The sequence below is a fragment of the Zootoca vivipara genome, chromosome 6 (genome assembly GCF_963506605.1).
Source record: "Zootoca vivipara chromosome 6, rZooViv1.1, whole genome shotgun sequence".
NCBI classification, from domain to species: Eukaryota; Metazoa; Chordata; class Lepidosauria; order Squamata; family Lacertidae; genus Zootoca; species Zootoca vivipara.
In genome coordinates, this window is record NC_083281.1 from 34187762 (window position 1) to 34250398 (window position 62637).

The following is a 62637-nucleotide window of genomic DNA, read 5'->3' on the forward strand; positions in this document are numbered from 1 at the left end:
AATATGCATAAAATGTGCTATTTTATAGGCATAGGTACAAATGTAGATCTCAGAGCAAATTAAGATGCTGGGTTTCAATAGACTCTTGCACCATGCTCAGTAGCCCTGTAAGCAAAGATCCATGCCTTGGGTCCCCTGGGCCACCCCCTAACAATACATGCTTAATTCCCTTCAAGTGGCAACCTGGGACCATCTGCAACAAAGACTGCAATCTCCCTTTGCCCTGGTTTTATTCTTACTCTCGTTTCCACGTGGCAAAGACTCACAAACTTCCCCTCAAAGTAGAAAGGTTTATTTCTCTTTATTTACAGATTTATTTGTTTATTAGAAAACATAGTGTAAAAAGGGGTAGCTCCAAAGGACTTGGAAAGGAGGGGAGCAGGTAGAGGCTTGGCACTTGACTTTTGTGTTCACATGTTTCCAACTCAGGAATGGTCTGTCTGCCTTGAAAGTAAGGATGGGGCTGGGAGAGGGAGAGAGATTTGATTTGGTTCACATTTAAAGGTGAATTTACCTAATTCACACTTTTGGAAACAATACGGAAACTAAAACGCTGCCATCCTTTGAAATACACCCTTCTCTGAAATTTGCAATGAAGCTCTCCAACCAAATGAGATGTACCAAAAAAAAATGCACTTACTGGATTAAAATGTACATTAAAAGGCACGTGTCCGTGAAAGCGAACATACTGAAATGCATTAGTTTATAAGGAAGTTGCTTCAGGAATATGTGTGTACTGGACAAAATGGCATACCAACATGTGTATTGGGGGAAATTCTCAGTAAGCTGCAGACAAATTTTCACGAGGATTTCTTTCCCCAATTGCAAACTGATGTTGAAATGGGGAGAACTGAACTTGGGAAGAATGAGTGGTTGAGAGAACCCCAAATCTGGCAAGGTTTGCCCATCCCTAGCCTTGCTGGCAGCTGACCCAGCATTCAAAATTATGTTAAGTTGACTCTACTGTGTTGCCTTTAGATACAGTTACAGGTTGGTAGCCGTGTTGGTCTGATGCAGTCAAAACAAAATTAAAAAATCCTTCCAGTAGCACCTTAGAGACCAACTAAGTTTGTCATAGGTATGAGCTTTCGTGTGCATGCACACTTCTTCGGATACACTGATGAAAGCCAAGTGATGCCAAATGGGTTTCACCCTGCTGTGGTAGCTACCCTGTGCCGAAAGGCTGGTCTTCTGGGCTTTACCAGTCCGGGCTTGTTTGCCCCTGCTCTGCTGGTGCAGGGGTTGTCTATCATGCCTATGACTCAGTGGTGTCATTGTCCAGGGTTGCAGGCGGGAGTGATGCTAGGTAAAGAAAGGTTCGGGGCAGGGGCCCAGAGACACACTTTTGCAGAACCTTTGCATATGCTAACTGATATGTATTGATACAAGTTGAGAATGTAAATGTTACAGAAGGCAAGCCGAACAATTTCCCACACAAGCCACTCCAGAAAAAGCCGTCAATTAATTGGCACCCGTCACCAGATCACCCCCAAACCTGTTCATCTTTGGTCCATTCACCCGTTAATTCCCTTGCAGACCCTGCTCTGAAATAGTTCAGTTCCCCAACTCATTACCGCCAAATCATCTCGACTGTAAACATAAATATTTTATCTCCCCAGATTAATATCCTAGCCAGTAATCCAGATCATTCTGCTTTCCCCCAATGTCAGTTTCCCTCAGGTGCATTCTTGTGGCACTTAGAAGAAGATTCATGGTCCGCCCCCCCCCCATGAACCCACTCCTAGCAACTCCTTGCTGGAAGATTGACCTCCAGTGGGAAGTCTGTGGCAAAGACAGGAAACAATATCCAACTCCGTGCTTCCGCTAGCGCTGAGATTTGGCTACTCAACGGAACTTCCCCTCCTTCTGCCACCCAAATCTGTGCTGGAAGTTTCTCTGATCCTTCGGAACAGATTTGGGGGAGGAAGGGGAGAAGTTCCATTGCATGAGTGGAAATCCTTGAGCTAGCTGGAGCACTAGATACTGCCCAGACTGAATAGCAATGCAATCCTACCCCACGTCCACCCCAAAGCAGGCCCTGCTGAATTAAATGGGGCTTACTCCCAGGTAAGTGCAGTTAGGATGGCAGCCTAAGGCATCGCAGCTGGTCAACTGACTTTTCTCCTCATCGCCTGCAAAATCCCAAGTCCATTGTAGTTTAAGGGAGTTTCTGGGTTACAAGACTGACAAGACAAGGGTTGACGGTGGCGGTGAGACTTCATGTGACACTTTGACAAGTTTTCATATTTTGAGGCAGCTTCCAGAAGGCAGCAGTCTTTCCCACTGCTGCCCTCCTGGTCCAGTGCGGCTACCTCAATACTTTTTCCTTGCTTGTTCGTCTGCTCAGGTGGGAGGCTGGCAATGGTGGCCAAGGTAGCTACGGCTGACCTGCCCTTTCCCTCTGGGCTGTGTTGATTTTCCTTGCTCCTGATATGATGGTTTAGCTACTTGCGTTCACATACACAAGTAACCAACCAGGTACTCTTCATGCCCTCAAAGTTCAAAATCCTGACAGCTACATCATTAGGAAGATGCATGAATTGGTCTGACTCCGGAGTCCAGCTTCCGCAATAGGGAATTTTGGACTCCTGGTTTACTGAGGGAGCGGCTGCCAATTTTGGATATTCATGTGTCGTACATCTGAAGCCCTACTAAATCCAACAACTGTTTTACTGCTCACACTGCATGCACACACATCGGCCCAAACCCGGAAATGACCTGAAAACATCACAGGAATGCCACAGAAAGGGGTGGAACAGGGCAGCCTTCCAAGGGCCCACCAATGAGCATGCAGATCTGAAATGTAACCCCCGTGCACATCGGTTGCTGCCTGTACACCACACTGAATACTCCTGGCTTCCCCAATGAAACCTGGGAGTTGTAGTTTGTTAAGGGTGCTGAGAGTTGTTAGGAAACCCCCATTTCCCTCACAGAGCTACAAGTCAAAGAGTGGCTTAACAACCAGTCCCTCTTCCCAGGGAACCCTGCAAATTGCAGCTCTGTGAGGGGAATGGGGTCTCTTAACAACTCTCAACATCCTTACCAAATTACAGTTCCCTGATTTTTTTGGTGAAGCCATGACTGTTTAAAGTGGCATGATAGTGATTTAAACTTATGGGACAAATGATATAGATGTTGTCATGGTTAATTCTCATGGTTAATTCTCATGGTTAATTCTCATGGTTAATTCTCATGGTTAATTCTCATGACATGGCTTCCTAAGCTCCCTGTCTGATAAGTAATATTACAGTGGATGTCGTGGAAGCCACGTCGGACGTTTGGCTTCCGAAAAACGTTCGCAAACCAGGTGTACGGCGTTTGGGAGCCAATTTTTCAACAACTAAGCTGTTCAGGAACCAAGGTGCCACTGTATCTTGCTATCGGAAGGCACTGATACAAAATAGACACATCGCAATTGCAGAGATTTCCCTCTGGAGCAACCCTTCTTCTTGCTTCCTTCAGTAAAAGCCATAGCAGAGCACATAGCATAGCACCTCCAATGTGAGCCGCTTTTTGTAACACCGCCCACTACCATCACACCCCCAGTGGATTATGGGTTTAATAGTATCGTCGCTGGTTAAGGAAATGGGGGAGGATAGGAAAAGCTATAGAAGGAGAGGGGAAGAGGGAGGTGTGAAACATAACCAACAACCCCTTTCAAAGCCCTTGAGCATCTTGTGAGTTGGGGCTGGGTGGCAATGGAATTGTAGAGGGCAATGAAGGCAGACACACAATCCCTTCACAAGCCACCTAGGCCGAGTTCGGCAATCTCAAGCAACCTTGTGAGGTGGCCCACCTGCACTATGCAAAGTAGAAGGGGCATAGCTGAGTGGCGGAGCAGGCGTTTGGCATGCAGAAGGCTCCAGGTTCAATCCCCAGCAGCTCTAGGTCGGTGCTGGAAAAGATTCCTGCCTGAAGCCCTGGAGAAGAACTTCAGCCACTCAATACAGGCCAAGGCTGGATAATTTGGGGTCCTCCAGATGTTGCAGAACTACAATGCTCATCATCCCCAACCTCTTGACATGCTGGTTGGGGCAGAAGGGTGTTAGGGGACCAAAAACCTCTGTAAGGTCAGAGGTTACACTCCAGGGATGGATGGGAACCTGCCAACCCTCCAGATGTTGCTGGACTCCCATGACACCCATCCCCATCATCCAGTGGCTAGGGATGATGGAAGCTGCAGTTCAACAGTATCTGGAAGTTTAGAGGTTCCCCATGCCTGCTTCATTCCTTCAGAGAGTTGGGAGCACCAGGGCTGGTGGGAAGGGAAGAGAGGGTTGTTTATTGTCCAAAGAGCACTATCATGTTCCAAAACAATATAGGAGGGAAAGGGAGGGGAGGGTTGGGGAAAGGAAACTTTATTAAGCAAGGATGTACTGTACAAAACCCACTCTCTCCCTTTGCTAACCCGAGCCCCTGGCTCACAGTCTTCTTCTTAACTCCAAAAAATCAGCACGGCAGTCGTCCAAGAAGAAGCGGAACTTTAAAACACAAAATCACAATTTAAAAATCTCGGTGTGGAATCGTAAAAAAAAGGGAAGCAGGGAGAGAGAGAGAGAGAGAGAGAGAGAGAAGGAAATAGGAGTCCAACCCCACTTGTACAAAAAGGGATCCTTGGCCCCTGCTCCAGGGAGGGAGAGGACTGTTTCTGCGGACAGCCAAGTCCCAGAGTGCCCCTGGGGATGGGCTGTCCATGGTCCCTGCTGGCATCTGCAGCAACAGTTATTGGTTGTCTCCCGGCTGGTACTGAGGCTCTGTGGCGGTGAAGTAGTCTTCAAGGAAGGACTGGAGGTATTCAAAGGTGGGGCGCTCCTCAGGCTCCTTCTTCCAGCACTGCACCATCAGCTCGTGCAGCGATGGAGGGCAGTTCCCGGGGCACTGCATGCGGTAGCCCCTCTCCACTTGCTCCAGCACCTCCCGATTGTTCATGCCTGCAGAAAAAGAGCAAGGGGGTTGGGCAGGATTCAGCAGAGACCTCCAGAGGAGAAATTCACTGTAGATTTCACACACACACACACACACACACACACACACACACACACTCAAATTACTGCAGAAATGTCGAGAACTGAATTTAAGATTGGAAAAGTGAAAAATGGAGAGAAACCAAAAACGGTCAGGTCCATCTCTCCAGACAAGGGAAGGCTTTACCCGGGTAGGGGACTCGCCCCTTGGTCACGAGCTCCGTCAGGAGGATGCCGAAGGACCACACATCCGACTTGATGGTGAACTTGCCGTAAAGGGCAGCTTCTGGGGCCGTCCACTTGATGGGGAATTTGGCACCTGGCAGTGGAGGGAGATGGGAGAAGATGCTGAGATGGCACAGAAGGGGAATGCCCTCTCCCCTCCCAGCACCAAATCACCACAAAACACATCTCCAGGCAGGCCCAGTTCATCCATAGGGCACTCCTTAATAACTTTGCCTCTTCACTGTAGCAAGTTCAGGGGGCTCTTGTCAGTGGGGCCCCAGCAGATGCCCAGCCATGTCAACCCTTGGCGCTGGCCCTATCTGCTTTGCATGCATAAAACCCAGATTCAGTCCCTCGTGCATCCAGGTAAGAGACAATGAGAGAGAACTCTACCCAAGACCCCAGAGAGCCACTGCCAGTCAGAATTGGCAATACTGGGCTAGATGGGCAAATACTCTTGACCTGGCATAAGACAGTATCTTGGGTTTCTTAATGTGGTATGTTTCCAGGAGCTTACCTTGCCGGGCTGTGTATTCATTGTCCTCAATGAGACGGGCCAGGCCAAAGTCCGCAATCTTGCACACTAGGTTGTCACCCACAAGGATGTTGGCAGCACGCAGGTCCCGGTGGATGTAGTTCATCCGCTCAATGTACGCCATTCCAGCTGCAATCTTGGGTGGTGGAGAAGTGAGAATGCAACAAGGAGGTGGGTGACCCCAAGGATCATCTTTATAGTTTAGCCTTCCTCTGACTTAAGGTCTCTTCAGATGCTGTTGGACTACAGCTCCCATCACCCCTGAATGTTGGCTGTGTTGTGCTGTGCTGGCTGGTACTGATGGGAATTGTAGTCCAAAACATCTGGAGGGCACCCTGTTGGGGAAGGACGTCATACAGTCTATTGCCCCGTTCTAAAGAAAAGAATGAGACTGAACGACAGGCATGCTTGCTTATTTCACATTTCTTTAAGCTGTCTGGGGAATTTTATTGTTAAATTAAATGTAGCTTCCACGACTGCCCCCCACCCCCAGTTACCTGGGCTGCCATGTCTACCAGCTGAGGTAACTTCAGGAACCGGCCATCACCATCCTTCAAAAAATCCAGCAAACTCCCTGTGAAGGGCAGAGTCGGGAGATTAGACCAGCATCTTGTTAGGATCTTTTCCCAATAACCTACCAGTGGCAGCTGCCCATCAACCACTTTGCCCAGTTTCTCTATCCGGTTTACTTTCCATGCCCAGTTTCCTGTCACTGGCCTTCCCTTGCAGGCGAGCAGCTGGGGAATGAGTCTTATCAGCCGTCCTAAATCTAGCACCCTTCCAATGGTGTTGGACTCCAGCTCCCATGAGCCCTAGCCAGTGTGGCCAATAACCAGGGGCAATGGCAGTTGCAGTCCAACAACATTTTGGAAAGTGGGCGCCAGGTTGTGAAAGGCTGAATGCATATGATGACCTTTCCCATGATAGACTAGAAAATTGGGTTAGTGCAGAGGTAGCCAATGTAGTATCCTTCAGATGCTGCAGGACTCCAGCTCCCATTATCCCTGACCATGAGTCATGCTGTCTGGGCCTGATGCGTGTTGGAATCCAGCAAGATCTGCAGGGCATCACGTGGACTACCATTGGGCTAGGCCATCAGTGGTTTTATAACTGAACTAAAAAGGCTGCAATTGCACAGGGACCCAACACCATTGACCTCCCGGTACCTTCCAGAATTCCATTTCAAACATAAGAGAAAAACCACAGTTCCCTGGTACATGGACATGCCTGCACAAATGCTCTCCCTCCGCCAAGTCCCTCCCACATTCTCAACTGCAAGGAGAATTGGAAACTTCCATTCTCTGATATCCATTCTCAGGGAACTGTGGTTTGTCAGCTTAGACCCAAAGTTGCCGCTGAAGAACTTAGCAGGGAAGGGGGTGGGGACAAAGCCATGGTCTGTGCCCCATCAGTGGCTGTGTCTCCACCTACTGGGGGCTTTGCTGCCTCCCGCCCTACCACTCCCCGTTGTGACACCCTCCCCCATGGATTTGTCTAATATCCTTTTCAAGGCAGCCAAATTGCCGGCCATCGCTATATCTTGCAGGAGCCAGTGCCATAGTTTAAACCATGCACTGTACAAAGTCGAACACTTCTTTTTGCCCGTTTTGAAATCTCCCGCCCTTGAGCTTCCTGGGGTGCCCCTGGGTTGCAGCTAGTGGCTTGCCTGCCACCCATCCACCCGGAAGCCTTGGCATCCTCCCACCAGCCTTGGCCGCACCTTGGCTCATGAACTCGGTGACGATGTAGATGGGCTCCTCCGACACCACCGCGTACAGCTGCACCAGCTTGTCATGCCGAAGGCGCTTCATGATCTGGGCCTCTTCCAGGAAGGCTTCCGGAGACATGGTCCCTGGCTTCAGCGTCTTCACCGCGACTTTCGTGGTGCCGTTCCAGGTCCCTGGAGCCAGCGGGAAGCACAGGCAAGAGTCACTGAGGGGGTTGGCGAGGGGGGCGCCCACCAGATCGAGGGCACTCCCTTGCGCTCTCCCACCTTGACCCATGTGGAGATGGAGATGGATGGGAGGGAGGGGGAAGCTATGCCAGATCAGGATGGTGTTCCCTCAGCAGAGAGGTGGAACATGTGGGGGGTGGAAGGAATGCCCTCATTCTGAAAAGCCCAACCCAGAAGGGCCAATTCCACTGCTCCCACCCTTGTCTAACTTCCTAGCTGAAGAGCAATCATTTTCCAGTACATGTATGTCCTTCTCATTTGTTCTGTTTTGCTAGTGGTAGGGGTGGGGCCAGGTACTATGCAGCACACTGGAAGGCTCAGTCCCTGAGCAATGGAAATCCAGCTCAATCATGGCCCTGCCCCATAGGAGCCAACATCTAGTAGTTGAGGTCCCTTTGCCCCCTTCCCAATAAAATGTTTGAGGGGGCTAGGCCTTGAAGTTGACGGTCCTTGCCACTCTTGTGATAGATTATGCTGGGTGGAGCTTCTCCCCCCCCCCCAATATTTTATTCAAGTTGGCACCCCTGCCTGCCCTCCCTACTTTGCAAGGAGCCGGCTTCTGAGAGTTCACCGCTTCTGACTTGGGCCTGAAGGCAGCAAGGGCCGGAAAGAGGCACTTATATTTAAACAAAGAAACGAAGAGTTTTGCTTCTCAGGAAGTTGCAGTTCCAGTACTGAACCCTGTGCTTTCAAGGACTGATCACTGAACATCACAGCCCTGCACGGCGCAATGCACTTATTGGCTGCTCTTAAAAGCTATGAGGAGTGGTCTGCAACAAGAGAGACCCCCCTGAGCCTGTTCTGAATAGGAAGAATAGCAGTGGCAGAAGACCTTTCCAGGCAGAAGATTTTGCCCTGCCTTTCCACTTTGAGATCCTTGTGACTGGAGATGCCAATGACTAGATGAAGGATGGGTCACCTGCGGCCCTCTAGAGGTTGGCGGACTACAACTTCCATCATCCCTGACTGTTGGCCACACTGGCAGGGGCTGCTGGGAACTGGAGTCCAACAACTTCCAGAGAGCCACTGGTTCACATCTCCTGGGTGATGCCTAGGACCTTCTGTATAAAACGCACGTGCTGTCCTGCTGCTGAGCTACAGCCTTTCCAAATGAGGCAGGATACTGATCTTTCCTAGGTATAAAATCAGCAGCACCCCCCAAAAGTTGCCTGATCCTAAAATGCACTCTCATTCCATGGGCTCCCCCCCCACCTCCAACTTATGTGCCCTCCAAGCTACAGAGGGACCCTGGAAGGCCCCCACCTTACCCATCCACACATCTCCAAAACATCCCATGCCAAGCTTCTTGTCAAAGTGTATGGACTGGCGCAGAATTTCCCAAGCGTCCTTAGACAGGCCCATAGTCTGGGGTTTCGGAAAAGGGCACACCCTGGTTAGTAGGTGGCAGAGACCATCATTGTACTCTGTAATGGGTGGGATGGGGTAGGATGGAGAAGGTGGGAAAGAGAGAGAGAGAGAGAATGCGAGATGGAAAATGGAGTGATGGATTCCCCATGCACCCAAGAGGGACGAACAGGGCCCAGGAGGGGGAGGAAGAGGAGTGTGGCACCAGGCCCCATATTATATCAGGCAGAAGTATCTTCTTTGACCACTAGTTGGTGCCCTTGGCTTACTTTTAGAGCAGCAGCTCTCTGAACAAGGATAGATTTCCCTTTTTGAAAGAGCATTAGGGCAGGTTCAAGCTTGCCTGCAGAAATCACCACCATAAAGTTAATGCCTGGCCACTCTTACACAAGTTATTGATGAAGTGGCACTATACTACTATATTTACACTGTTTTGGTATTTACGCAAACTGCTTTGAGTGCAGATGGAGCATAAGAACATACAAAGAGCCTGCTGGATCAGGCCAATGGCTCCTCTAGTCCAGGTTCCTGTTCTCGCAGTGGCCAGGGAAGCCCACAAGCCAAGACCTAAGCACAAAAGCCCTCTCTCCTCCTCTGGTTTCCAGGAACAGGCATTCAGAAGAATTGCTGCCTCCGAACAAATCAACAGAGGCTGATTGTAATCTCACCCTACGGTGACTTTTGCATGTTGGAATGAAGACGTTAAATCATGCCCAGGTGCCCTCTTTTTCCTGCTTCTTCCCAAAAGGCACAATAATGTGAGGACGTTAGCAGCCCTTGATAGCAAGACTATAGCAATGGACACAGACTTGAATGGGTTTAAAAGAGAACTAGACCAGGCACCCCCAAACTTCAGCCCTCCAGATGTTTTGGACTACAATTCCCATCATCACTGACCACTAATCCTGTTAGCTAGGGATCATGGGAGTTGTAGGCCAAAACATCTGGAGGGCCGCAGTTTGGGGATGCCTGAACTAGACAAATTCATGGAGAATAAAGCTATCAGTGGCTATTAGCCACGATGCCTGTGCTCTGCCTTTAGCCTGCCTCTGAACCCCAGTTTCTGGGAATCCCAAGTAGGGAAAGAATTGTTGCACTCAAGTCCTGCTCGCAGGCTTCCCAGAGTCACCTGCTTGGCCACGGCGAAAACAGGATGCTCCATTAGAAGGGCCTTTGGCCTGGTCCAGCAGGGCCCACTGGATGTTCTTGGGATGCCACTATGTGTTGGCATGCGCACCTCAACTCCCCACCCCGTGACTGGCCCTCGGCCTGGTGTCTTTGCCTTCTTCCTTCTCCCCTCGTGGGCTCCGTCTCCTCTGTTCTCGCGGTCAGTCCTACCCATCCACACTTCCCCAAACTGCCCGTTGCCCAGTTTCTTGATAAGCTGGAGCGATTCACGTGGGATTTCCCAAACGTCTTTGGTTTTGACGGACAGGTCTGCCAGCTTGGGCATCCCTTTGTGACATGGCACGGCCAGGCGGCAGCACAGCCCTGCAGCTCTCTCTTGAAGAAGGAGCCCCGGAAAGCAAGGACGGGAGGGGAGGGGGAATACACATTTTTTAAAAAAGGGGGGGGAGAGAAGAGATAAAGAACAGTAAGATAGCCGGTGCAGAACAAGTTGGTCACCAAGGTGGAAAATGCCCTTTTACTACATAGAAACTGAAGCGGTAGCCAAAACCGTTGCACTCACTGGATTTGCCAGTAGCAATTCCCAATCCCCATAACATACACCCGACAGGCAGCAGTTTCCCAGCGTTTCTCAGCACTACCAGGAGATGCTGAGGATTTGACTGGAGCAGAGAGGAAGGATAGTCTTCCAAGTCCTAGGCTTAGGGATGAAGGATTCCAGCGGTGGAGGCTCCATTAGGGCCTATGGGTCTTTGCCCAACCAACCTCAGCCGGCCCCCACCCTGTCACCCTACCTGTCCAGGGCATAGCACTGCCTATCAGCTTCTTCCTCCTTAGACTCAATGGTGCCCCCTGTAAAACTCAGCAGGGAGGAGGGTGGGGACAAAACTAGACTGGCTCTGGCGCCCCCTACTGTTGGGCTCCCTGCCTTCTGTTCCATCAGTGCCAATGGATGTCATCCACCGCTGGATTTCCGGAAACCACTTCCAGGCAGAGTTGAGCTAATTTTGCTCACCTCCACACAATACATTTAAAGCCCTTTCTTATATATAGTTTTATAGCAGTGGCTTCTTCCCCCAGAGAACCCTGGGAACTGAAGTTTGCTCAGGGTGCTGACCTCACAGACCTACTTCTCCCAGCACTCTTGGCGAACTACAGTTCCCAGGATCCTCCATTGCTCTTAAAGAGATATAAAGGAGTGCTTTCAACGTACGCTGTGGAGGCAGCCTTTGTGAAATAAAACATTCCAGCCACCCAAATCCTTGAAGGGCTGGAGGAGGGTCCAGACTCCCTGTCCCTGTCTCTTCTTTGCGGTTCTCCTGCTGATCCCTCCCCATGACACCCTACCTATATAATGCTGGACCAGCTGCTGCACCGTCTCAAACTGGGCCCGGGTGGTGATGTAATAGCCGCCGTTGTCCAGCTTCCGGATCTTATAATGCTTGACGTGGTCGCCCTTCACTTCATCCCAGTCCCGGATGGATAGTGAGTAGGCACCTGGGAGGAGGAGACCAGGAGGCAGGTCCCGAGGGAGGAGCAAAAGCAAAGCGGAAAACATTCCTTAGACACTGATTGGTGCACAGTTGTGGAATAACCTATCAAAAGCCAGGTCCCTGGCCAAGGTTCTGCCCCTTCTCTGAAGCCCCGCCTCTTAGCTTTGAACTACCGTATGTATGCCACATTGAGTTCCTTGGAGGAAAAGGTGGGAAATACCAGTAATGTAATAAATTTAAAAAATAATGATAAAGGAATGATCAAGACATAATTGCACAGCAAGGCAGCAGGTGGTGCTGTACTTCATGAGGCCAAGTCAAAAGGGATTGCATTTCCCACCTATTTGAAAGATGAACCTTCTTCTTCCATAAGTTACTTTGATTTCTGTGTCCTCCCTGGGGTCTTTTAGGACCCTTCTGTTTGCACACCTAGCATGTTCAAGGCACAGATGACCTGTTTAACGAGCTGTCATCCTGATCTGTTTACAGGGAGAATAGGTGATGTTTTTAAGCAGAGGCTGGACGGTCATCTGTCACGTATGATCTAGTTGAGCTTCCTGTACTGCAGGGGTTTGGACTAGATGACCCCTGGGAGAAAGGTGCTACCTTTGGTGGTCTCGCTCTCGCGGATGAGAAAAGTTCCCCGGGGGTTGCCATGGCACAGAAGCTGCCTCTCGGCATCCTTGCGGCCAATTTTCCCAAAGTACCATCTGGAAAAAGAAGATTTAGAAGTGAATGTTTGGAGACAGAGGGGAAGAGGACCCGGTCCAAGTCCCCAGCTTCTGTAGAGCAGAGTGAGGTTCAATCCTTCTGGGTGCTGCTTCCCCACCGTGCTTCCCGTGGGGGAACAGACCCCTCTTCCCCACTCCTGTGGCTCAACTTTGACCCCCTGGGGATGCGGGGAGATAAGTGATCTGGCCCGCCAGGCCAAAAAGGTTCCTTACCCAGCTAAAAGCAAAGAATCACCTGAGTACCTCTCCCCTTTCCTACCCCCTGCACCCCCCCCTTTTCAGGTGCTGCCGTACTTACTCTTCTGCCTGGATGGAGTCCACGGGTGCCACGTAATTGCTAGGGATGTAGCCCGTCGCTCCTGTGTTGAGAGACCTCGCCTCCCACCAGTCACCCTCCCTGGAGAAACAGGAGAGAGAAAAGAAGCCAGTGAATCACGAGGAAGGGTCAGAACTAATGACTCTTGTGCTCCCTTCCAACTCTACAGCTCTATGATTCTATAAAGCTCACCCGGGTGGAGGAATAGCTCAGTGGTAGAACCCAGGCTTTTGCATTCAGAAGGTCCCAGGTTCAATTCCCAATGTCCGATATTTTCTTCTTCTTCTTCTAAACTGTTTTAAATACCATTTTTTCCCACCTGGTTTGTTCTGTTGTGCATTTTAATTAAGGATGAATTGTTTTGTGCGTTTTGTATTAGGTACGTTTTTTAATTAGGTATGGATTTTATAGCTGATTGTATAGCTGTAAACCACTTAGTTTATAATTATTATTTATGAAATGTGTAGACCGCCCTTTATCCAAAGAGCACAGGCTGGTTCACAACATGGAAGTGGCATATAAATGAATAAGAACACATGGACTGGCTCCCATCGGTCCCAGTGAGCATGGCCAAGGGCCAGGATTGGTGAGGGTTGTAGCTGAGCCAACAACTCTAGAGCACCAAATGTTCTATACTCCTCCTTTAAGCCATACCATAAGCCAATACTCACATATTGTTAATTATGTGGAATTTCTCTCCCTTCTTGAATGTCAGGTCGTCCTCTGTTCTGGCTTCATAATCGTACAAGGCAACAAACAGGGTCACTCCTCCACCTGCGGGGGCAGCAGCAGAAAGGCAGTGAGAAGACCCAGCAAAAGCTGCACAGGCCGCTCCAGCTCACGAGAAACCCCCAGGTATGTTACTTATGAGTGTGGTATTTCCTGAATTACAATTGGTCCACAGGAAATGCCACCGCCACCTGGGCTGCATCCAACAGGTTGTCCAGAAATAACTTTCTAAGCCTTTGAAACAAGCGAGGATGCATAGCTGCCAAGTCTCCCGTATTCCCCTGGAAAACCCCGTTTTTCCAGCTGCCCCCAGCCGAAAAAACAGATTCCCCCCCCCCGGGTTTATTCTGGTGCGCCGGCCATTTTGGAACTGGGCGGAGCATGCTCAGAAGCAACTTTTGATGCTGCTTTGCCCAGTTCCAAAATGGCTGCAGCGTGACTTCTGGTGCGGCGGCCATTTTGGAACAGGGCAGAGCAGCATCAAAAGTCGCTTCTGAGCATGCTCCGCCCAGTTCCAAAATGGCGGCAGCACTACTTCCGGTCTGCTACTTCTGGTCCAGTCCCTTATTTCTCAGGCCGGAACTTGGCAGGTATGCGAGGATACGAGGATCAAATGTGTGTCATCGTGTCCCTCACGTGCGCCCCTGCATCTCTACATGGCCCTCAGGACTCTCTGCAGCCACTACAGCTCTCTCCCTATGTCACACTCCTCACTAGCCCTGCTTTCTACTCCTCTTGAGTGCTATTGTCTGACTGGCGTATGTCCCAGAGCTCCGAATCCTGTGTCCAGTTCTGGGCGCCACAATTTAAGAAGGTTGTTGACAAGCTGGAACGTGTGCGATGGACTGGCGACCAAGATGATCAAGGGTATGGAAACCAAGCCTTGTGAGGAACAGTTAAGGGAGCTGGGAATGTTTACCCTGGAAAAGAGGAGACTGAGAGGAGATATAGCCACCTTCAAATATCTGTAGGGCTGTCACATGGAGGAGGGAGCAAGCTTGTTTTCTCCTGCTCTGGAGGGCAGGAAATGAACCAGTGGCTTCAAGTTGCAAGGAGAGAGTTTCAGGAAGAACTTTCTGACAGTAAGAGCTGTTCGACAGTGGGACGGTCCTTCAGGAGGTGGTGGACTCTCCTTCATTGGAGGTTTCAAAGCAGAGGTTGGATGGCCATCTGTCATGGATGCTCTAGTTGAGATTCCTGCATTGCAGGGGGTTTAATTATATGATCCCTTTGGATCCCTTCCAACTCCAAGATTCTGTGACCATGCTGCTTGATTGCCTGATTGGAGGATAGAGGGGACTGTGTGTGTTTATGTTTGTGCACCTAGCAACCTAGCAACCATCCTCCTGTACAAAAGTAAAATGGGCATCCATTGCTCCACCCATGTTAACCTCTGGCTCCTCCCACCACTGGCATGTGGCCCCCAAAGGTTTGGTGAGAAGGAAATGTTGCCCTAGGACTCAATTGGGTTCCCCACCCATGACTTAGCCCTGCCCCAAAGGGCTGGCCCAGCCAAAGCCTGCCCACCACACCTGAGTCCTCTAGCTGCAGCCTTCCCTGAGAGACTGACCTGCAATCCCGGCTCCAGGCATGGGGAGGGAGCTGGGATACAGGCTGGAACCCCCCATGAAGGCTGGAGTGGAAGGCCCCGAGGTCCCTGCCTGGAAGTTGTTGTAGTCGGGGATGCGTGTGAACGTGTTGGTGGGGTTCTGTGGGGTGGGGTCAGGATCGTAGCAGGAGCTGGGCTGCAGGTTTGCCATCCCATCGCTGCCGTTGCTGGGTGTTTTATTGGGCCTCTTCCTTTTGCAATGTACACAACCCATCGCTGGCAGCACCTGAAATGGAATCAGAGAGACAGGCAAAGAGGAGGGAGAGAAGAGAAATTAGGACTGGATGAAACACTGAGGGCTGCTGCAGGGACATTTAAATGAGAAACTACCTCATTTACACTTTTCGAACCAGAATGCGAACCTAAACACAGCTAGCCTTCAAAACTCACACTTCTCCGAATTTTGCAGTTTCATTCCCCAACCAAACAGTGCATACTGAAGAATAACAACAGCATGTGATCTGAAATGTGAGGAAAGGAACAACTGCCCCCCTCCACATTATTATTATTATTATTATTATTATTATTATTATTATTATTATTATTAATGACACCAGGCAAAAGCATTCCTCTTCTCCAAGGCCTTTGGCTGATTAAAGGTGATATAGAATTATTATTACCGTATTATTATTATTATTATTATTATTATTTCTTCTCTAACCAGTGTGACAGGACCATGAGTGGCATCTAGCACAACCCCCTGCAGTGCAGGAATCTTTCGCCCAACGTAGGGCTCGAACCCACAACCCTGAAATCAAGAGTCTCATGGCCTCCAGACTGAGCTATACTCCCTGTGGGTGTGTTTTAGCAATTTGAAATACACTTTTAAAATCTGTTTTACATAAAATACGGTCAAGAGAATATGGAAGGTAATGCCTTTTGTGTGTGTGTGTGTGTGTGTGTGTGTGTGTGTGTGAGAGAGAGAGAGAGAGAGAGAGAGAGAGAGAGAGAGAGAGAGAGAGAGAGAGAGAGAGAATATGTGAGAGGCCAGGACTAAAGGGCTGCACCTTCAGCATACAATGGAAAGTTCTGTACATAATGGAGGTGCCTGATGAACCTCTGTTGGAATGGAGTTCCACAACATAGGAGCTGTCCTCTCCTGGGCCGCCACTCTCCTGAGCCTCTGAGGATGGAGGAACTGTCAAGGAAAGCCTCCTGTGCTGATCTTAACACCCAGGAGGGTCTGTAAGGACCCCTGACTATAAGCCATGAGGAGATGACATGACCATAAACGGTTGCAGCTTTACTCCGCCGCCCATCAGGAAAGGAAGGCCTTTGAGATCCGTCTGTGCAAGACATACAATGCTGTACAGGTGGGTGGGTGGGTGTGGAGATGGTGCAACATAACTTGAAGCTGGAGGCAGCAGAGGAAGAAAGGTAGCTTGCTGGCTTTATTTTTCTCAAGGACTGCCAAGAGGTGATTCTCTCCCCCTCCTCCCCCAACCACAATTTTTGCTTTCTGCCACATGCCGGTTGCATGGCAAGGTGTCTGGGACATCAGCCGAAGGGAAGCGTCCAGAGACATGGTACCGTAGGCTCTATAGCAGGGGTCAGCAAACTTTTTCAGCAGGGGGCCGGTCCACTGTCCCTCAGACCTTGTGGGGCGCCGGACTATATTTTGAAGAAAACAAATATTAACGAATTCCTATGCCCCACAAATAACCCAGAGATGCATTTTATATAAAAGGACACATTTACTCATGTAAAAACATGCTGATTCCCGGCCCGTCTGTGGGCTGTATTTAGAAGGCGATTGGGCCGCATCTGGCCCCCGGGCCTTAGTTTGGGGACCCCTGCTCTATAGGGCCAGGAGTTCATGGAGAACACTTGGAACAGTTCAGAATGGCCCCATTGGAACTGGAGTTATTGGGTTGTATCCAGCTGTATCCAGCTGAAATTAACGGACCCCTCAGTCATTTTCAGCGGTCTACTCTCAGTAGGGCTAATGGTAGAGAGGGCCCATTAAGAACCTAAGAAGAGCCTGCTGGATCAGGCCAGTGACCACCCAGATGCTTGTGGAAAACCCATAAGCAGGATTCAAGCACAGGAGCCCCCCCCCTCTCCTGTGGTTCCAAGCAAATGGTATTCACATTAGGACTGCCAGAAGTGTTTGTGGGGTTATTTTTAGGCCTGGGTGTTTAAAAAACAAACAAAAACTTTGGTGCCTCAAGTCACATCCATGCCAGACAATGAGCAATCTCTTTGAATGGTCACCTCTGAAATTCAGTTTATGGAAATCCCAGGAGGGGAGAAGGCAGTTGTGCTTATGGACTTCCCACAGGCGAGAACAGGATGCTGGGCTAAGTGCTCAAGGCCCGGAGAAAGTGTAAGGAGGACAGAGAGAAGTCAGCACAGACATAAAGGGGTACAGGTATTGTCTAGGAATCGGGATGTCTCTTACTTTATCTGTCTAAACCCTATGAAAACCCCTCTCAGCAAGCTGCGTTGCATCCGATTTCCCAGAAATGATTTCCAGTGGCAAACTAAGCAATTGCTTTGGATGCTGGAATTTCAGGGAAGCTTCATTGACGGTGTTAACATATTGGAGAGAAGAACTCCGGCCTGCATTTTTGGAGGAGGTGCACAGCACAGAGGAAGCAGAACATCTTGCCAGCTGGGTGATATTCCCTGCAATCCGGGAGACATAAAATTGAGCGCCTTCTGATCTCTCTCAGCCATCTGGAGTACAGATACAGTCAGGGAGGGAGGGTGCGCACACAGAAGATGGAAGAAGATGTTCAGAACAAAAGCAAGGAAACCATATCCTGGTTCAATGTTCCACGAAATAAGGTGCCAAAGTTATGCTGCTCTAAGCCCACTTTATTGAGTTTATTCATTCCGATCTGTGTGCAGGTTGGTAAGGCGGCATTGGCTGGTTAATTAGCATTCATTCTGAACAGATTGCGGGGAGGTTAGATGGTATTGCATCACAGGCGTAGCCAAGCTTGCCCCCCAATCAATAAAAATACATTGCTAACTGAAGTTCTGCCCCCGCCCAACAAAAAATCCTGGTAACACCCATGCATTGCGTGAAAAGCAAGTGTTAGCTCACACTTCCTAGTACATTTCTCCATCATTTTCCCTACTGCAAAAAATCCAATCTTTTTGGGGAAACAAGTTTCTTGCGTAAGACCTCCAAATCAACTGTAACTGTCCCTGTACCCTGACTTTGAAATTGACAGCATTTTAATGTAGTTTTCTGTTTCCAGGATGAATTTTAATTGTTCTTATTCTATGTAATTTTTTAATTTAAAAAACCCAGAACATTTTATCTCACACCGCTTAGAAATTGTGAATATTAAGCAGTACTGTATATAAATCAGTGGAGGCCGCACCTTCTTACAGCAGCCCAAATAGCTCTGTGTCAAGCATAGAAGAAATCTGACTAAGATTCTAAATGTAGCTCAGGTGACCAAACTTGCAAATATAATAAGGATTACAGAAGGCTGGCAGTGAGATTTGTAGAAAAGTGGAGCTCGTTCATATATTGGAAAGAAAGGGCACAGGAGGCGATAAATCCATATTGGTTATTGGGGGAGAGACAGATTTAAATATATCAGAACTCTGGTTAGATAATGAAATATAGTTAGCTTTAGGAAATTCTGTTTAGAGCCCGGTTGTTTTGCAAATTAAAGGAAACGACCAGGTTATCTTACATTGAATAATGTTGAATGAGTTTCCACAATATGCATATTTAACATGAGAGCTTGTCACTCTAAAGAACCTTTGCTGCAGCAGGGATTTCAGTAGCCCGGCAGTGGAAAAGTTTGAAAAAACATACGTAAGTTTAAGAACTTATGGTTTTTATGGAAGAAATAACACATATAATTGTGTGTCTCCAGACGAATGGAGGCCCAGAACAATTCCACATCAGCTGGGGGGGATTTTATTTCCTCTGCTTTGGACTTAGATGCCCCACATTCACCCTCTACGCCAGCTTGGGAAATATGGGTGTCTTGATTTTGACTGCTGTGCCAGTATTCCTTTTTTTATGGTACAATGTAATACCCTGCTACTGTACTTTTGGGTTGTCAGAAATAAATTTTAAAATGTTTTTTAAAAAAGATTTTGCACATTATTATTATTATTATTATTATTATTATTATTGATTACCCAAAGTCTTGGGTGAGGTTACAACATGAAAACACAATATTAAAAACAACTTACAATTTACTTACTTACTACCGGTATGTGTATTTAATGTTTAGATATATAACGTTTGTATATTTATAGACAGATTAATTTATTTGCACGATCAATACATAGAGACAGAGATTTATATACACACACCCCTGAAATATATAAAAATAAACAAATCAGTCCCTGTATGGGCTTGAGGAGGGATTTTAATTTGCCCAGGGAAGGCAAAACAAAACCCACATGTGCCCCCCCATGCCACCTTCAGAAAGCAAGCTCTTCCCATCTTTGTGGAAGGAAAGCGAGCGCAAAGCTGCATCTAGACAGGCCCTTAGGCAGAGTCTGGATCTGCAAGTAGTGAAGGAATGCAGGCAAGTCACCCAGGAGGGGGTTGGGGTGGGAGGGAGCATCTCTTAATTCGGAGTGACAGAGACATTAGAGACACCTGCCACTGACAGCCCTGGGTTAGTAGGACAGTGGGAAACAAGTGAGGAATGGTTGGCGCTGGGTTGGGGGGAGGCAAGATATATATAAACATGCAGAGACAATAACATTGCCAGGGGTTCCTTCTCTCAGACCCACACTGAGGAACCACGGCTGTTGTCTGGGGGATATTTCTCATGCAACCAATAACTGGGGCACATTGCAGCATTTTAAAAATATATTTGCAGTCTTCTGTCTTGCTGCTTATTCGTGGGTTTTGAAATTGCATTTATTGTGGAGTGCCATTTATTGACACACACATACACACACACCCCCTCTGGAAAAGGGATATTGGGGGATTCTGATGGAAACGGAAGCAGAAATTTCTGGCATTCGCTTATTCATCCCATGTCCAGAACAGAAATCAATCCAGCCAAACAGGATTGGCATTTGCTCTCGTTGCTTTCAATCCGCAAACAATATGTAATTGATTGCGTTTTCTTCCCCTGTTTGCATTGTCGGACCTTTGCGCTGAAATGAACAGGGAGGAATAATATAATGGCAATGCAATTTATGTAATTAATTATGTAAGTCAGCACTTTCACCGGTGGACAGCGAGATGAGTAACTTAAGTTTTTTTGTTGGAAAATGAGCTGTAGTGGAATAGAAACAGAGTTCCATGCAACAAATACAGGGCAGAACAGAAATTGATGTCTTCTTGCATCTCTACCCTGGAATATTTTGATCAGGGCTGGCTCCAGAATTTGGGGAGCCCTCAGTGGACACCCTAACCTGGGAGAGGCAGGGCAGGCAGGACAGGCAAACTGAGATTTCATCTATGCTGCAACTGAGATTCTTGGATATTCTGTGCAAGGTGGAAATGGTGCAAATGTTAGGGCAGTGGCCCCTTTACTGGTCTTGTAGCCCAAGCAAATAACCAAGGTAGCCACCCTCTGGTGACAACCCTGTTTTTCGATAAAGGACAGGTTAAAAATATTATTATTTTTAAAGTAATTTTGTCCCGCGGGATCTCCATAACATTATTGCAGCACAAACCAGGCACTTTATAGTTTCTGGCAGACATAAAACAATGACAAAGCCACACATGCGCAGACCATTTTCTCCAGTCATAAATGGTAGAGTTGGAAGGGACCATGAGGGTCATCTAGTCCAACCCCTACAACGCAGGAGTCTTTTGCCCAACAAGTCAGGATGAAGAAATGCATTTTAAGTGGACACTTTACCCTGGTATATGCATTTTCGGTACATGCTGCTTGGCCAGAGAACTGCATTATGAAATTCAGAAAAGTGCAAATTTCAAATTCCATTGTTTTGGAAACTGCAAATTAGGCTAAGTTAAATTTCTCCCCTACCACCTGCCCACTTACCAGGCTGTCCCGTCAGGTCAGTGCTGTTGTGTCATGTCTCCTGCTGGACGGGAACACGTGCCTAAGAAAAAACAGCAGGAAGACAAACAGAAGGATGCTTGGTTACTACCCAGAGATACTAAATCTCATGCCCTACACTGTCATATTCCCACCAAGGGACAAGCACTTAGCACACCGGCATCCATCCATCACAGTTTCCTTGCAGACAGGTAGGAATCCTTATGTCAAGACTCACAACACAGGTGACCCAGATGACAGTCCCATTCCTCTGGTGGACATTGCAAAGGCTGCTACAAGTCTGTGTTGCATTTACTGAGCATTTGATTGTCTTGCGCAAAGTTTACACAGAGGGTAGATTATACCTGGCCTTTATGGAGCATTTGTTCTGATTTGTAAGGTCATAGAACCTTGCAATCTGGTCATTATAACGACAAATGTTCAAGAATTGGTGCCCGAGTTTGAACTTCATTTTCCTCTTCCCTCCCTGTCCCTTTCCCCTTCTGTATCATGTTTTGTTTTGGTTTAATTGTCTGTATGTAAGCCGCTCCGTGAGCCTTTTTAGCTAGGTAAAAAGGTAAAGGACCCTTGACAGTTAAGTCCAGTTGCAAATGACTCCAGGGTTGCGGCGCTCATATCGCTTTACTGGCCGAGGGAGCCAACGTTTGTCTGCAAACAGTTTTTCCGGGTCATGTGGCCAGCATGACTAAACCACTTCTGGTGAAACCAGAGCAGCGCACGGAAACACCATTTATTTTCCCACCGGAGCGGTACCTATTTATCTACTTGCACTTTGACGTGCTTTCGAACTGCTAGGTTGGCAGGAGCTGGGACCGAGCAACGGCAGCTCACCCTTTCGCAGGGATTCGAACCACTGACCTTCCAATCGCCAAGCCCTAGGCTCAGTGGTTTAGACCACAGCACCACCTGCTAGAGTGGGGTACAAATGCTCTAAATAAGTAAATAATAATAAATACTACTAATAAGCATTTGTTCTGCATTCATCCTTAATTGCTTGCAGGGTGCTTATAAGTCTTCCTGTTGTTAATTAATTCCACACTTTCCAATTCATTTCCCTGTCACTTTCCAAACTACAAAAAGTCCTGGTATTCACTTGAATCCCTCCTGCAAAAAACTGGAGGTTGTCTCCAAACTTGTGGAGATAACATGTTCCACGAGCACAAGAATTTCTGCTTGTGCAACAGGACTCTCCCATTCCACACCTCCCCCCCCCCCGAGCATCCACTAAATGTTTTCTATGTTTTTAGCTGTTCTGATTTTTATCTGTAAGCCGCCTTGAGTCCCTGTCGGGGGGGGGGGAGGCAGGGTATAAATGTACACACAACAACAACAAGTGTGCCCCAGCCCTCAGGACCAGATCTGGGTTGGACGCAAGGCACACCTGGAGGGAGAAGACAGCATGTGTTCCTTTTGTACTGCCCTGACCGTCTGGGAGGTACCAGTAACCAGGTTCAGTCTCTGGCTGTGGAATATGGCAGGGTTAAGACTCAGCCTTGTGCTCAAATCCCAGGAGGGTTAAGGGGGCCAAGCTACTTATTTGTTATACTTCCTTACTGTTCTTAGGATACAGGAAGGCTCACAGCCCAGATAGCTCAGTTGGTTAGAGCGTGGTGCTGGTAACGCCAAGGTTGCAGGTTCGATCCCCGTATGGGACAGCTGCATATGCCTGCATTGCAGGGGGTTGGACTAGATGATCCCCAGGGTCCCTTCCAACTTGACAATTCTATGATTGCTCTATTCAAGGGTTCCCTGTGTTGCCCACTGTCCCATCGGGCGCCCAAAGCATGCAGAGAGAAGCTGTTATGTGTAAGTAAGGAAGAGGTATTTATTCAGGGAAGTAACAGTACAGACTTTGTAGCAGTTGCTGCCACCTTCTCAGTTACCTGCCCTCCCCGCTGCCCTCCCCAGCCTCCGCTGAGACTCTCCACTTTACTAGGAAGTTGGGAGGGGAGCTGGCATGCCTTTTCTCCCCTCTGAAGTCCCTGAAGGCAAGGCACATGCGGCAGAGCGCTGCCTTCAAATCCCACTTCCCATCAGTCAGGCCCCACCTCTCTGTTCCTTCTACTTCCTCTTGCTGCTGCTACTGCTACTGTCACCTTGGGGCTTGCCAGCCCAGCCCTGATCCTGACAGCATTGTGGGGCCCATGACACCCCCTCACTCCCTGGATCCTTCCAATTCCATCCTGATTCCCTGTGGCTCTGCACTTAGCTAGGGGAGTCATATACCGTAACTTGCAGGGCAAGGCAGGAGGTGGATTGGGATCTATTAGTACATTTCTGGGCGATTTGCCGTAAATTGGCAAGGCTTTGCAACTCCCAGTTGTTCAACTGCAACAACAAAATGACTCCCCCACCCATCCAATGCTTTCTAAATTAAGCTGCTGAAATGACAATAAAATAAAACGGTTGGAAAACCAGGAGTGGATTCTTGCCTGTGGTAGGATTGCAAGCTCAGCCCCGGTGCTCAAGGGCACCCTCTTTCTTAATCCTAAGTGTATGTTTTCCCTATCCTTCCTCTTTTTGCACCCGACTCCAGCCAATGGACCTCGGGATTCCAGCAAAGAAACTGAAGAGTTGACCACACAAGCTGCAACGGAGCTTGTTCTACAGCGTAAGCATTCTCAGCCATTTCCAGGTGGCTTGTTTATGGAGCACCCATCCTGATTGGGTTGCAAAGTTTGCAGAGAGGTGAGACGAAAGGCACACCCAGATGGTTGCTGTTTCAAAATGGGATTCAATCCCAGCTTGCGGGCTCCCCATCTGGTTGGCTCCTATGAAAACACAATGCTGGACTAGATAGGTCATTGGCCTGATCCAGCAGGCTCATTCTTACGTTATTTTTCTTATTTAAGATATCATACCCTCCAAGATTTCTCCAATGAAAATAGGGTTCTCCTGTTCCACACCCGTCAACATTTCTCCAATGAAAATAGGGACATTCCGGGATCAAATCAGAAACTGGGGTGGCTTCTGTAAATCTGGGACTGTCCCTGGAAAATAGGGGAACTTGGAGAGTCTGAGACATCTGTTGGGTTACTTTTTTCACAGAGAGGCTTGTAAGCCCAGTTATGTTATTTTGCATTTAAAGGTAAAGGTAAAGGGGCCCCTGACTATCAGGTCCAGTCGTGTCCAACTCTGGAGTTGCGGCGCTCATCTCGCTCTATAGGCCGAGGGAGCCCGCGTTTGTCTGCAGACAGCTTCCGGGTCATGTGGCCAGCATGACAAAGCTGCTTCTGGCGAACTAGAGCAGCGCACGGAAACGCCATTTACCTTCCCGCCGGAGCAGTCCCTATTTATCTACTTGCACTTTGATGTGCTTTCGAACTGCTAGGTGGGCAGGAGCTGGGACCGGGCAACGGGAGCTCACCCCGTCGCAGGGATTCGAACCACCGACCTTCTGATCAGCAAGCCCTAGACTCTGTGGTTTAACCCACAGCGCCACCTGGGTCCCCTTAAATTGTTTGCTCACCGGTTTTCTCACGTCTATGCCCAAACATGTGACCGTGCAATCTTGAGGGCTGCTGATTCCACACACTGTTAATTCCCAATAGCTGGAGCGAAGTCAATGCACCTTCCCTTCATCCCTACCCCCACTAAACAAGCAGCAGCACCAGACTCCCTGCTCTGGGCCCTCTGCCGAGTTTGCTCCGCTCTCTGTTTCGCCACCAGGCCCAGTTGCCGGCCAGGCAATTGTCACCCCCGATCTTTCTCTCCTGATGGCTGGTCTGTGAAATTGTTTTCCATGGTGGGTGCCTTAACACAATGGGAGCAAAGAACGATGGACTGAATTGGACGTGTCGTGGCTCAAGGGCATTGGGTGCCCTTCAAAGTAGCCCAAAGGGCAAGGGCAAGGGGTGGCGGTGGCGGTGAGAAGGAAGATAGAGACCTCCAGGGCAGCCAGGGGCAGCCAAGCCCACCACAGCTCTTTAACCCTTCACTGAGCAGTAACAAAGAGAGGTTCTGACGGAGACTGACACGTCTGTCTGTCGTTTGACATGCCATCCTCTGGTCCCCCTAGTGGCAAACTGGTTATTCTAAGTCAGGGGTGGCAAACCTTTTCAGACCGAGGCCCCCATTCCCTTCTGGGCAACATTCCAGGGGCCACGTGCCAGGGGTGGGAAGGACCAGAGGAAAAAGTGAAAAGAGCAAAAAAGAGAGAGAGGGAAAATTATCATTGTACACTAAGCCAGTTTCTACACACACATACTCCTGTCTGTCCTCCATCCAGACAAGCAAAAATGGACCATCAGGGTTCAAGGAGATATTCCAGTGGAGCAGACCCAGGAAGGGCTGTGGCCTGAGGAGAGGAGAGGGATTGTGGCCAGGGAGAGTCCAGAGGGCTAGTTTTTGCACAGACTCACATTCCCCTTCTCTGTTCCAATTCCAGGTCAGGAAGAGGCACTAAGTTGAAGAATGCATTCCACCCAGGTAAAATCTCTCAAGGAGGATGCAAAGCCAAGCCAGTGAGGCTGTGTAACTGAGAAGGGTCAGGCTGGGCCTGGGTTACTTCACCCATTTTGTCAGGAGCGTACCCAGGATCAAAATTGGGGGCAAGGGGCGGGGCCAAGGCATGTGAGGGGCCACAGTGGGAATGTGGGCGGGGCTATGTGGCCTGCTCCGGCTCCCAGTGCGAAGCTCCAGAGGCACGCGGGGAGTGCGCGCCTGTGGCTGCCTCCTCCGCACCTCCCAGTTCTTCCGAGGAGGCGGCCCCAGGCTCCCGCTCCCGGCGCGAAGCTCCAGAGGCGCGGGGAGCGTAAGCCTGGGGCTGCCACGCTGTGCCCCTCAGCCTTTTGCTTCTGGGTGGGGCAACTGCCCCCCCTGCCTACGCCCATGCCTTTTGTAGATGCATTGTTGCAGAAAGGGGTATCTATTTTCAGGGCTGTCTTAAGCACATCCAGCGTCATGGCGCAAATGTCCCTCCGGTGCCCCCCTCCCTTTCCCAAAATTATGAACTTGGCCCTGCCTCCTCCTTAGAGTTCATCCGAGTGACAGCTTCATCCCTAGATGCTGCGCCCACGATGATGCTCAGGGCGAAGTCCTGGGAGCATGTGAGATCAAAAGAATGTATCACTGAACATGCACAGAGTATAGTCAGCCCGACAGGGAGATTAGGGGATAATAAATCTGTGTCAAGTTTGAATTCCGGCCTGCTTTGCCTGCTATATTAAGAGCTGTGTTCTTGGAGGCTGATTGCGACGCCGACCTGCAGGGTTTTCAAACACCACCGTGAACTTAGCCGTAAGGAACCCCCCTCACTTTCAAAGGGGCGCTCAAAGAAGTGGGTTACTTTAGAATTGTATCGGCCAACTTTGGAGTCTGCAAGGAAGGGACAGCTGCCTTCATAAAGACTGCATGAAATATTTTCACTTTGTTGAACTAGTTTTTCGACCTATTTACAAAGCGGGGGGAGGGGACAATGCCTAGCTATCCACCTCCACAGTCCCCTTCACTCCTCGAAAGAAGGAGTCCGCTGCCTGCCAAAGCTATCAAGTTATCCGGTCGATTTCCAAAGATCGCCCTATGTGCCCCCTTTCCACTCTCGCGCTGTCGTGTATAACTCCGGCTGAAAGTATGAGGGCTTCGCATTGCGTTGTGAGCCGGTGGCTCTCCGTGCCCGCTCCTTAAGCCAGCAAATGGTGAAAGACTATGGATAGAAGTCGATTTCTCTCCCAGTCACAGGTATAAATGGAGTTATATGGATTAGATTCAGCTTTGCGTTTGGTGGGGCAGGAAAGGACGGGGTGACTACAGCTCGCTGCCAGCGCTCTTGCTGCTGCCCAGCAGCCCAAGGAGCAGGAGGTGGGGGGCAGCGGGCACCGGTGACGTGGAGGAGGCCAGGGGCGTACCCAGGATCAAAACTAGGGGGGGGCAAGGCACGGGAGGGGAGGGGCCACAACGTGGGAACGTGGGCGGGGCTACGGAGAATGATGATGATGGTGATGATGACGTAAGAATAAAAATGAAAATAATAAAAATAACGTATCCTCGCAGCGCCTGGCTCTCGTTCTAGATCCCAGCCCGGCCGCCGCCTCCTCCTCCTCCCTGCCTGGTGCCTTCCTCCTCAAGAGGAAGCCTTTCTGGGGGCGGGGGGCAGCCTTCTCCGCCGACAGAGGCGGCCTGGAAGTGAGCGCTGAGGCAACTCTCTCTTCTCCCTCCGCCGGGGCGTCAGGCTTGGGGCCTCTTCTTCCGTGGGTGCCAGCGATCGCTAAAGATCGCGGCGGCGGCAGCAGCACTCCTGGCGGGCGCGGCGACATCACACCTGGCAGCCGCGGGTGAACCACGCGGTGGAGGGCAGGCGCCCAGGAGCACGACCACTGGCAATAACAGACAGCGCTGCAGCGCCGACGGCCCCGCCAGCAAGCCCGGGGCGGAAGCAGCCGCGCTCCCTCCCAGCTCCTGCCGAGCTCCCAAGGAGTGCAGGAGCGCCGGCGGCGCACCTGGCGTCCGCAGGTGAACCATGCAGAGGAGGGAGGCCGAGGGCAGGCGCCCAGAAGCGCGGCCGCTGGCAACTATAGAGACGCCGCAGCGCCGACAGCCCTGACAGCAAGCCCGGGGCGGAAGCAGCCGCGCTCCCTCCCAGCTCCTGCCGAGCTCCCAAGGAGTGCAGGAGCACCGGCGGCGCACCTGGCGGCCGCAGGTGAAACATGCAGAGGAGGGAGGCCCAGGGCAGGCGCCCAGGAGCGCGGCCTCTGGCAACTACAGAGACGCCGCAGCGCCGACGGCCCCACCAGCAAGCCCGGGGCGGAAGCAGCCGCGCTCCCTCCCAGCTCCTGCCGAGCTCCCAAGGAGCGCGGCAGCGTCAGTGGCGCACCTGGCGGCCGCGGGGAAACCATGCGGTGGAGGGAGGCCGAGGGCAGGCTGTAGCACGGAGCTCGGCCACCTCTCGGGAAGCTGGAGGGCGCAGCGCGGCGGGCGGGAACGCCGAATCCGCGCTCCGCCGGGCTGTGCTCCGCCTCCGCCTCCACCTCTGCCCACCAACCCCGCTGGCCCTGCTTCTAGGTAAGGGCAGCTGCCCTCACTTGCCCCGTGCTGGGTACGCCCATGGAGGAGGCCCCTCGGGAGCCGCTCCCATCACCGCTGCTCGACAGCGGCTCGGTGGGCAGGGGATTTCTGCGCTGAGGGAGAGGAGCTGGCGGCAGAGGAGGAGCCATACGGCTTAATGGGTCGTTGTGCCCCGCCAATGCTGGGGCGCCCCTGAGAGGCCGGCGCTCTGGCGCAATGAGCCCCTATCCCCTATGGAAAGGGCGCCCCTGTCTATTTTCAAGCCTTTTTCAGCCAGAACTCACTTCCGGCACCTCTCAGGTGGGCGCCATTGTCATTATAAGAGAACAAGGGAGGTGTTCATGGTGAGTTCCAGTACCTCTTTTTCTAGAAAAATAGCACTGTTATTTTAAAAGAAAATGTAAGTATAAATTTGTTTTCTGGAGATATGAAGAGTTAGAGATTGCTCTTACTTACCACCACCCCCTCTTTCTCACTCCTTGCTTGTCTTTTTCCTTATTCTTCCTACTTATCTGATCAAAAACAAATATCTGGGTTTCTAGTTATTCCACAGGCCCCTAGGCTGTTAATATCTGAGGCATAATTTAATTATTAGATATCTCTTTCCCTCCTTGTGTTTTCTGCCTCCCAAAAGGACATCAGGGTCCCCCCCCCCTTTATAGTTTTTGCTCTCATTTCAGCTACTGTTCTCCTCCTCCTCCATTTCCTCTGCAGTTTGTTATTCTTGTAGATCATGACAAATCTTTATAAACTACTGACAGGGGCTTGTGCTAAACTAACGTTTACTCAGAAAAGATGCGTTGAAATTAATGGGCCAGGACCATGGACTTCAATAGGTCTACTCTGAGTAAATGCTCATTGGCTACAACCATAGGAAGGGAGAGATGCTGGGAGCTGAATGGAGTGACTCTCCCATGAGGAAAGCCTGCAGCATCTCGGACTTCTCAGGTTAGAGAAAAAGCGAGTACGAGGCAACATTGCAGAAGTTTATAAAATAATGCATGGCATGGAGAAGGCAAGAGGAGACAAACTTTTCTCCCTCTGTCAAAAGACTAGAACTCATGAACATTCAAGGAAGCTGAATGTTGGAAGATTTGGGACAGATAATAGAAAATCTCAAATTATGGAGCTCACTTCCACAAGAGGCAGTGATGGCCACCAATATGTATGGGTTTAAAAGAGGATTAGACAGATTTGTGGAGGATAAGCCTGTCAGTGACTCCTCAGCTGGAGGCAGTAACGCTTCTGAATGCTGCAGAAGAGGAGAGTTGTGCTCAGATCCTGCTTGCGGTTTCACCACAGGCATCCAGTTGGCCACTGTGAGAACAGGATGCTGGACTAAGATGGGCCAATCCATCAGGCTCTTCTTAGGAATGTGGGACCTTCTTTAGTGCCGAGCTATAGCGCCACTTATGGGACGTGGGTGGCGCTGTGGGTTAATCCTCAGAGCCTAGGGCTTGCCGATCAGAAGGTCGGCGGTTCGAATCCCTGCGACGGGGTGAGCTCCCGTTGCTCGGTCCCTGCTTCTGCCCACCTAGCAGTTCAAAAGCACATCAAAGTGCAAGTAGATAAATAGGTACTGTTCCAAGCAGGAAGGTAAACGGTGTTACCTTGCCCTGCTCTGGTTTGCCAGAAGCGACTTTGTCATGCTGGCTGCATGACCTGGAAGCTGTATGCCAGCTCCCTCGGCCACTAACGCGAGATGAGCGCTGCAACCCCAGAGTTGGTCACGACTGGACCTAATGGTCTGGGGTCCCTTTACCTTTATAGCGCCACTTAGAAGAACACTAGAAGAACACTTCTCCTCCTGGACCAGGCCACATCAGGGGTAGCCAATGCGGTGCCCTCAAAATGTTAATAAAATCATAGAATCGTGGAGTTGAAGGGGACCCCCAAGGGTCGTCTAGTCGAATCCCCTGCAATGCAGGAATCTCAGCTGCATTGAGCATCCATGACGGATGGCCATCCAACCTCTGCTTAAAAAGGAGAATCCACAACCTTGCTAGGGGGTCCGTTCCACTGTCAAACAGCTGTCACTGCCAGAAGGTTTTTCCTGATATTTAGTCAGAATCTCCTCTCTTGCAACTTGAAGCCATTGTTGTTGTTGGACTCCAACTCCCATCAGGCATGATGGAAGCTGTAGCTCAGCAACATCTGAAGGGCATCGGTTGGCTGTGTGTAACCTGAGGCAAAGCGGGAAGAGGAAGATGAACTGGACTACCCTTCCCGATCAAAGTTCCTTGACTCACAATCGGCTGAGCAAACTTCTCCATTTTGCAACTGCCGCGGAGAGACACCAAACAAAGAGGAGCCATACCAGTCTGTTCACCCCAATCAGGAAGCAGTGAACCAGCCCCACCCTTGAGGAAAACCATGACTTTTCCAACATTGTGAATCCGGTCTGGTGCAGCAGTTAAGTGTGTTGGGCTAGGGCTGAGGCTGCCTCCCCCCCCCCGCCCCCACCAGCCATGAAATCTGATTGGGTGACCTTGAGCCATTCACCATCTGGCAGCCTGGCCTACCTCACAGGATTGTTTTGTCACAAGAAAAAAATGGAAGCGTGAGAGAACCACCCCATGGTACCTTCAGCTACACAGAAAAAAGGCAAGCTCAAATTGCAGTAAATAAACCCATACAAAAGTTCCATTTCCACCTCACAGACCACGTGGCGCTTTTCAGAGCAGAAAACCACGCTGGCCAAAGTCTAATCCGATGACACAGAAATAACCAACTGTGGTTTCATCAACAAGTGTATTGCCTTCACTTTCATATCACAGCCTGTTTCCTGCTTGTGTGTGCTGGCCCAGAATGAAATAGGTAGGAACTGGTGTAGCTCTGTTGCCTGTTGGAGCTGCCCCATCATCTATCTCTGCGATTAATAATAATAATAAAAACCACTGTACTAGCCAAAAGCCATGGCAAATCCATACAACCACAAGGCACTTAAAATATAACTCAAGCAACTGCAAATAAAAACAGGAACCATAAATTAGGAAGGTGACAATAACAGGGAAACCACTAGGGATACAGTAACTCTCCTAACCTTTTTTTTTTTTTTTTTTTGCCACCAGAGCAAAAAAGGTCCACTTTATGTGCCACTACAGCACTGTTGTCACTCAGCAACCACTGGACCCGCTCTGTCAGGGAGAGCTGATTTCCTGTCCAAAGAGGGGTTTTAGAAAGAGCCTCCTTGGATCTGCTTTTAATGGACAAGTTAGCATACAATGGGACATATATTCTACCTGGGGTTGCCCACAAATAAAGAGTCTGTGTACAGTGCAGTACCTTTTCGTAGCGACCATCACTTGAAATTGCAACTCAATAAAAGCAGTTCTTAATGAGGCAGGCAAGAGTTTGGTCAAATAGCTAGATCTGAAATGCTCTGTTTTCAAAAGAGGAAAAATTGATAGTTCAAATCGATTGCAGGTCCCTTCTGGATTCTATCCATAAGAGCCGGTCCCTTAGCTGAAGCTTATCCACGCTGAACTCCTGAAAACAATAATAGTCTAGAATACTTTGACCATTTGAATTCCACAGATGGATAGTCCTCAGTTCCACAGATAGGGTTGCCAGTCTCAATAGTGGACAGGACTTCTGTGCCTTTAATTGCCCTGCTCTCTTTTGAGTCTGGAAACCTTAAAGAGAAACCAGCAGACCCTTTGCTTGGAAATTAAACAAAGGGTCTGCTGGTTTCTCTTTAAGGTTTCCAGACTCAAAAGAGAGCAGGGCAATTAAAGGCACAGACGTCCTGTCCTCTATTGAGTCTGGCAACCCTATCCACAGAACACATAGCCAGGAGATGCTCAGTGGGTAAAGAAGTGTCTTTTCAAGTAGTTTAACTAGGCGCAAGCTGCTCTGGCGTTAAACATTTCCCACCCAGCTTCAGTGTGTAAAAGAGATGCTGACACTACTGTAGGTAAGGAGAATAATCTCCTAATAAATTGATTCTGCACTATTTCTAACCCTTTAATGAAGTTCAAGTTGTGGCCCCAGATTTCAGCTCCATACAACATTTGAGGAATCATTTTGCTACTGTAATTTTTCAGTGCAGGTTTGAATAGCTAACCACTCTCATTATAGTAAAATTTCATCAGTGCCCCTATTGGCTTTCTATGTGTTAGCCTTCACTGCCTCAATATGCCAGTTCCAACTTGGCAGATATTCACTAAAGAGGTATATAAAAGATCAGATCTGCTCTAAATCATGATGATCCCCGTACTCCATTTAAATCTAGTACTGTACTGTGTTTACCAAAAATCATGATATTGGTTTTGGAGAGGCTTTCATGCTTACAATAGGAACTGAAAGCAGCCAAAACATTTTTAAGGCCCAGGTGAGAAAGAGGAAGAAGAACTGTGTCATCTGTGTACAACAGACATGTGAATTTTTTAATTCCTAATTACTGGAGAAGGGGAATAAACTTGGGCTAAATAAGGTACCAAGTCATTAATATAGAACTTAAAAAGACTGGGGGCCCAAATCTACCCTTGTTTCAATCCTCAAGTCGATTTGAAAGCTTCAGACACACCACCCTTAAGATCTACTCTAACCTTCATTTCCATGTCACTGTTTCTCCTAGACTCTGCTTTGCTTAATAGAATAAAAGCAGCAGAGAGATCAATGAAAGCGGCATATAGAGCGTTCTTGATGTTTTCAGTATATTTCCTAATGATGTGCATCAATGTGAAGCGTTGATCGATAATACTGTATCCTCTAGGCCCTGCTTGGTCTTCATGAAAAATATTATTAGTGTGCAGCCAGTCTGATAATATATGAAGGAGATGTCACACATAAAGCTTGGAGGAAATGTCTAGTAGCCTAACTGAGTGATAGTTCTGTGGATCATTTCTATCCCCTTTTTTGAAAATTGGGACAATGGTACTCATCTTCCATCCAGAAGTGCTATTTATGAAAGTAAATAAACCTGCCGAGATGGGTATCCAACATTCCATGTGGTCCTTAAAAAGCTCAGGAGGCAACATATCTTCTTCACCTGGCGCTTTACAAATATTTCAAACCTTCAATGATGGATTTAATTCCTTTACTCTACACCAGTTGCCATTCAGTAAGTTTAACAAATCTTTATTTGCAACTGATTAGTGGGATTGCCCTGAATGGTCACCAAATACGTTCGAGAAATGCTTAACCCAGCCTGCAGCCAGAATTATGGCTTCATAAGATGATGTCTCTTCCAAGCCCTGGGATATCTCTGTAATGGCTTCCCTCCCTACCCCAGGTTCCCACAAACCCTTCTGTGTTTTCACAAGGTGACATAAGTTCTGAGCAGTGTTGGCTGGCACTGCCCCACCAACCTCAGTCTGCCCTCAGCCAGCCCCCACATGACCATAAAGCATAAATCTAACTTGCCAGCTAGTCCGGGACAAGCGACCTAGACCTTACCCAAACGAGCCTTGCTCACCTGACTTAAAAGCTACCCGTCCCATAATCAAGAACCACCCTGAGATCTTTGGATGAAGGGTGGTATATAAATCAAATGAATGAATGAAACCTTTAATACACATCAAATCCCCATGCGTATATTAAAAATCCCCCCCCCAAAACCAATAAAGACAAAAGATTAACCCAATAGATTTCTGAACCATGGTCACTCCTGGGTCATAAGGCTGAATATCAACAGGGAATGTTTTTGCCAGGTGTTTGGAAGTGTACATTTTTGGCACAGAAGAGAAGTTTGGGGGCACCATAAAATATTCCCCCAATAAACCTCCAAAATGTTCTATGTGCACCATTTTGCTATCCGCCTGTCCGTCCATCTCAAATAGTTGCTACTTTGGAACCATGTTTGCTTGTTTCAAACCACCATTCTGATCCAAGCAACTGCCCTGGCTCCCCTGCAACGCACACAGACAGAGGATCTTCCTTGGAAGGAAGGAAGACATCCTTATTCAGGCAAATAACCAGACAGAATCAGCAGCAGACACAGCGCTCAGAAGTTATGATTCAGGAACCCAGGAGCACGGTAAGAATTTCAGAAGCAACAAAGATGTCCCAGCAAGTTTCCCACCCCCCTCGCCAAGCATTAAAGGCAAGCCGTCACACATTCACTTGTGACACTCTCTCGCCTTGTGGGGATATCAGGATTGTGATCACACACTCTATTAGGGTGTGTGATCAAACTCCTACTACCTAGTCACTGCCACTTCTTGTTCTGCTGTAGTTTATCCGTTTTAGTTATTTTATGTATTGTTTGTTTTTAATTGTTTTGTAGCTTTTAGCTGTACTTCACCTACAATTTTATTCTATGCAAGGTTTAGAGACCTCTTTGATTAATGCAGTTTATAAATCTCTCCCTCTCCTCCTATGAATGCAAGACTAGAATAATTGAAATATGAGATAATGCCTCAGCAATCCAAAAAGAGAGAAGGCAATTTGTACAAGAGATCCAGCTTTCAACAACAAGATACCCTCATGAGGTCCAACGTGCTAAGGTAAAATCCACCTTCTCCACAGGAGCTGGCTCAGTTTCTCATTTCAGCTTGTATCTTTCTTCATAGGGACATGCAGGAATTTAATAATGTAAACTGGACCGTAGACTGGAAGTCAGTAGGCAACTGGAAAGATAATGTAGACACTTGATAGCAATTGAGGTGAAATTTAACTAGGCCCCAATCTGCACTATAAATTAGGGTTGCCAGACTCAATAGAGGACAGGACTTATGTGCCTTTAATTGCCCTGCTCTCTTTTGAATCTGGAAACCTTAAAGAGAAACCAGCAGACCCTTTGCTTGGAAATTAAACAAAGGGTCTGCTGGTTTCTCTTTAAGGTTTCCAGACTCAAAAGAGAGCAGGGCAATTAAAGGCACAGAAGTCCTGTCCTCTATTGAGTCTGACAACCCTACTATAAGCACCATATAAATTAAATAATCAGTCAATCAGCAGTAGCTCTGTGGGGGGAACAGGCAGTTCTCCTAACAACTCTCAGCATCCTTTAAAAAAACTACAGTTCCCAGGATTCTTTGGGAGTAGCCACAGCTGCTTAAAGTGGTACAATACTGTTCTAGATGTATTGGGGAGATGGGCCCTTAGACCTTCAAATAGAGGACTGTCCCTTGTAAAATAGGATACTTGGCCACTACAGCTGTGGGCTTACTGGAGGCACTCATTTGGCCCCTGTGGGAAACAGGATGTTGACCTACAACAGGGTTGAGGAACTTCCTTCATCCCAAGGGCTGCATTTCCCCTTGTGAGGAATCTTGTGGGGACCATGACATGCCAGTGATGGCAATAGAAACTGTAACAGATGAATCTAAAATGAAAATCAGATAGAGGGGAGTTGGGGAAGCAAAAGGGACAATGAGTTAAAAAGATGATGTAAGATGATGTTGCGTTTTTTGTTTGTATTGTTGCGTTTTTGTTTTCTTTTTGGTTTATGTTTTGTTGAGCTAAAACTGTTATGTTTCTATGTTATAAATTTTTTTAATAAAAAATATTTTTAAAAAAAGACATGCCAGTGATGGGCCAGGCCAAAGACAAGAGGTGGATAGAGCAATAGATGCCTTTCTTACCTTCGTACAGTTGGCTATTTTTCAGCCCCCACCCCTTCTCAATCCTCCATCCAGGCAAGCAAAAGGCATCATCACAGGTCAAGGCACAGAAAGAGGGTGTAGAGCAGGGTCAGTGAGGGTGTAGCCTGGAGAGAATCATGAGGGCCAGATGAGATGTCTGGGGGCCACATTCAATTCCCAGGCCTGAGGTTCCACACCGCTGGAACCTACCTGCCTGTTTCAGCAGGGCCTCTCTTATATTCTAAATACTCTGGACAATCTGTAGTTCACACGGGGGCACGCTGATTTGATTTGATATTTTTTTAAAAATTAAAAAAACATCCTCAACTTCTTCCCCAAAGACAAAAACAGGAACTAAGGGCAATTCGAGGCTGTTAAGTATTTTTGGGTGGGATTCAACCACAAACTGGTCAATTTAAGTTTGTGCATTTACAGTTGATTGGGAGGTCTTGCACAATGGACACACTTCCCCAAAACACTAGACTTTTCATACTACGGAAAGTGATGGGGAGATGCATCAGGGAGCGAAGGATCACTGAACGTCATTGAACCTCCCCACAAACAAATGAGAAGGGTTGTTCGTTAAATAACCCACGTCGTCTGCCCTCCATGCACACAAATCAGGATGGTGTTGCTTGGAAGCACCCTAAAACAGAGACAGTGTCTTAGAGAATACAGCTGCTGCTATGCTAGGACAAGTGTGAGGAACCTTTGGCCCTCCAGATGTTGCCGAACTACAACTCCCATCATCCCTGGCCATTGGCCATGCTTGCTGCGACTGACGGGAGGTGCAGTTCGGCAACATCGGGTGCACCAAAACTTCTCCACTCCCATGCCAGGTCTACGTATACTGGGAGACCTGGGTCACATCAATGCCATACATTTGAAGCCCCTGGGAAAGCCAGGTGGAGTGAACGTGATGGCGCCAAGTCTCAGACCTCTGGCTCTTTTGAACCAAAGGCAAGGCTTGCTAGCTGGTTACTTTTGCTGTGACTCACAGCCCAACTTTCACTTCCGCACAGTCACTGGCTGCAATCGGCCCGGAGCTGCATTTCTCAGAATGGAAGAGGAAGCTGGGATGTATATGGTGAGCTTGTAGATCCCAAAGAGGCCCCCCTGGGCTGCGAGACATCGGCTTCTCTACAGTCCCACAGGCTCTGAGTGGGATATTTTAGTAGAAGGGGCACCTGTGACTGTCTCTACTCCCTATTCTGTCCCTCAAAACTTGGATAAAAGGGTTGTCGGGGGAGCTTTAGGCTGTAATCCTGCTAGTCAAAGATTTGGGCTACAATCCCACGCACAATGTAGGAAGTAGAATCTATTGAGCTTAATAGTACTTACTTGGAAGTAGGTAAATGCATTCAGGCTTGTAGCCTTTCCACTCATTGGAAGCACAACAGCAGTGATCACTCCATGTCCAACTTATGGGTTAATTCTGTTCGTGTGAAAGTCAACTAACCAAGAGGGGGAAGGCAGAAGGGCTGGAAGTGATGCTTAGCAGCCAGGCACAGGAGCCTGATGTTTGCTGAGGGTGCACATGCTGGCTGTGCTGTTCGAGGGAGTTTTCATTTGTATGTTTGGTTGAATGTCTCCCTGCTGTGTACAAGGCTACGTACAAGACCTGCTATGTACAAGGCAAGCAACACTTGCACTACTACCTTGGCGGCAGCAGGCAGGCTTATCTACCGCCCCGTCCCCCCAGCTTTGCTTTAGGGGCCAACTCAAGACATCCATAAAAAGAGCACAACAGACAGGGCCTTTTCAGTGGGGGTGCCACATCTGCAGAATATTTTCCACATCAAAATGAGGCAGGCTGTGTCTTTCCCATCAGAAACTGAAGACACTTAATTTAATTTACTTTCTCTCACCCCCAACCTGCCACCACTTTATCCACAAATATATATCTTTAGTTCCACCAGTGCTGGTCATTGTTATCTCTCTCACTGCTGAAATACAGTGGTGCCTCGCTAGATGAATTAAATTCGTTCCACGGGTCAATTCTTATAACGAAAAATTCGTCTAGCGAATCCCATAGGAATGCATTGAATTATTTATTTATTTATTTTTGCCCATAGGAACGCATTAATTGAATTTCAATGCATTCCTATGGGAAATTGCGATTCGCTAGATGAATTTTTCATAAAACGAATTCGTCTAGCGAGGCAACCTCTGCTCGAAAAATCCTTTCGTTAAGCGAAAAATTCGTCTTGCAGGGCGTTCGTCTAGTGAGGCATCACTGTATATCTCTCAGCAGTAAGAGAGCAACAATTCTAGGGCTTGCTGATCAGAAGGTCGGCAGTTCGAATCCCTGTGACGGGGTGAGCTCCCGTTGCTTGGTCCCAGCTCCTGCCATCCTAGCAGTTCGAAAGCACCTCAAAATGCAAGTAGATAAATAGGAACCGCTACAGCGGGAAGGTAAAAGGCGTTTCCATGTGCTGCTCTGGTTTGCCAGAAGCGGCTTTGTCATGCTGGCCACATGACCTGGAAGCTATACGCCGGCTCCCTCGGCCAATAATGCAAGATGAGCGCGCAACCCCAGAGTCGGTCACGACTGGACCTAATGGTCCGGGGTCCCTTTACCTTTATATATATATATATATATATATATATATATATATATATATATATATCCCACAGAATATTGCACTGGCTGCCCCATTGCTTATACAACCGAAACAGTCCCACCCACAAGGAGGAGGAATTGGCAGGGTTGGGTGGCATTCTTTTTAACAGGCTTGGGAGAATCCCAACCTTTGCACAACTACACTATAAAAGGTCGGGCCGGTGGCAGCTAGAAGAAAGCTCATGGGGACTGAGCATGCTCAGTCGCCACAGAATGTCAATTGACAATTGATGCAGGGGGATGGAAAGCAGTGACCAGAGCTCTGAACAGAAGCACTCCATGCTGCAACATTTTGTTGCAGGCCCAGCTTATGATTGCATTCATGTGAGTCGTTCATTAAACACTGGGCAAGAGGAGTCTTCTTTCCCATACGTATTGAACCTACTGCTGCCAGTCAGTGGCTTTAGGCTGGAGGAAACCCAAGAGCTATTTTTAGGCTTTCTTCTGCATTTTAGGGATGGAGCCGTGCCCAGTTTGCCGCCTTCACACACACCCTGCCAGCTCTGCATGACCTGGTCTTGAGGGTCTAAAATTGCTGTTGAAGTGCATCATGCATGCCAGAACCGGGTGTGTATGTGTCTTGATGCATGACCTCCCAGGCACCCCATGAATATGAGATTCTTTGTACAGGCGAGACACACACAAAAGCTACTGTTAAGCTGACAAACGTTTCGTGAAGATGTGCTTTGTCCTCCCTATTCCAGGTTGGGCACACATGAGGAGTTGGTACAGGTCCAACATCACCAGAGGCTGCAAGGGTAGCCAACCTGGTGCCCTCCACTAGTTGTTCGACTACAACTCCCAACCTCCTCAACCAACCGTATCAGCTGGCTGGGGCTGATACGAGCTGGAGTCAAATAATAACTTGAATGCTGCAGTTTGGCTTGCCCCGGACTACTGATAACATACAAAGTCCTGTCTGCACTCTACTTTTAAAGCAATATCGTACTACTTCAGACAACAATGGCTCCGCCCCAAAGACATCTGGGAGCTTCAGTGTGTTAATAAGGTTGCTGAGAGTTGTGAGGCAACCCCTATTCTCCTCACGGAGCCACATTCCCAAAGTGGTTTAACAACCTATCCCTCTTACCAAGGAACTCTGGGAAGTGTAGCTTCGCGAGGGAAACAACTCTCAGCACCCTTAATGAACTACACTTCCCAGGATTCGCTGGGGGAAGCCATGATTGTTTAAAGTGGCATTATACATTTGATCAGTGTTATTTTTCTAGAAAAGAGGTGCTGGAACTCCCCATGAACCCCGCTCTTGTTCTCTTAGAATGGCCATGGTGCCCACCTGAGAGGTGACAGAACTGAGTTCCAGCTTTAAAAAAACACCCTGCACTGAAAGCAGTATAGTGCAGATCCTTTTTGGACTGTAACTCTGTTTTTAAGTTGTATGTTCCATATACCACTTGGGAGGTTTTAAAATATTAAGCCATTGAGAAATGCGTTTAAACAAATGAAATAAAACTAGATGGAGAGACCCATCTTCTTTAAACCACATCGAAGCATCGTGAGCCTTCCCCACCATAAATGAAATTTGGTACATTTGCCCATGAGAAAAGAAATTCACAGCAGCAGAACTGCAAACAAACAGTGACTTTGTGAGGTCTGTGGCCTGTAACACATACAGCCATCACCTTTGAGAACATTAGCTAAAACAAGGTTCCCTCCACTAGGCTGAGGGTGGGGCAATTAAACCATTTTTACAAATACATTCTTATTGGGGCTGCAGCCCAAGTAAATGCTACAAGATGCTACAAATCACAGCCAACAACAACAACAAGGAAACTCTATTCTCCTGCAATGGAAGAGATTGCATAAGAACATAGGAAGCCACCTTATACTGAATTGGACGCTTGGTCCACCTAGCTTCATGCTGACTGGCAGTGGCTCTCCAGAAACTAAGAAATGAGACTCTGCTAGGTCTTACCTGGAGATGCTGGGGATCAAACCCAACACCTTCTGCATGCAGAGCAGACACCCTACCACTGAGCTCTAGCTCTTTCCTTGCCACCACTAGTCCCTCTGCTTGCTGTTAATCCCTTTCTCTGCAGCTGGGTTTTCCCCAAGAATAATGAAAGCATCTGTAATTGGAATCCTATTGAAAACTTAAAATAGCTGAACCCAGGGGGGGGGGCTATTGTTAGAAGTAGGAGAGCCTGACTTTGCATACCCCCTGGGGGCACTCCCCCTTTGACATCCCAGCAGGCTCCTTGTCCCCAGAGGAATCTGGCAGTGTAAATCAACAAGGGAACAGAGCCCAGAATATTTCACAGGCTCTGCCTTCACACAATGGCAAGGGGAAAGGGTGTTGAGGCTGGGGGTGGGAAGAGCCACAAGGCCTCTGGTTTTGTGGATGGGGTGGATACAGTACACTTCTTCTCTTATCTCCCTTACAGGTGGAGCTTACAGAAAGCTGCCATCTTAGCTTACCTGGGCCCACCACTTTTCCTTTTCTACAGCCATCCTGTGGGAGCACAGTTTAACTATTATTATTAATTTACTTACGACAGGCTCTGGCAGATTGGTTGGACAAGACCAATAGTGGGTCCAACAGTCAATATGGCGATTTCTGCACATGCTGTAAAGGAAAGTGAGAGGCAAGGAGCCCATCTAGAAGAAGGTAAACTGATCCTAAACCTCTGCTCTCTTGTGGAACATTTTCAGTAGAAGAAAAGGCTAAGGAGTAACCCTACACAAATTCGAAGTGGAGTCCCTAAGATGGTTGGATGGCACCTTGTACGCTTCTTTCCAGCAGCTCCTGCTTTCCTTTGGACCACAGTGTTAAGGCCAAGAGGGAAGTCTCGTCATCTGGGCAGCCCAGGACCTCCAGACACACTGCCCAGGCTTGTGCCCCAGAGTGGTCACTTCTGTGCTGCTAAGGCAGCAGTTTGACTTCAACTAAGGCAGGACAAGGGACCCAGGTGGCGCTGTGGGCTAAACCACTGAGCCTAGGGCTTGCTGATCAGAAGGTCGGCGGTTCGAATCCCTGCGACGGGGTGAGCTCCCGTTGCTTGGTCCCAGGCTCCTGCCAACCTAGCAGTTCGAAAGCACATCAAAATGCAAGTAGATAAATAGGCACCACTCCAGCGGGAAGGTAAACGGCGTTTCCATGTGCTGCTCTGGTTTGCCAGAAGCGGCTTTGTCATGCTGGCCACATGACCTGGAAGCTATACGCCGGCTCCCTCGGCCAATAATGCGAGATGAGCGCGCAACCCCAGAGTCGGTCACGACTGGACCTAATGGTCAGGGGTCCCTTTACCCTTTACCTTTAAGGCAGGACAACAGTCCAGCTCATCTACTGCTACACCTGCAGATATAAAGGAGAAGTAGAGTTGTGTGTCATCCATATATTATGGACAGCAGTGGGTTTTTTTCTTTAAAAAAAGTTTAGGGGTACTCTCATTTTGACTCAAGAAAATCACCATTTTACAGTTCAAATCAGGAAAAATAAATGCAATAAATGGACAGAAGTACAAAGAATCACAAAATGTTTAGGAGTATGCATCCTCCCAGAAATAAAGCACTGGCTGACAACATATTATGGCAGACCCCACTCAGCGATTTCATGTAGTGAAAGCAGTGCCACCCACGCCTGTCTTTTATCTGTCTCAGATATCCAACATCCAGCCTCATTGGATGTCCTCAAGTTCTAGTCCATTATTTCTTCATGCCTTGCATTACTTTACACACTTCTCTCATGCCACCTCTTACTTGTCTTTGCTCTAAAGTTAAAAAGTCTCAAATGCTGCAACCTTCCTTCGCAGGGGACTCTCTCCATCCCCTCTTCCAAGCAGCCCGTGGGTGTGACATGTGGCCTTTGAACTTCTGCCCAACAACCCAAGCTGCTGGCAAGGAGATGGCAGCCTGCACACAGAGGCAGATGGCCACGGACGGGAAGGGCTCAGCGAGGAGATGCTGGGATGTAGCCGGTCCTGTCAGGTGCAAACGAGAGAGCGGAGAGCCAAACAGCAGAAAAAAAAGAGCCCCGCACATATGCTAACCCACTGCCAGCCCTGAGACGAAATGTGATTGGAGGAGGGGGTGTAGCTCAGTGGCAAAGCAGCTGCTTTCATACAAGAGGTCCCAGGTTCAATCCCGGGCATCTCCAGGTAGAGCTGGAGAAAACTCCCATTTCAAACTCTGAAGAGCTGCTGCCAAGCAGTGTAGGCAGTGCTGAGCTAGATGGCCCAGTGGTCTGACTCAGAATACAGCAGATTCCTATAGTCTTGGGAAAGGGACGTAGCTTAGTCACAGAGCATCTCTCTCTCTCATGCAGAAGGTCCCAGGCTCAGTCCCTGACATCTCCAGGTAAGGCTGAGAAGACTCCAGGTGGAAAACTTTGGAGAGCTGCTGCCAGCCAGTGCAGACACTACTGGGCTAGATCAACGCCAACAATCTGTAGAAGGCAGCTTCCTATATTCATATATTATATTTGGTCCGTTTTTAAGGCAGGTTGGGGAACCTCTTGCTCTGCAGACTTTGTTGGACTCCAGCTCCCATCAGCCCCAGCCTGCAGCACCAGTGGTCAAGCAAGCAGGAGGGAAGCTGCAGTCCAACAACATCCATGCCTAAAACCCTAACAAATTGATCTCAGCCTCTGCTTGCAAGGACTGGATTCTGCTTTCCTTCCTCTGATGAAGTGGGCTGCAGACTTGCGAGATGACCACCTGTCAATTGTTCAAGACTCTCTGCTGGCTTTGGTGCAAGGAACCAGCACGGCTGCCCTTCAGAGACTCCCTGCTACACTTTACACTGCATTGTGGGGAAGGGGATATATTTTCTAACCGATCCTGAAAGGAGAGAGAGAGAGAGAGAGAGAGAGAGAGAGAGAGAGAGAGGCAACCAGGACCTTTTCAAGCAAAAGAGAGGGTCCGAAGCACAAGCCAGAGAGGAAGTGGCGGAGGGGAGGGGAGGGCGTTTGCTGGAGGGAAACCGGATGGAGACAGGAAGCCACCAGATTCCGGTCCAGTTCACAGCAGCTTCAAGGAGGAAGCTGAGGAGGACTGCGGAGGGGTTGGGGGGTGGGGTGGGGCGAAAGGCTGCCGAGCTGCATGCAAAGGAATATCCAATGAACAGCAATATAAGCGGGCTTGAGATAGGAGAAACGGGAATAGAGGGCAGGGTGCATCGTGGGAGGGAATCTCCTCTCAAGGGCCCCTGAAATGGGGAACCCCTTTCAGCTCAAGGGCCACATTCCCTCCTAGGCAACCATCTGGGGACCCAGTGGGCAGTGCCAGAAGCAAAAATGAGCAGAATAACCAATGAGAACCCTGCCTTGGTAGAGCATGCTAGCTTCTACACAAACCTTCACGTGCCCTTCCCCATCCAGGCAAACAAGAGGCATTGTTCTCAGAGTCGAATGACACAGCCAGGCAGGGAGACTCCAGAGGGCGGCAAAGCAGGTCTGGTAAGGGGCGTGGCCTAGGGAGAGTCCCAAGGGCCAGATGGAAAGGCCTGGAGGGCCACATATGACCAACAAGCCTGAGGTTCCCCAGCCCTAGTCTAACCCTCCTATAAGGATAGTCTGTGATCTGACGCAATCCAGGAGGTTCTTCTTAGGAGGCGTGGGGAGGGGCGTCTGGTTTAAGCAGGATGGGAGGGTCAGGACAAAATGCTCTTCAGACTTCTGAAGGCACACTGAAGTCTAGGTATGCTCTGTGGCATAGAAGCAAAAAGAAAGGAAGCAACATCATGTAAGTCAGGGGAGGTTATGACAGGAAGAAATGGGTTGGGTCACCCAGTTATGCAACCTCACCCCTGGAACCCAGACTGATTTAGTCCCGGTGTTTTCTTCTAACCATCATCATCACTCCATTTCCAGTTTACTATTTCAATCCTGCCACTGTTCACCTAAGGGTTAGAAACTTCCTTTAAATTATAAAATGACACTTTGCCAGAAGCTCATCTCTGGAGTGTGCACTGTGACCAGTTATCTATTACTTGCAATGAGGCACTCAGGTGTACAGTACTGAACGCGCCAGTGGAAACTCAGAAGCTGCAGACACACCGTACATTTACAGCTGCACCTCCCAAGAATCATAAATCCAGGAACTGTAGTTTGTTAAGGGTGCTGGGAAACGTAGCTCTGTGAGTGGTAAACTACAGTTCCCAGGATTCTTTCAAAGTTCTCTACCCACACTCTAAATGTACTTTAAAAGTACAGTGTATATAAAACCTATATTTGATATTGAAGGGTTTCCTGGCCCCGTTCACCTAATTAGGTATAGGGTACAACTGATGACATGGGCATTTCACATCACAATCTACAAGCTTATAAAAATGTGCCACAAGGCATTTAAATTTTTTCAGATGGTATCTGTTTTGCAGCTGGAGTCAGGAAGTTATCATCTTCCGGGTCAGATTAGCCACGTCTGTGACCTTGGTGACCTTGCATTCTGTTTTCTCTCTTAAGCCCCACCTGATGCCCTCCAGATGTTTTGACTGCAACTCAGTCGGCATGGCTGTTTCGCAAAGGCTGCTGCAGCCTGCCAGGCGAACATCTGCTGCTTGACAGGTGGTGGTCCTGCCTACCTGTCAGAGTTGACCTGCAGGGGTGGGTGAAGCTGATGCCAGCAGGATTGCACTCTCTACTCACCAGCTGGTGAGTGCAATTCTGCTGACTGCAGGGGTCTGCATTGCCAGCTTGCTCCCCCAAGACCCCAGAAGGATCAAATCCCACCCATCAGCTGATGCCACCAGTGAAGGCAGCTGGTGGAGTGATGGGCATGGTTTGGGGGAAATGGCCTGGCAGGCCAAGATTGCCCAGAGGTTGCCCACCAATGATCTGGCCCAACACCCAGCTGAGTGCAAGACATTTGCAGTTACTGATGACCACCCAGCCTCCGGCAAAGGAGAGCCAACCACCGCCCAAGATGGCTTTGTTCCACGACAGACAGCTCTTACCACTAAGAGGTTCCTCCAAATCTTTAGCCAAATCCTGCTGCTTTGCCATTTCTACCCTTAAAGTGCAATCCTTACAGCCGCTTACCTAGGAGTAATCACCACTGAACGCAATGGGACTGTGTAGACATAATCTGTTTTCATTTTAAAAGATTTCTGTTTCACCTTTTGAACAAAGCTTCCAAAGTAGTAAACATTTCAGATACAACAAATTAACACTAGAGCTAAAATAATAAGATAGAAGCGCGCGCGCACACACACACACACACACACATAATAGAAGTAGTAATAAATAGGGGATGGAGTAGAAATTTGTTTGGTCCACATTTTGAAGTGAACCAACCAAGCTTGTACATAGATTGGAACTGAATTTCAGTTCAAAAATGCACACCAAAGAAGCCTATTTTATGGGGGCAAATGCACCAGAAAGCATTCAAAAATGTGTGTTTTAGATTAAGAATATACATGGTTCAAACGCAATTTCTTTCCCCTCATACTTTTAGGGGGGAAATCTGTCCAAATGAGATGGAACAAACTCACAACTGGGTGCATGTGAAACTGACAAAGTGGAAATGGGCTAAGCTGACCATCCTTAGCAATAAAAATAATCATCATCCACTAAAAGCTAAGGGAAATAACATTTGTCTTCATGTGGTGTTAAAATGCTAGTGAAGCAGATGCCAGACAAGTGTTTCTGGGGAGAGTACTAGCAGGGAATGGAAGCTCCTGGACCAGGAGCATCCGTGGTCTGCAGAGCACATTCTGTGAACCCCTGCTCCAAACAGGAGATTCATAGGAAGGAAATAGTGGGCGACAGGCAATCAGTGGCCAGACTATGCACAGATTATGCCATGACCCTTTATAAATGCACATTTTCATTTTTAAAAAACCTTATACCCGCAGCACCATCTGTATCCAGATTAAGCAGAAATGTGGTACGCTGAGATAGATACCACATCCTCCTCCACTAAACATGAACTTGAAACACTTGTTGGGGGAGCTCGCCGGTACTTTCCCAGCAACATTTACCCAGAGGTTGCCACAGTTGTGACGTGACAGCCATCATGAGGGTGTCCAAAGGAGAAGGCACTAAGCAAGCATTTTTCTGTTTGCTGGGTTAGGACGAGAAAGCAAGAGGTTCACGAAGAGGAAACATCTTCCCCAAGGCTGCATGAGTCAGTGGCAGGGCTGTGAAGAGGATCACTCCACCTCTGAGAACATGTTGCCTCTCTCCATAGCTTCCTGCACGATGGAACATTTGGGAGTCACCCAGAGCAGAACGATGCATCCAGCAGAAACCGTGGCAAATAGCCAGGTCTGCCTTATCAAGAAGCCAAGTGAATCTGCTGTTTAGGAAAACGCATTCCAATGCACTATGGGGGGGGGAGCACCCAGAAAGCCATGCTAATCTGTTTTAAAGCACCAAAAGGTCTATTAGATCCCTTTCTGCCTTCTACATGCTCTTTCTGTAGAAGAGGGCACTTCAGCAGGTATCATGCTATTAAAGGTGCAGGAGCCTGATCTTCTTTTCTTTTTTGCATCTGACCACTCTACAGGCCACACATACCTTTGATGCCCAGCTGCTGCCGAGGCCGATCAACGACATGTCTCCATCATGTCTGGCTCATGAGCTTCACACCCATTGACTTGGATGGCTGACACAGTGCCAGCTCCAGACCCAGAGAGGGTTCTTTGTACCTTTAAATATGGTGTTGAATATTCCACCAACATAGATGGCTTCTCCTGTCATAGGAACTGACTTATACTGAATCGGACCGTTGCTCCACACAGCTCAGTATTGTCTACACTGACTGGCAATCGCTCTCCAGGGTTTCAGAGAAGGGATATTCCCAGCTCTTCTTGAAGATGCCACCAGTTGAGCCATAGATCTTTTGCATGCAAAGCAGATGCTCTGCCACTGCCCCTTCTTGCTGTAGGAGATTAATATTTTCACTGGTGCCCCAACACCAATGTGATGTTCTATCAGCTGGAACATGAGAAGAGCCTCCTGATCAGGTGAAAGACCTATCTAGTTCAGCATCTTGGACTAGATCGATGCCTACAAGAAGCCCGCAAGAAAGCCTTAACACAACAGCCCTCTCCCACCTTGTGATTCCAAGCCACTGACATTTTGCCTCTGACAGTGGAGGTAGAAAGGAAGCACAAGAATCAGTAATGGAGCACAAGATTTGCACGCAGAAGGTTCCCAATTTAATCCCTGGCATCTCCAGGCTGAGCTGGACACTTCTCTGAACCCCTGCACAACCACACTGGCAGTCTGTGTTAATACGGAGTTCCTCGAACCAGCGTTTCGAGTTGCTATTATAAGGCAACGCCCTATGTTCCTAATAATGATGGCAATGCAAAAGCAGGAGGGAGCTTGGCATCCTCTGCACAAGGAGCCCACTCCCGATAGCAGGTACAGCGGAACCTTGGTTGTTGAATGTAATCCGTTCCGGAAGACCATTCGACTTCCGAAACGTTCGACAACCAAGGCGCAATGGGCGGTCAGCGATTTCAATGGGGAAAATGGAGAAACGCGCCTTGGAAGCCATTTGACTTCTGAGGTGTGTTCGAAAATGGAAGCATTCCAGGTTTTCAACATTCAGGTTCCAAATTGTTCGGTTTCCAAGATGCTTGAAAACTGAAGTTCCAGTGTATTTGCACTATTACTTGTTTCATTTGCATCCTGCAATACAGGAGGGTAGGTGTCAGTTAACATTAAGGGGAAATTCTTGAATGGGTGGGCATTTTAGGCATAGAACCAATTACCTAGAAGGGAGGCCTTCAAGAAAAAGCAAACAGCCCTCTCCTGTTGGGGCTGCTCTAGAACTGGATTTCTTGCATCAAATCAGAACTGGACCAAATGATGCATATGGCTCCTCCTAGTTCTGTGATTCTATCAATTAAAGCAGGCATAGCCAGAATGATGCCCTCCAAATATTGTTGGACTGGAGCTCCCATCAACCCCGACAACTGGCTATGCTGGCTGGGAGCTGATGGGAGTTGGAGTCCAACATTTTGGGGGTGCCATATTGGATACTCCTGAATTAAAGAGTTAACATGGTTTTGCTCAATGCTGCAGATGGAGGCACTGGGCAACCTGGACACACACACACACACACACACACACACACACACACACACACAAAACGGCAATACTCCAGGAGGCAGATTAAAGCTTTTGAGAACTTGGCCTGAAATAATGCAAAATGCCTCAATTGTATCCCAGCACTGACTGGATGAAGACAATAAGCACCACAGCACACTTTGCATGCTGAAAATGCTACTGAAAAACAAACTACCATACATTGTGCAGCTCCAGATACAGAAGCACAAGGTCACACAGCAGAGAGTAGATGAACATTCTTTCCTTATTCCATTCAAATTTCAACTTGCCCACACTTTCCACATGCCATTGAAAACCTTGAATAGGCAGAGGGATGTCTTGGGGAGGGGAGGGAATTGCGGGGGTTGCTTCATATGCTGCTACATCTTGTACTTGGTGATTTCCTGAGTACAAACTGCATGTGCATGGTGGCGTTTCTGAATGGCTCACATATGTTTAAACAGAGGCTTCAACCCTGCAGAATATATGCCAGTGGGGAGGTGGGGGGTGTGCAGATCAAGAGGGTTTTCTAGGCAAAACCTGCCACTGAAACATGTGTGTGCTGTTAATAAAATGGCATGATGGTGTTTGCTTGGCCGTGCAGGTTAAGAATATAAGATGAGCCTGCTGGATCAGGCCAAAGGAGCATCCTGTTCTCACAGTGGCCAACTAGATGCTTATGGGAAGCCCGCAAACCAGAAATGAGTGCAGCAAGCTCTCTGCCTCTGACCATGGAAGGACAGCACAGCCATCCTGGCTAGCAAGCGTCAATAGCAGCGTTTCTCAACCACTGTTCTCAACCACTAGTGTGCCGCGAGACGCTGGCTGGTGTGCCACGACGTGCGGCGACGAGAAGGGCGATTTGCATTGTCACGTGCCTGGCGGCCGCCAATAACCTACACTGACCCACCGGAAAGGAAGCTGGCCGGGTCACGACGCGGGGCGAGCGCAGCTCTCAACAGCCACCACCACGGGAGGGTGGTTTTAGACAAACTTAAAGAAGCTGGCTGGATGAGCTCAACCTGAAACTTGCTGAGCAAAGGATTGTGCTGGCAGAGAAATCAGCGGCTTGTGAAGCCTTATTACAGGAGATTGCAACCAACACAGCAATTGGCAAGTGTTTCTTACAGTCATAATTATATAGTCAATATAGGGCGGCACAGAGTTAAATTTTTTAACTTTTTTAATGGTGGTGTGCCTCATGATTTTTTTCATGGAACAAGTGTGCCTTGGCCCAAAAAAGGTTGAGAAACACTGGTCAATAGCCTTGTCTTCCATGAATTTGTTTAACCCTATGTTCAAGCTATTCAAGTTGGTGGCATCACTGCCACCTGGGAAAGTGAGTTCCATAGTTTAAAGTAAAAGCAGCATGAAGAAGTTCTTTCTTTTATATGAATCTTCCAGCGTTCAGCTTCATTGGATGCCCATGAGTTCTAGTGTCATGTGAAAGGGAGGAAAAGTTTCCTCTATCCACTTTCTCCACACGCCGTGCATAATCTAATAAACCTACACTGTGTTGCTTCTTACTCACTTTTTCTCTATCAGGTTGTGAGCAGAAACTGATTCCAGAGCACGTAGCTAAGTTTTATGTTCCCAGATGCACTCATTCACAGGATCATAATAATAATAATAATAATAATAATAATAATAATAATAATAATAATTTATTATTTATACCCCGCCCATCTGGCTGGGTTTCCCCAGCCACTCTGGGCGGCTTCCAACCGAATATTAAAAACAGTAGAGGATCAAACATTAAAAATCTCCCTAAACAGGGCCGCCTTCAGTTGTCTTCTAAAAGTAAAATAGTTACTTATTGCCTTGACATCTGCTGGGAGGGCGTTCCACAGGGCGGGTGCCACTACCAAGAAGGCCCTCTGTCTGGTTCCCTGTAACTTGGCTTCTCGCAGCGAGGGAACCGCCAGAAGGCCCTCAGCACTGGACCTCAGTTTCTGGGCTGAATGGTGGGGGTGGAGACGCTCCTTCAGGTATACAGGACCGAGGCCGTTTAGGGCTTTAAAGGTCAGTACCAACACTTTGAATTGTGCTCGGAAACGTACTGGGAGCCAGTGTAGATCTCTCAGGACCGGTGTTATGTGGTCCCAGCGGCCACTCCCAGTCACTAGTCTAGCTGCCGCATTCTGGATTAATTGCAGTTTCCGGGTCACCTTCAGAGGTAGCCCCACGTAGAGCGCATTGCAGTAGTCCAAGCGGAAGATAACTAGAGCATGCACCACTCTGGCGAGACAGTCTGCAAGCAGGTAGGGTCTCAGCCTGCGTACCAGATGGAGCTGGTAGACAGCCGCCCTGGACACAGAATTAACCTGTGCCTCCATGGACAGCTGTGAGTCCAAAATGAGCTGTGAGTCCAAAATGACTCTCAGGCTGCGCACCTGGTCCTTCAGGGGCACAGTTACCCCATTCAAGACCAGGGAGTCCTCCACACCTGCCCGCCTCCTGGCCCCCAAAAACAGTACTTCTGTCTTGTCAGGATTCAACCTCAATCCGTTAGCCACCATTCATCCTCCAACCGCCTCCAGGCACTCACAACACAGGACCTTCACCGCCTTCACTGGTTCTGATTTAAAAGAGAGGTAGAGCTGGGTGTCATCTGCTTACTGATGAACACCCAGCCCAAACCCTCTGATTATCTCTCCCAGCGGCTTCATATAGATATTAAAAAGCATGGGGGAGAGGACGGAACCCTGAGGCACCCCACAAGTGAGAGCCCAGGGGTCTGAACACTCATCCCCCAACACCTGGGCTCCAACACAGGTGTGCTTGCTTTTTAAATCTCAAAATGTGGCCTCTTCCACATTTTTATTGTTTGCATGCTCTCTTTATGTATTAGAATATTTCCCCCCTTCTTTTTCCAGGCAGCAAACAATAAATCTTGTGGTGGCTTGTCCATTAGGATGATGAGCAAATGCCCCACCAACCTCTGTCTGCCCCTTCTTTTGCACAGCCACTTTCCTCTTCCTTGGTCTCTGTGTTGCCCTTGTAAAATTCAGCAGGAAAGAGGATGGAGGTGGAACCAGGATTGGTTGCCTCTGTCTGTTGTGGGTTCTGGCTCCTCCCAATCAGGCTCTGGCTCCTCCCAATCAGGCTCTGGCTCCGCCTCCCTTGGCCTCCCTGCATTCTGCCCTGCCAGTACTAATGGGCACCAACCACCACTGTCAGAGGGCCCATGCTGACATGTGGGTGTGGCCAAAACTAAAAGGGGTGTGGCTCCCCCACCTTCAGCAGGCTGCTTGGAGCGGAACAGATTGCATGAAGGAGGCTTCTGAAATTAGCACAAGGACCAGAGGTTGATTCTCTCACCCTCAACCCACTCTAATACAAAAGATTATCGTCCAACTGCTTTCACACATTTGCTGTGGTCCAGTCCAAAACTCTGGGCCATCCCAAATGCACAGGCAACCCAAGAGTTCTATCATTCTGGGTAAGCACAGCCAATGACTGTTGCCATGACAGTTAGTCATATACTTCCACATCCGGGGCAACCTACCTCCCAGTTACTAGAGACAGACTTTTAAAGTAGACTAGGGGTGTCCAAAGTCCATTTTAAGGGCCTAATCTGGCCCGCCGGTCAGTTTAGTCCAGCCCCCGTTGCAGTGTATGTCCTGGGGTAAAATCCTAAAAAAATCTCAACAACTTTGGTCGGCCCTCACACATGTTCACTTCATCAAATCTGGCCCTCTTTGAAAAAAGTTTGGGCACCCCTGATAGATTGTGATCCAATACAGACAAACAACTCTTCAGCTCCTGAAGACACACCCGTTTTGGCAAGCTTTCCCCTGAACTGAACTTGGGATTTTATAGTTTTGACTGCTTTTAATTGTTATTTTTTATTGTGTATTTTAGTTAAGGGTGCTTTAAAATTATTGTGTACTTTAATTGTGGATTGATTTTGTAGTTGTAAACCATTTAGGAGCTATTTTATCATAAAAGCGGTACAAAGATTAAACAACAATAATAACAATAACAACAATGTAACTTGAATATTATGCTCCCCTATATCCTATCTGACAGTGCAATGGGGCACTGAGTATAGATTAGGGGTGGGAAACTTCAGGTCGGGGGGGGGGGCAAATGCAACCCTTCCACCCTCTCTGTCTGGCCCTCAGGACTCCTCTATCCACACCCACTTTCACACCACACCCCTCACTCGCCTTACATAGCTCAGTCAGTAGAGCATGAGACTCTTAATCTCAGGGTTGTGAGTTCGAGCCCCACATTGGGCAAAAGATTCCTGCATTGCCGGGTGTTGGACTAGATGACCCTTCCATCTCTATGATACTTTGATTCTGTTATTCACACCCTATTTGAACGTTTTTGCCTGGCTGCAACTCTAATAGTGCTTCTTGCTTCGTTAGATGGAGGTTGTGTGAATGTGTGTCAAGTTAGCCAAGTGTACAAAATTTGCATTCATTGCTCCACCCACTTTTGCCCCCAGCCTCGCCTCCCAACAGTGACACACACAGCCCCTGGGGGCTTCCCAGGAGGGAATGCGGCCCTTTGGCTGAAAAAAGGACGAACCTAGAAGGACCAATGGCCTGACTCAGTGTGAAGCAGCTTGCCTTCTTCCGGTGCTCTCACTATGTTGGTGAGACTTTCTGCAGGCAAGGCATGAGCTCTCCCACTGGGCTGCAGCCCCTCCCTCGCAAGGGATGTCCTTCTGAAACCTGATAAAAAATACTCTCTCCGCAAAGTGACCCAGAGAAAGGCAAGAGAAATGTTCATTTCTGTGCAGGAGTAGCCATGGTAACCCTTTCCCCATAAACCCTATCACCTCCCCCCAGCTCAACCTCTGGCTGAGAAAAGCAGGACTTCCGCCGGAAGGAGGTGCCAATTCCCGGATCTGTGAGTGCTGGAGGAGAGGCGGAAACTGTTGGTCACATTCTAGGAGAAACCCCTAGCTTTGGGAAGGAGACAGGCAATTTTCCCCTCTCTTTTTTTAAAAAAGAAGAAGAACAATGCAGGAGAGAAACCAAAGACACAAGTGGGGTGGGCCGTTCCAAGAGAGAAGGAAACAAGCTGTTTCCCTCAGAGGCTCTCTCGGCATAACACTGAGCCTCCTGAATGTGTGCTGAGGCCTGGTCGCCATGTGCATGGTTAGAAGGGGGAAGCCTGGCAGTAGGGCAGTGCTGGGGAACCCTGGGCCTGTGGGTCAAATGCACCTTCCAGGCCTATCTAACCCCCAGGACTCTCCCCAGGCCACTTCACCCACCCACCCACTCTGCCTTGTCCCTCACGGATCCTGCTTCACACATTCCTTGAGTGCTTTTACCTGCCTAGATAATGCCTCTTTCTTGCCCAAATGGGCAACAGAGAGGGGTGCATGTGTGTAAAAAGTCAGCCTATGGTACCAAGGCTGTCTTAAGCATATGCGGCACTGGGGTGCAAAGATCTGCCCCCCCCCCAGGTTGCCCAGTCCCAGGCGCGCAGGAGGGCAGAGCTGGCCCGCTGGTCGCCTCAGCGTCTTGCTGGTTCGGTCGCCTCCGAACTCGCGGCGCAATACCGCCTGCAGCAGAAGAGCCCACCGCAATACTCTGACTGACAGACAGGCTCTTCCCCGGACTCTCGGCCTGGTGCTTCTGAGAGCCTGGCACTGGGTGCCCCACACCCCTATGGGTAAGATGGCCCTGTATGGTACATAGCTAACAACCACATTCAATCTTCTGCCCACTGTTGACATCTTGTGGCCTCCAGGAGGTTGCCTAGCACAAATGGCGGATCTCAGAATGAAAAAGTGGTTCGCCTGTCCCTGAGTCTGGAGGACTTTAGGCAGGGGTGAAACTAGGCTTTATTTAACCTGTCAAAGACCCAGTTTGGCACCCCCTTCATGTGCATCGGCGTACACACACAGAGGCTGGGAGCCTCCATAGTGCCCCTCTGGAGGTTTCACACGGGGGGGGGGGAGAAACCTGGCTAGCCCACCTCACCCGTATCTACAGCTCTGCTTTAGGGCAGAAGTGCGGAGCCCCACTCGGCAGGAGGGCACCCAGAAACACAGCTGGCTTGCTACATTTTGTAGAAACACAGGTTTCCAGCTTAAGAGGTAGGCATGCTTTGCATTTAAATAAAATAAAATAAAAAAGACCACCAATTCCGGAACCCAAGAGGACCGAAGTTCACTGGTGGGGAATCAGGGCTCCTGCGAGGATGCCGTGACTGCAACTCCTGCTTGGCACAACTTCTCTTAAGGCGACGTTGCCCACGCTCTCTTCACAACATGAGCGAAGAGGGGGCGGGGCTTGGGAAGAATCTTATCAATGGCCAGAGAGCTGGAAGGGGGGTGGGGGAGAAAAGATGGTTTAATTTTACACCTCTCTCAACATCCGATCTGGCAGATAAGCAGACACGACGGGGGAGGGAAGAGCCGGAGAGGAAAGGGAATTAAGAAAGCATGATTTAAAGAAACGATGTAGCTCCGGCCGGGGCAAGAAACGCGAGACTGAAGCGGGCAAGGAAAAAGGCAGGCAGGTGGTCCACAGGTGTCCGGGTCCAGCGTCAGAAGGGATCCTCGTACCGTAGGTCGCCGGCCTTACAACGGTGGGGGGGGGCGGAGGAGGCGGACACTCCTACGCTACGCACGCACATACAGTATACACAAACCGCTTCTCCCCCTGCAGGGCTGGAGCAGCCGGCAACTCACCCCTTTGGCTGTTTGCTGCCGAGCCTTTTGTTGCTTGCTGTGTGGAGCGCGGCTGGCAAGGGAAGGATTTATGGCCCAGGCGTCCCCAGGGAGGAGAAAGCGGCCGGGGGCGAGGGGGCGTCAGTAGAAAGAGAAAACACCCCCCTCACCCCCAGTATAAGCAGCAGATTCTGGGTATCACAAAAGGAGCTTATTGATGCCTCACTCCAGCTGCTGAAATTGGAGGCGGGAGAGAGAGAGGAAAGGACAGTGGTTGCTTCTTTTTGCCTGCACATCCTTGCATGAAACGGGGATGGGTGGGAGGAGGACAGCCGGGGGGGGCGGAGAGACAAAGGTACATCAACCTGTGCCCATCAAACACACCTCCTTCTCTCTCTGGCCCTCTCTCTTCCTTCTCCTCCCCACCTTCGGCTTGCGCAGTGTGGTTTACCACGGAGGCTGCTAGGGCTCCGGAGAGCGTTACAGCTCCCCATCCATCTTCTCCTCCTCCCACTGACACCACCACACTGCAGTTCCGGGAACGGTGCTGGACCCCGAGAACACCCCCTCTCTCCCCGCCCAATACTCGGGGGAAGTCACTCCCCTGAGCACCCACACATTCCACCCTCCTCCCCAAACGCCTTTGTACATTTGCCGCCCCCACTAGCCACTGCTCGCCCCCCGATCATTTATTTAGGGACGTGTTTCCTCGCCCCCCAGTCTCCAGCCTCCGCGGCCTGGGCTGCTCTTCCTCCTCCTCCTTCCCCCGATGCAGCAACAAGCCACAGAGATGGTGAAGCTACTACAGGAAGGCGACCTGACCCTCTCTTCTCTCTGTCTTTCATATATATCTATATATACAGGAGGGAGGGGGATCCTTTCTGGGCGCAGAGATCCTAAGCCCCTGACCCCCAACTCCGAGCGCGCATCCACAAAGCCGCGCACCCGCCGCGCCACTCAGCTTCGAACAGCACCGGAGATCGAGGGCTCGCCTTACCTGGAACTGCTTCGCCTCCTCGTCCAGCTTGCTCGCCCGCTACGGGTCCCTCTTTGGCAAGACCAGCGCTGGGGTCGCTTCGCTTTTCCTCCCGGCGCTTCCTCTGCTGGGATTGCTCCTTCCCTTCCCTAAAAACGCAGGGAAAGTGGGCTTGGACCAGCCAGAGTACTTCCTGAGCGCGCAGGCATGTGTGTGCGTGCGTGTATCTGTATATTCCCCCGGACTGACCCTTCAGCTGGTGTAATGCCACGAACAGAAAAGCACCTCCTCTGTTTCCCCACCTTCCTTCTCTCTGCCCTCCCCTTTCTCGCCGAGCAGAAGCTCATTGTAGGAGAGGGGGGGAAGCAGCTCTCTAGCTCCAGCGCCTCTGCTCCAGCGCCACCGCCCCCAATCAGCTGTCAGGGCGGGACCCCCGACTCCCCAGGTCCCACCCATTCATTGATTGCCGGCTTGCTGCTTTCTGGAGGAGGGAAGGAACGGCCAATGAAGGGCTTCTCTCGTGGGTGGTTGTTTTTTTTTAAAGGCATCTCATGTTGGTTCAGAAGAGGAAATATTCCTCCTTTAAAACTATTCTTAGCCTTATTCACTGCCTAACGGTGGGCGAGTCCAGATCCCCATCCGTAGAAGAGCACTTCTGGAATAACTACCTGTGTGTGTTCCTACTCTGGAAAAGCCCTAGAACATTTTTTTCCTGGAGAGGCCTGATCAATGTGAGTTAGGCAATAACTAAGGCACATTGACACCCTTTATTTGATGCACATGATTTCCCCTAAAGAATCCTAGGAACTGTAGTTCACCCTCAACAGAGCTACAATTCCCAGCACCCTGAACAAACTATGGGTTCCCAGAATGGTGAGGAACCCATGTGGTTTAAATGTATGTTGGGGATGTGGTTGAAGTCCTCTGCTTCTCATAGGCCCTCAGCACAGAACTCTATTATAGTTTTCTTTTGTTGTATTAGGGCATATTCACACAATACCTTTAAAGAGCTATGACACCACTTTAAACAGCGCCGGCTTCCCCCAAAAAATGCTGGGAGCTGTAGTTTGTTGAAGGTGCTGAGAGTCGTTTAGGAGTTCTGTTTCCACACATGGAGTTCCAGTTCCCAAAGTGGTTTAAACAATCCCTCCTCACAGGGAATTCTGGCAACTGGAGCTCTGTGAGAGGAATAAAAATATCCTAATAGCTCTCAGCACCCTTGTTGTTGTTGTTTAGTCATTTAGTCATGTCCGACTCTTCATGACCCCATGGACCATAGCACGCCAGGCACTCCTGTCTTCCACTGCCTCCCGCAGCTTGGTCAAACTCATGTTCGTAGCTTCGAGAACACTGTCCAACCATCTCGTCCTCTGTCGTCCCCTTCTCCTTGTACCCTCAATCTTTCCCAACATCAGGGTCTTTTCCAGGGAGTCTTCTCAAAGTATTGGAGCCTCAGCTTCACGATCTGTCCTTCCAGTGAGCACCCAGGGCTGATTTCCTTCAGAATGGATAGGCTTGATCTTCTTGCAGTCCATGGGACTCTCAAGAGTCTCCTCCAGCACCATAACAAATGACACCCTTAACAAATGACAACTCCCAGGGTTCTTAGGGATGATGGGAGTTGTAGTCCAAAAACAGCTGGAGACCCAAATTCCGGAAACCCTTGTATAAATCATACATTTAAAGCACGTTTGAAACACATTCTCTCCCTCCAAGAATTCTGGGCACTGTAGTTTGTTAAGGGTTGCCAGCAATTTTTAACTCTGAGGGGTAAATTAAAGCGACCAGAATTCTTGGATGGAAATAATGTACTGTATGTCAAATGTGTTTTAAGGTGAGAACAAAAAACCTGCAGTAGGGATAGGGTAGTTGGTAGAGCCCGAGAATCTCAGGGTTGTGGGTTCAAGCCCCACGCTGGGCAAAAGATTCCTGCCTTGCAAGAGATTGGACTAGATGACCCTCATGGTCCCTTCCAACTACAATTCTATGATTCTATGAACCTGTGGCTCACCAGATGCTGCTGGACTTCAACTCCCATCAGCCCACCCAGCATGACCAATGGTCAGGCATGATAGGAGCTATACTCTAGCAACATCTGGAGGGCTGCAATTTCCCCATCCCCACATGGGAAGTATTGACTAAAGACTTGCAGGGCTGTTCTTTCATGGTATTAGCATATAGTTCCAAACCTCACCTATGGTCCGTGCTTTTTTTCTGGAAGTATGCTGGGGTATGCATACCCCTAAACATTTATTTTTTTGGACTACAACTCCCATCATCCCTAAGAACCCTGGGAGTTGTCATTTGTTAAGGGTGTCATTTGTTATGTAGAGGGATTCTTATCCCTGGGGAAAGATGCCAAACGGGGGAGAACTCTGAGCCCTGGGTGTAGCCACAATTTTTGTTCGGGGGGGACAGAACCTCAGTTAATTATTGATTTTTATTGGTTTAGGGGGGGTAGCTGCCCTTCCCTGCCCCCTCCCCCAGCTATGCCCATGCGCTGAGCTGGGGCACAGCTCCAATTTAAACCTAAACGGTGATCAGTCCTGTGGCTCCCCACCTCCCTCCCTCAAGACTGGCTGCGAACACAAAAATAAACTGTTCCTGATTTAGGCAGGCAAAGCAGAGCGGAGCAGCTTTGCAAAGGGAAATGAGTGGGAAGAGAAGATTCGAGAGGTGGAGGTGAGAAGCTGAAATGCCACTACTCCCCTTGTCATCTGTTAGTGTGAGAGGCAAGGAAAGGCGTCCCGTCCCCCGCGCCCCCCCCCCGGTTATTTAAAAGAACAATGAACCCAATAGGTAGCTTGACTATTATCCTATGTGGTTGTTTTTTAAATGGAGAACAGCCACAAATGTAAGAGAATAATACAAATGGGACCTGCAACAAAATGTTGCAGTGTAGCAAGTCAACTGTGCCCTCTCCAGGGACATTCCAACTCCATTCTACCCCATCCCTGCCCCCCCAACACCTCCCCACTTTCCCATTTCCTCTCCAACAGTCAGCTAGCATTCCACGACATGCTCACTCCTCATTGGACTGTTTCAGGGACCCTGTCACTGCCCTGCCCCCCACCCCCACAATAAAAGAAGCTATAGGAACAAAGGAAGCTTCCTTGTACTGAGTCAGATCATTAGCCTATCTAGGGGAGTGTTGTCTACTCTGACTGACAACAGCTCTGCAGGTTTTCAGATATGGGACAACAATCCCAGTCCTACGTGAGGATGCTGGGGGATTAAACCTGGGACCTCCTGCAGCCTTTCACCTCTACACGGGTGCATAGGAAGGTGTGTTATGCGGAGTCAAATCAATGGCCCATCAAGCTCATGATGGTTTCTACTGCATGGCAGCAGTTCTCCAGGTTTCCATGCAGGGGCCGCTACCTGGGGATGTTGGGGATTGAAAGTGAGCCAGGGTCCTTCCCCAAGCCTACAAATACCTCCCTCTGGCACATGAGTGGAGCTACATAAGGAGCAGTTCTTGGAGAACTGAGTTCAGTATTAGCATGTGACATAGAATCATAGAATTCTAGAGTTAGAAGGATCTTCTAATTGAAGCCCCTGCAATGCAGGAACATGCAGCTGTCCCAAATGGGGACTGAACTCTTTAGGGGCCCTCCAGGTTGGGAGAACCTGTTGGAGGAGTCCCTGGAGTTGTCAGAGAAGGAGATGGAATCACCACCACTGCAGTCCTCAAGAACAGGAGTGGCAAAAGATTTGGGGTCAAGATGAAGGGTGATGTCATAGTATGCATCTGATTAAATAGAGCTTCAAACTCCCATCATTAGCAGTAAATTTAAAGGCTGTTTTGAGCAAGTCTAGATATGAAGTAAGCTGGCTCCCTTTTCTAACGCCACTTAATAAAGAATCAGGCAACAACTTGTCAAGTAAGTTTAAAAAATAGATTTACTTACTTTATAATCATGTATGGGATCATAGCAACACCAGCAGTTAACAGTATAACCAGCTTTAGGCATGTGCCTAAAGGTGGGGGAAGCAGAGGCATGTCTGCACCCAATGCTGGTCAAAGCAAGGGAGAGAGAGAGGAACAGGAAATGCTGTAAGTTCCTTTCTCCCCTGGAGAGGAGGGGAAATGACATCACATCGAGCCCTCTCTACCAATTGTATTTCTATGGTCTGACTATCTGCCTATCAGCAATCCTGCTCTGTGGTATTAGCCCCTTTTCATACCAACTAGCAAGAACAAGCATTTGTTAGGTTTGGTTGCTAGTCTCCTACAGAGGCCAGAGTAGATATTCCTCTTGAGTCTTCTACTCACTGGAAACAGCACAGGTCTCTGACTCTTTGCTCTTATCTATTCTTATCTTTATGATATTGAGCATGAACTGTTTCCTGTTGTGGAATTAAAGTTGATCTGGCGCTCTTGCACGACAAACCCACGTCCTCTCAAAACTGCACTTTTTGTGATAAGGAATATAGCCTCTCCACAAAGAAATTGGAATGAATGCTCAATCTACTGACATCATCTAACTTCATGCAAAGAAACCATGGCAGATACTCGATAAACAGGTCATCTGGAAGCAACATGAATGGAGAAACTGACAACTGGGAGTGGGAGAGGGAACTAAAAAACTTGCTCTTGAATTGAGAGCCACTGGGGCTGCAATGCAAGAACTCTTAGCTCCGCATAGAAGTGCCTTGGGTGGTGAGCCACCACCAAGAATACAGAATTTTCCTCTTGGTAGTGTTCCTGGTTTCTGGACTGCCCTCACCCACCCAGGTTAGCTATTGGCTCCTCTGAGGCAGGAAAAGCTATAAGACTTCCTGTTTAGAACAGGACGTGGTCTTGGCAACAATGGACTTCCTGGCTCTGCTCTCCATCATTGACTTCCTCCTCCTTGTTGAAATCTGCAAAGGCAATGATAAAAATGAGGAGGCGGCTGACAGTCAGGGCTGCCCCCTAGACAGGCTGTAAGTAAGGAGGTAGGCAGGTGGGGGCAGGCTGATCTCGGTGGAGCAGTGCCCAACTTGTCCAAATGGGCTGGCCTCCCCAGAATCTGGGAGCATCTTCATGCATGGCAAATGCTCTACTGCTGAACTGCTGCCCTTCCCCCAAAGGGAATGGGCACCTTCCAATTAGAAAAGAGCCACAGATTATTCTGTAACAAGCATTATTAGCTGTTGGAACAGGTTGCAAATGGAGGAGGCACCTTCCAAGGTACTAAACAGCTTAAAGAAACCATTGCAAAATCCCTAGGGGGAAATCAAAGGGAGCAAAACTGTTTCCCAATCTATAAAAGGAGCCAGGCAGCACATGCACGCTCAAATTATGCTTGGAGATGTGCTCCTGCAATGCCAGCGGAATGGCCTTTTCATCTGCTGTCGCTTCTACCCAGGGAGTAGGACAGGCATTGCAGGAAAAGAGGATTTGCATCACCAACAAAGAGAGGACACTAAGCTGCCTTATATTCTGTCAGGCTACTGGTCCATCTGGCTCAGTCTTGTTTACTCTGACTGGCAGTGGCTCTCCAGGGTTTCAAGAAGTAGCTTTTCTTAGCCACACCAGGGAGATGCTGGGGATCAAATGTGGGACCTTTGGATTTAAGGCAAGCAAGAAATGCAGCAATAAAATGGCACAGTTTGGTTTTCATCTTGTAGCCCAACTTTTGTTGCATCCACAGATCTGTGCCCAGGCCACTACACCTCTTACAAAAACTGTGATCTGGTGCTTTAATATGAGATATGGTATATGTTCAGTTGCAGTTTTGTATAAGGAACTTTGAATCTACACCAGAGGCTCTATGTTGGACTTTAAACTCATTTGGGAGGGAAATATAGGCAGTCATATGGCTGATGGTGTCTGGAATGTAATATAGTCTGACTTCCTGATCTTTGCCCATGTCAGGGAAACCACATGTGAGCTTTTTCATGGGTGGAACAGGATTCCCAGTTTAAATGTCACAGGTAATAAATGTCACAGGTCTGTAGCACCCTCTGCTGCTCATTGTAGAATAGTTCAACACACCCCTGTTTTGTTATACAATCTATAATACCCCAACACCCCACAAATATCGTTTTCATTGTACATTCATGATGGTTTGGGGGCAGTTGCATGCCACCCAACTGTTGCACCCACAAAAGTTTCAGAGGGGACATACAGATTCGTTTCCAATCAGTGCCTGTCTCATAACTTCCTACTGAATTCAGCAACTTGTTATACCACTAGCGTTCCAGGGTTTCTTTCAGTGATAGCTGGTGGCAATTGGGACAGGTAGGGCAGAAAGCAGGGAAACCAACAGCAGGTGGAGCCAGAGCCAATGACAGGTTGAGCCAACTACTTCTGGTTTTGTACCCATCCTCCTCCTTGCTAAGTCATACAGGAGCAACACCAAGTCTCAGGGAGGAAGCTGACATGCTTTGCTATATACAAGAAGGCAGGCAGGTCAGAGGGATTGGCTGAGGGAAGTCTGATGTTGGTGGAGCAGTACCCCATTTGGCCTAATAGACCAATTGCCACTGGTTCCTTCTGTGTTGCCTGTGAGATAACTAGCCTCATAATAATCAACATCCTTAAGTCTATCTAATGGGTTAAGTTCAAAGAGTAAGCTGTCCCATCAGGCTTAGCTCACCTTGGGAGGGACTACTAGTTAATTAAGCCTCTGTTCTCCCAGTCTACCTGAGAAGCTCAGCATGCGAGGATGTCTTTGCTGGTTGCAGCAGCTCAAACTGCATGCCTCTCACAAGCCATTCTTTACCACTGTAACTAAGCCAAATGTTACTGCCCGTAATACTTTTTCTCAATGCTTTATGGAAAATCACATGAACCTGACCTTAGGAGAGTTTGTAAGTAAACCATTTTATGGTTTACTTACTTTATGTATGGTT

The 62637-nt window shown here is 48.8% G+C and overlaps 1 protein-coding gene and 1 non-coding gene across 3 annotated transcripts; one reads left to right on the top strand and one right to left on the bottom strand.

Annotated features, from left to right (window-relative positions):
* Window positions 1–230: 230 nt before the first annotated feature.
* On the bottom strand, window positions 231–56160 carry FGR (FGR proto-oncogene, Src family tyrosine kinase). 2 transcript variants are annotated; one of them, XM_035118681.2, is made up of 13 exons: window positions 55816–56160; window positions 20998–21058; window positions 15011–15275; window positions 13383–13485; window positions 12694–12792; window positions 12271–12374; window positions 11519–11668; window positions 8947–9102; window positions 7445–7624; window positions 6222–6298; window positions 5707–5860; window positions 5152–5283; window positions 231–4931 (listed from the first exon to the last, which is right to left on the bottom strand). In XM_035118681.2, the coding sequence occupies exons 3-13, from the start codon at window positions 15261–15263 to the stop codon at window positions 4723–4725; spliced, it is 1617 nt and encodes a 538-aa protein (XP_034974572.1). In that variant the 5' UTR covers window positions 15264–15275; window positions 20998–21058; window positions 55816–56160; the 3' UTR covers window positions 231–4722. The 2 variants fall into 2 exon arrangements, with proteins under 2 accessions (XP_034974572.1, XP_034974570.1); XM_035118679.2 differs by lacking the exon at window positions 8947–9102 and adding an exon at window positions 10382–10546 and having other exon boundaries at window positions 55816–56159.
* Window positions 22597–22670, top strand: TRNAT-GGU (transfer RNA threonine (anticodon GGU)). Its single transcript has one exon. It is a non-coding gene; the product is annotated as a tRNA-Thr (tRNA).
* Window positions 56161–62637: the final 6477 nt, after the last annotated feature.

Coding starts and splice junctions, on each gene's coding strand:
- FGR (XM_035118679.2), bottom strand. CDS start 15,263: ATGGGTTGTGTACATTGCAAAAGGAAGAGGCCCAATAAAACACCCAGC. Junction 13,486..15,010: donor GCCTGGAGCCGGGATTGCAG/GTCAGTCTCTCA, acceptor CTGCCCCCGCAG/GTGGAGGAGTGACCCTGTTT. Junction 12,793..13,382: donor TTCCACATAATTAACAATAT/GTGAGTATTGGC, acceptor CTGTTTCTCCAG/GGAGGGTGACTGGTGGGAGG.